Source organism: Lontra canadensis, unplaced genomic scaffold (genome assembly GCF_010015895.1).
Source record: "Lontra canadensis isolate GAN:19392208 unplaced genomic scaffold, GSC_riverotter_1.0 scaffold240, whole genome shotgun sequence".
NCBI lineage: Eukaryota > Metazoa > Chordata > Mammalia > Carnivora > Mustelidae > Lontra > Lontra canadensis.
In genome coordinates this window covers 77,170-149,258 of record NW_022631234.1, presented here as the reverse complement: position 1 = coordinate 149,258, position 72,089 = coordinate 77,170, and the positions used below count along the sequence as shown (strand labels likewise).

At 41.8% G+C, this 72,089-nt stretch overlaps 3 pseudogenes; all 3 read right to left on the bottom strand.

The window, feature by feature from the left end:
* Window positions 1-40,922: 40,922 nt before the first annotated feature.
* Window positions 40,923-47,085, bottom strand: LOC116862394 (annotated as a pseudogene).
* Window positions 47,086-48,648: 1,563 nt separating this feature from the next.
* LOC116862393 lies at window positions 48,649-49,683 on the bottom strand (annotated as a pseudogene).
* A 62-nt stretch (window positions 49,684-49,745) lies between these two features.
* LOC116862392 lies at window positions 49,746-57,754 on the bottom strand (annotated as a pseudogene).
* Between the last annotated feature and the right edge of the window lie 14,335 nt (window positions 57,755-72,089).

The window sequence follows — 72,089 nt, the reverse complement described above, 5'->3', positions numbered from 1 at the left end:
TTTAATCCTTTCCTCCAACTGGCACATTATGAAATCAAACTTCATTTTACCATAGCCCATGTTTTATGGAATGTTTTCTGGAACTGCTCAAAAGGACTTGAAGCAACTAAACATAAGATGTATTATATGGCTGTGAAACTAGAAAGTATAATATTAATCCTACTTCCATCAGGATAATTTATTTTGAGCAAGAAAAATCATTCATGGACAATGAACAGTGTTTGTGGATAAAGCAGCAGGAATTTGAGCCTGCTGAGCAGGGGGAGGGCAGTGAAGCCTGCTGTTTTTGGTGTTCTTCCTGTAGCGTCTTCAGGTGTCCCACCATCGTCCTTCAGGAAAACCTTCCCTGTGCTTTGTCATTCCTTCCTCTCCCCTCCTAACATGGGATCCAGGGGCTGCATTCAGGGGAGATAAGCTTTCTGGCCCAATCATGCTGGGCCATGTCTGAGTCCAAGGTCCCCTTCCTGCTCCTCTTTCACCCTGAGTTTTGTGGAGCTGGGGCTGGGCTGGGCTTGAGGAATGGGGTGTATGAGGGTGCGGGGAGCAGTGTCCCTGCAGCTCCAGCCCTCCCTCCTCCAGGAAGGTCCTGGATGAAAGCTTACTAGATGGCAGGACTGTTATCTTTCTTCATCTCTGCATGTGTGAGAAGGAAGTGTCATAAGTACACCTTGTGTAAACCAGTTCCTGGCACTTAGTAAGTACTCAATAAAATTTGGATTTCTTCCCTCTGACTTTTTGCAAAATTCCACTATGTTCTCGGGCCTTAAGGAATCTCCCCATTGGGCACTGGAAGGTGGACTTGGAGGATGATATTGGCCCTTGTCTGTTTTGTTTCACTTGAGATGGATTTTCCCAGTATTTCTGAATCTAAGTGGATATTGGCAGAATAGACCTTTGGAGATGATAACGTGGGATGTATTCAGGTATATATAGAAGCCCCGGACTTGCCCAGAGTTTAATATCTCAGACCAGACATCTGGGTGGAAACTAATCACTCCCAAGCACCAACGGGCCCATCAGTCCTTGCTTCATGAAAACAGATAGACTGGATCATTCAGAACAATTGAGAGTGAACACAGGCTGCGAGAGGCTTTGCTGGGTGCGTGGTTGTGGAACTCTGAGACATTGGTTTCCTCACCCATAGAATGAAGACAATAATGACAACAACCTGACAGAAGTGAGGCCAGGGAGGCTCTAGCCCAAACTGGTGTCTTAACACAAGTCGCTTAACACATGAACACCCGAGCACTGGGCGGGCTTGAGGGAGCAAACAAGGTGGTTGAGTCTGACGTTTTTCTAGCCCAGTGCCGCATATATGTTTGGGGTAGGAAGAACAAAAGAGCGGGGAAGTTGGTGCAGTTGTTGCATCCACCTAGCGGCTGACTTGTTTAGGTCAGAGTTAAGTCTTCCTGTTTCTCAGTGGACTGAAGTGTTTTCCAAATTGGACAGAGAAGCCAACGTGCTGCTGAGGTGACTTCTCCGCACATGAGCTCAGGCACAGTTTCCTGAGTGTTTGCTGTGTGCTGGACACGTGAGCAGGGCACACAGTGCCTCCCTTTGTGGATGCCATGGACATTCCACAGGAGATCACAAGTCAGGGCTGTGGACAAGAACAGGGCACCACTAAACCCCAACAAGCACGTGTATGGCGCTCAGATGAGGATGAGCAGGTTGGCGAAGGCCCCTCTGAGGGAGGTCACTTTAGGTGAGACTGGAATGGTGAGCAGTTTGGGGGACGAGGGAGAACAGGAACATCCAGGGGCTTTTGAGAAGACTCGAAGCTGGGAAAGCTCCATGAACTGGAGGAACGCTGCCAGGCCAGGCGGGAGCACTGGGAGCAGTGGAATGAGGTCAGAGAGGAAGCTGGGGCCCAGGAGCCATAGATAAGAGGTTTAGCAGGAGGATCCCTGGAAGGGGTGAAGCAGAGCTGATATAAGATGATTTGAGAGGTTATAACCTTGGATGGAAAATGAACTTGAGAGGGTGAGGCTAGAGGTGGGCAGGGGATGCCCATGGAAAACGGGGACACCATGTCTGGGTGAGGGGGGTACTGAGATGGGTGTGGAGCTAGAAGGTAGCCATGGATATGGACTAGAGAAAAGTCTTGAACTTTCTGGTGCACTGGAAACAGACTGGGTGGGAAAGTGGCATGTGTGGTGGAATGACCCTCCAGTTTCTGTCAGACATAAGTGGGTGATCCCAGGTGTCCTTTACTGAGATGGGGAACTGCAGGAAGGGAGGGGCTGGAAAGGAAGCCCTAATGCCCCATGGTTTTCTATCAGAGACCACGGAATCCGCCTTTACTGGTGCACACTATGGCCTGGCGGGGAGGGGCTGAATGGTCCACCCAGGCCTTGTGTGATAGTAAAGTATTAAGAAGGCACAGGGTGCTGTCCATTCAGCTGGGGCAGGGCCAGTGTCCTGGAGCTGGTTCTGGAAGATTCTGTGATGCTCAGGCTTAACCCATCTGTTGGGATGCTATTGGGAGCACCTGGGTCATCTCCTGGTGAAGAAAAGCAAAGCAGCTGCACTGGGGCATTTCAAAGGCTCCTGCCACATAGCATTCACCAGCTGACAGGATTCACCAACCAATAAAATATTTTTGGTAGTGAAAGAAAGTACAAGGAGCCCCAAGCATAGGGCTTTTTTAATCTTGGCTGTGCCACACACACTCCCTGCTTCTGGGCTAAAAGCTAACCAACCTGGAGAGTAGCAGTTGTTCAACAAAGGATTACAGAGTCTGTGTCTCTGTGTCCCCCAGCAGAGTGGGTCAGTGTATCTGTACCTGCCCTGTTTCTGTGGCTCTGATCATGCTGTTTCCTTCCTGATAACTAGGGTGCACTGTCCAGTGGGGAGGGCAGAGTCTGCTAGGGTTGTGTTTTGTAAGCTTTCACTTTCAAATGGTGGAAGGAGTCAGCGCAGGATTCTTCTGTCTGAGAGTGCTGAGTTGAGACCTCTGCAACCTGTGCCAGGCTGTGCTTCTCCGCTCTCCAGGAACCAGCTGCCTCTCAGACAAGAGGAACCTGTGGCACCAATGTTGGATCTGGAGCAGGCTTTGGGGTGAACCACATGTGCAGTCTCTGAGAGCAGATTTGGGGCTGGCTGATGTTTAACAGTACCGACTTAGAGATGCTCCAGAAGCCCCAGGTTTTCAAGCAGGTGAGTGGGTTCTGAAGACACTTGCTGTAAAGAAGAGGAAAATGGAGCAGTTGGCTGGGAGGAGGTCGCCAAGATCGTGGTGGGGCTGGAGGGCTGGTGTTGGATAATAATGAGGCTCTGAGAGGACCCAGGACAACTACAGTGGGGGATGCATTTCATCATTTACATAATGACATTTCTGTAGCATTCCTAAGAACAGGCGCTGTTCTAATGTGCACTGATTCTCCATACATAAATTGATAGGATAATTCTTATACCGTGGGATCAGGTCTCATTACTCTCTCCATATTGCAGATAGGACCTGGGGCAGAGCAGGACAGGAAACTTGCCTCAGACAAGGGGAGATGGAGAGGAGAAGGGAGTTGAGGGAAATTGGAGGGGGAGATGAACCATGAGAGACTATGGACTCTGAAAAACAATCTGAGGGTTTTGAAGGGGCAGGGGTGGGAGGTTGGGGGATCCAGGTGGTGGGTATTGGAGAGGGCACGGATTGCATGGAGCACTGTGTGTGGTGCAAAAATAATGAATACTGTTAGGCTGAAAAAATAAAAAATTAATTAAAAAAAGGAGGGGAGGAGTCAAGATGGCAGAGAAGTAGCAGGCTGAGACTACTTCAGGTTGCGGGAGATCAGCTAGATAGCTTATCTAAAGATTGCAAACACCTACAAATCCAACGGGAGATCGAAGAGAAGAAGAACAGCAATTCTAGAAACAGAAAATCAACCACTTTCTGAAAGGTAGGACTGGCGGAGAAGTGAATCCAAAGCGACGGGAAGATAGACCCCGGGGGGAGGGGCCGGCTCCCGGCAAGTGGCAGAGCAACCGGGCACAAAATCAGGACTTTTAAAAGTCTGTTCCGCTGAGGACATCGCTACAGAGGCTTAACCGGGGTGAAACCCACGCGGGGTCAGCGTGGCCTCAGGTCCCGCAGGGTCACAGAAGGATCGGGGTGTCTGAGGGTCGCAGAGCTTGCAGGTATTAGAACGGGGAAGCCGGCTACAGAGACAGAGCCGAGGAGTGAGCTCACAGCTCGGGCTTACCTTGAACCGGTCGCAGGCTCGGTGAGCTCGGAGCATGGCCAGAGGCCAGGCAGACGGGAGTAATTGGGCGCTGTTCTCTGAGGGCGCACTGAGGAGTGGGACCCCGAGCTCTCGGCTCCTTCGGGCTGGAGACTGGGAGGCCGCCATCTTCATTCCCGTCCTCCGGAACTCTACGGAAAGCGCTCAGGGAACAAAAGCTCCTGAAAGCAAACCCGAGCGGATTACTCAGCCCGGCCCCTGGTAAGGGCGGTGCAACTCCGCCTGGGGCAAAGACACTTGAGAATCACTACAACAGGCCCCTCCCCCAGAAGATCAACAAGAAACCCAGCCAGGACCAAGTTCACTTACGAGGAGTGCAGTTTCAATACCAAGGAGAGCCGCGGAATTCCAGAGGAGGAGAAAGCAAAGCACGGAACTCATGGCTTTCTCCCCATGATTCTTTAGCCTTGCAGTTAATTTAATTTTTTTTTTCTTTTTCAATTTTTTTTCTCTTCTTCTGCTAATTTTTTTTAACTTTTACCCTTTTCTTTTTTAACGCTTTTTAACTAGTTTATCTAATATATATATATATATATATATTTTCCTTTTTATATTTTTTTCATTATTGGTTTTCTTTTTTTATTTGTTTCTTTTTTCTTTTATCTTTTTTTTTTCTTTCTGAACTTCTTTTTATCCCCTTCCCCCGCCCCTCACGATTTGGGATCTCTTCTGATTTGGCTAAAACATATTTTCCTGGGGTTGTTGCCACCCTTTTAGTATTTTACTTACTCCTTCATATACTCTTATCTGGACAAAATGACAAGGCGGAAAAGTTCACCACAAAAAAAAGAACAAGAGGCAGTGCTGAAGGCTAGGGACCTAATCAATACAGACATTGGTAATATGTCAGATCTAGAGTTCAGAATGACGATTCTCAAGGTTCTAGCTGGGCTCGAAAAAGGCATGGAAGATATTAGAGAAACCCTCTCGGGAGATATAAAAGCCCTTTCTGGAGAAATAAAAGAACTAAAATCTAATCAAGTTGAAATAAAAAAGCTATTAATGAGGTGCAATAAAAAATGGAGGCTCTCACTGCTAGGATAAATGAGGCAGAAGAAAGAATTAGCAATATAGAAGACCAAATGACAGAGAATAAAGAAACTGAGCAAAAGAGGGACAAACAGCTACTGGACCACAAGGGGAGAATTCAAGAGATAAGTGACACCATAAGACGAAACAACATTAGAATAATTGGGATTCCAGAAGAAGAAGAAAGAGAGAGGGGAGCAGAAGGTATATTGGAGAGAATTATTGGAGAGAATTTCCCCAATATGGCAAAGGGAACAAGCATCAAAATCCAGGAGGTTCAGAGAACCCCCCCTCAAAATCAATAAGAATAGGTCCACACCCCCTCACCTAATAGTAAAATTTACAAGTCTTAGTGATAAAGAGAAAATCCTGAAAGCAGCCCGGGAGAAGAAGTCTGTAACATACAATGGTAAAAATATTAGATTGGCAGTAGATTTATCCACAGAGACCTGGCAGGCCAGAAAGAGCTGGCACGATATATTCAGAGTACTAAATGAGAAAAACATGCAGCCAAGAATACTATATCCAGCTAGGCTATCATTGAAAATAGAAGGAGAGATTAAAAGCTTCCAGGACAAACAAAAACTGAAAGAATTTGCAAACACCAAGCCAGCTCTACAGGAAATATTGAAAGGGGTCCTCTAAGCAAAGAGAGAGCCTAAAAGTAGTAGATCAGAAAGGAACAGAAACAATATACAATAACAGTCACCTTACAGGCAATACAATGGCACTAAATTCATATCTCTCAATAGTTACCCTGAATGTTAATGGGCTAAATGCCCCAATCAAAAGACACAGGGTATCCGAATGGATAAAAAAACAAAACCCATCTATATGTTGCCTACAAGAAACTCATTTTAAACCCGAAGACACCTTCAGATTTAAAGTGAGGGGGTGGAAAAGAATTTACCATGCTAATGGACATCAGAAGAAAGCATGAGTGGCAATCCTTATATCAGATCAATTAGATTTTAAACCAAAGACTATAATAAGAGATGAGGAAGGACACTATATCATACTCAAAGGATCTGTCCAACAAGAAGATCTAACAATTGTAAATATCTATGCCCCTAACGTGGGAGCAGCCAACTATATAAACCAATTAATAACAAAATCAAAGAAACACATCGACAATAATACAACAATAGTAGGGGACTTTAACACTCCCCTCACTGAAATGGACAGATCATCCAAGCAAAAGATCAACAAGGAAATAAAGGCCTTAAATGACACACTGGACCAGATGGACATCACAGATATATTCAGAACATTTCATCCCAAAGCAACAGAATACACATTCTTCTCTAGTGCACATGGAACATTCTCCAGAATAGATCACATCCTTGGTTCTAAATCAGGTCTCAACTGGTATCAAAAGATTGGGATCATTCCCTGCATATTTTCAGACCACAATGCTCTGAAGCTAGAACTCAATCACAAGAGGAAATTTGAAAGAACCCAAATACATGGCGACTAAACAGCATCCTTCTAAAGAATGAATGGGTCAACCAGGAAATTAAAGAAGAATTGAAAAAATTCATGGAAACAAATGATAATGAAAATACAACGGTTCAAAATCTGTGGGACACAGCAAAGGCAGTCCTGAGAGGAAAATATATAGCGGTACAAGCCTTTCTCAAGAAACAAGAAAGGTCTCAGGTACACAACCTAACCCTACACCTAAAGGAGCTGGAGAAAGAACAAGAAAGAAACCCTAAACCCAGCAGGAGAAGAGAAATCATAAAGATCAGAGCAGAAATCAATGAAATAGAAACCAAAAAAACAATAGAACAAATCTACGAATCTAGGAGCTGGTTCTTTGAAAGAATTAATAAGATTGATAAACCCCTGGCCAGACTTACTAAAAAGAAAAGAGAAAGGACCCAAATAAATAAAATCATGAATGAAAGTGGAGAGATCACAACTAACACCAAAGAAATACAGACAATTATAAGAACATATTATGAGCAACTCTATGCCAACAAATTTGACAATCTGGAAGAAATGGATGCATTCCTAGAGACATATAAACTACCACAACTGAACCAGGAAGAAATAGAAAGCCTGAACAGACCCATAACCAGTAAGGAGATTGAAACAGTCATCAAAAATCTCCAAACAAACAAAAGCCCAGGGCCAGATGGCTTCCCGGGGGAATTCTACCAAACATTTAAAGAAGAACTAATTCCTATTCTCCTGAGACTGTTCCAAAAAATAGAAATGGAAGGAAAACTTCCAAACTCATTTGATGAGGCCAGCATCACCTTGATCCCCAAACCAGACAAGGATCCCATCAAAAAAGAGAACTACAGACCAATATCCTTGATGAACACAGATGCAAAAATTCTCACCAAAATACTAGCCAATAGGATTCAACAGTACATTAAAAGGATTATTCACCATGACCAAGTGGGATTTATTCCAGGGCTGCAAGGTTGGTTCAACATCCGCAAATCAATCAATGTGATAAAACACATTAATAAAAGAAAGAACAAGAACCATATGATACTCTCCATAGATGCTGAAAAAGCATTTGACAAAGTACAGCATCCCTTCCTGATCAAAACTCTTCAAAGTGTAGGGATAGAGGGCACATACCTCAATATTATCAAAGCCATCTATGAAAAACCCATCACAAATATCATTCTCAATGGAGAAAAACTGAAAGCTTTTCTGCTAAGGTCAGGAACACGGCAGGGATGTCCGTTATCACCACTGCTATTCAACATAGTACTAGAAGTCCTAGCCTCAGCAATCAGACAACAAAAAGAAATTAAAGGCATCCAAATCGGCAAAGAAGAAGTCAAACTATCACTCTTCACAGATGATATGATACTATATGTGGAAAACCCAAAAGACTCCACTCCAAAACTGCTAGAACTTGTACAGGAATTCAGTAAAGTGTCAGGATATAAAATCAATGCACAGAAATCAGTCGCATTTCTCTACACCAACAACAAGACAGAAGAAAGAGAAATTAAGGAGTCCATCCCATTTGCAATTGCACCCAAAACTATAAGATACCTAGGAATAAACCTAACCAAAGAGACTAAGAATCTATACACAGAAAACTGTAAAGTACTCATGAAAGAAATTGAGGAAGACACAAAGAAATGGAAAAATGTTCCATGCTCCTGGATTGGAAGAACAAATATTGTGAAAATGTCTATGCTACCTAAAGCAATCTACACATTTAATGCAATTCCTATCAAAGTACCATCCATTTTTTTCAAAGAAATGGAACAAATAATCCTAAAATTTATATGGAACCAGAAAAGACCGCGAATAGCCAAAGGAATATTGAAAAAGAAAGCCAAAGTTGGTGGCATCACAATTCCGGACTTCAAGCTCTATTACAAAGCTGCCATCATCAAGACAGCATGGTACTGGCACAACACAGACGCATAGATCAATGGAACAGAATAGAGAGCCCAGAAATAGACCCTCAACTCTATGGTCAACTAATCTTCGACAAAGCTGGAAAGAATGTCCAATGGAAAAAAGACAGCCTCTTCAATAAATGGTGTTGGGAAAATTGGATAGCCACATGCAGAAAAATGAAATTGGATCATTTCCTTACACCACACACGAAAATAGACTCAAAATGGATGAAGGACCTCAATGTGAGAAAGGAATCCATCAAAATCCTTGAGGAGAACACAGGCAGCAACCTCTTTGACCTCAGCCGCAGCAACATGTTCCTAGGAACATCGCCAAAGGCAAGAGAAGCAAGGGCAAAAATGAACTATTGGGATTTTATCAAGATCAAAAGCTTTTGCACAGCAAAGGAAACAGTTCACAAAACCAAAAGACAACTGACAGAATGGGAGAAGATATTTGCAAACAACATATCAGATAAAGGGGTAGTGTCCAGAATCTATAAAGAACTTAGCAAACTCAACACCCAAAGAACAAATAATCCAATCAAGAAATGGGCAGAAGACATGAACAGACATTTCTGCAAAGAAGACATCCAGATGGCCAACAGACACATGAAAAAGTGCTCCATATCACTCGGCATCAGGGAAATACAAATCAAAACCACAATGAGATATCACCTCACACCAGTCAGAATGGCTAAAATTAACAAGTCCGGAAATGACAGATGCTGGCGAGGATGCGGAGAAAGGGGAACCCTCCTATACTGCTGGTGGGAATACAAGCTGGTGCAACCACTCTGGAAAACAACATGGAGGTTCCTCAAAATGTTGAAAATAGAACTACCCTATGACCCAGCAATTGCACTACTGGGTATTTACCCTAAAGATACAAACGTAGTGTTCCGAAGGGGCACGTGCACCCAAATGTTTATAGAAACAATGTCTACAATAGCCAAACTATGGAAAGAACCTAGATGTCCATCCACAGATGAATGGATAAAGAAGAAGTGGTATATATACACAATGGAGTACTATGCAGCCATCAAAAGAAATGAAATCTTGCCATTTGTGACGACGTGGATGGAACTAGAGGGTATTGTGTTTAGCGAAATAAGTCAATCAGAGAAAGACAACTATCATATGGTCTCCCTGATATGAGGAAGTAGAGATGCAACATGGGGGGTTAAGGGGCTAGGAGAAGAATAAATGAAACAAGATGGGATTGGGAGGGAGACAAAGCATAAGTGACTCTTAATCTCACAAAACAAACTGAGGGTTGCTAGTGGGAGGGGGGTTGGGAGAGTGGGGTGGGGTTATGGACATTGGGGAGGGTATGTGCTATGGTGAGTGCTGTGAAGTGTGTAAACCTGGAGATTCACAGACCTGTACCCCTGGGGATAAAAATATATTATATGTTTATGTTTAAAAAAAATTAAAATTAAAAAAATTTAAAAAATTAAATGTCTATACTGCCTAGAGCAATCTATACTTTCAATGCCATCCTAATAAAAATTCCACTAGCATTTTTCAAAGAGCTGGAACAAACAATCCTAAAATTTGTATGGATCCAGAAGAGACCCCGAATTGCTAAGGAAATGTTGAAAAAGAAAAACAAAAGTGGGGGCATCATGTTGCCTGATTTCAAGCTTTACTACAAAGTTGTGGTCACCAAAACAGCATGGTACTGGCACAGAAGCAGACACATAGACTGGTGGAACAGAGTAGAGAGCCCAGATATGGACTCACAACTCTATGATTGACTAATCTTTGAGAAAACAGGAAAAAATACCCAGTGGAAAAGGGACAGTCTCTTCAATAAATGGTGCTGGGAAAATTGGACAGCTATGTGTAGAAGAATGAAACTTGACCATTCCCTTACACATACACAAAGACAAACTCAAAATGGATAAAAGACCTCAACATGAAGCAGGAATCTGTCAAAATCCTAGAGGAGAACATAGGCAGTAATCTCTTTGACATTGGCCACAGCAACTTCTTTCAAGACATATCTCCAAAGGCATAGGAAACAAAAGCAAAAATGACCTTTTGGGATTTCATCAAGATCAAAAGCTCTGCACAACAAAGGAATGTCAACAAAATAAAGAGACAACCCAAGGAGTGGGAGAGATATTTGCAGATGACACTCCAGACAAAAGGCTGGTATCCAAGATCTATAAAGAACTCCTAAAACTCAACACACACAAAACATAATCACATCAAAAAATGGGTAGAAGATATAAACAGACATTTCTTCAAAGAAGACATACAAATGCCAACAGACACATGAAAAAAATTTTCATCATCATTAGCCATCAGGGAGATTCAAATCAAAACCACATTCGGATACTACCTTACACCAGTTAGAATGGCCAAAATTAACAAAACAGGAAACAAAAAGTGTTGGAGAATATGTGGAGAAAGGGGAACCCTCTGACACTGTTGGTAGGAATGCAAGTTGGTGCAGCCACTTTGGAAAACAGTGTGGAGATTCCTTAAGAAATTAAAAATAGAGCTTCCCTATGACCGTACAATTGCACTACTGGGTATTTACCCCAAAGATACAGATGTAGTGAAAAGAAGGGCCATCTGTACCCCAATGTTCATAACAGTAATGACCATGGTCACTAAACTGTGGAGAGAGCCAAGATGCCCTTCAACAGATGAATGGATAAAGAAGATGTGGCCCATATACACAATGGCATATTATGCCTCCATCAGAAAGGATGAATATCCAACTTTTGTATCAACATGGACAGGACTGGAAGAGATTATGCTGAGTGAAATAAGTCAAGTAGAGAGAATCAGTTATCATATGGTTTCACTTACTTGTGGGGCATAAGGAATAACATGGAGAACATTGGGAGTTAGAGAGGAGAAGTGAGTTGGGGGAAATCGGACGGGGAGATGAAACATGAGAGTCTGTGGAGTCTGAGAAACAAACTGAGGGTTTTGGAGAGGAGAATGGGGGTTTAGGTGACCCTGCTGTTATATTGTATTATGGAGGGCATGTGGAACACTGGGTGTGGTGCATAAACAATGCATCTTGGAACACTGAAAAAATTTTTTTAATTTAAAAAAATCATTATATGTTGAAAAATGTTAACATTTTGGATATATTGGGTTAAATAAAATACTAAATTTTTTAAAAATCTAATGATTTACTTACTATATGGAAACTAACATAACATAATTAAAAAGGGCAGCTAACTACATGAACACTGGGTGTTATATGCAACTGATGACTTATTGAACTCTACATCTGCAATTATGTTAGCTAATTGAATTTAAATAAAAAAATGAAACTGGAAAAATGAAGAGAAAAAGAAGAAGCCAAACAGAGCCTAGTTTAGCTAAATTCACTTAATTCCCAAGTTAAATAAATAGCTATCTACCACTGAGAGCTCTGTACTGTGTGTTACACAGCATCAGGACAATTGGGAAATAACATATAATTATCAATATTTCTACTACAGTTAAACAATTGGCAAAAGAGAAACCCTAGGATTCTCTGTAGTCCCCTCTTCCCCCTTCACCTATCGCCAAATCTACTGACTCATTTGTGTCTAGTTTCCAAACCTCTCTGAAGCCAAATATCTCCCACCCCAGAGCCCCCACATGAAGTCAGACAGCCAACCTTCCTCTGTGTAACTACATTCATGCCTTCAGTCTCCTCACCTTTCATCTATCCTCCCTCACACTGTCAAAGCAAACCACCCACCCTACACCACTCTGTTTAAAATTTCTTCACCTCTACATTCAAACTCTGTTACATAGCACAAAAAGCCTTCTATACTCTCACATCTGCCTCTCCCCCACTAAACAGCTGTCCATTTCTCCCCAGTTTCCATTCCTGCACTCCCCAGGGAACACACACTCCAGTCCCAGGACTGTATGGTTAACTCTTCATAACCACAGTCACCATGCTCTCTGTGCCCCTCATAGTCCAGACCACAAACCAGAAAGGCCCTTTGGAAGAGACTAGTGGTCCCAAGAACCTTCTCAAGTATGTGCTACTCACAAAATTTTCCCGATCAATCTTTTCTCTGTGCACCTGGTCCAGAAACACTTGTTTATGCCAGGGTTCTCACTTCTCCCCACCCCACTATTCACCTCTTTCACCAACCATGTGGCCTCCCTGTGTGCCCAACACACCTGCCTCATGCCTAACTCAGTTATATCACATAGCTGTTCTTATGCTTGGAAATCTCACCCCCCCAGATAGCCACTTCTCCAAATGCCTACTCAGCACTACCTAACACCCTCTATAACCCAACTGTTTACACTTTTATTGCTTTTGGAAAATAAACTCTACAGAGCAAGGATTGTGGTTTTGTTCAGTAATGCCTCCAGGTACCCAGAAAGGGAGCTGACACTTCATGGGGATTCTATATGCACACTGAGTCAATGAATAAGTGAAGACACCTCCTTTCCTTCAGCTGTAAAATGAGGGGCTGATTTACTTGGCCCCAAGTTTGTTCCCAGCTCCAATATTATAGCACCCTAAATATAGATTAATGACCCACCTGCCACCTTCAGTTCTAAACTGGCAGATTCATAGAAGCTTCCCTTTCTGAAAAAGCAGGTATATAGCCCGTTGTCAAAAACCTGAACCTTGTGGATGTGCAGGATGGCCTCTCCCCAGGAGCGAAATTCCTTCACCAGTGAAGTCCACCCTGTGTACTGGGCCAACTGCGCCTCCCTCTGCTCCCACTGGTTTTGACAGATGAACACTGCTTCTGGGAAATTTGAGCAGAACCACCGCAGCTCCATGTTCTCCACATTCATGGCTGGGAACACAGAACATGGCAGCATGATGTCCCCACCCAGAGCTGCCGCAATAGGTTCTGAGGAGCCAATCACCACGAACTCCTCTGTGGACACAGACATAAGGGTGAGAAAGCAGGAGAGATGCAGGACAGGGAAGGGAACACACTGTCAGGTGGGAGGCCCAGACAAGTGGGGTAAGTGTCAGATAGGAGGTCTTGACCCGAAGGACTCAGATTTAACCACTCTGTACCTGGGCAAGATCCTCTTACCACATACTTGAGACCCAGCAATGATGTCAAAGAGACTCCCTCAGCAGCCTGTGCTCCTGACTCCAGGCCCTTCCATGAAGGACTCTCTAACTCAGTGTTTATAACTTTCCACAGGCATCAGAATCACCAGGAAGTCCTGTGAAACACAGAAGGCTGGGCTCCACCCCCAGAACTCCTGGTTCAGTAGTTTTGGGGTGGGTCTAAGATTGTGTATTTCTAAGGGGATGGTGGGGACTCTGTAACTAATGCTCCAGGGACCACACTCAGATCCACAGATCTAACCTGCCTCCTCTTGGGACAGGACTAAAAACTGACCACAAAACACCTGTGGCCTAGGTGGGAACTCTCTGCTCATTCAGCCAACTCAGGAACTTACTCACACCTACTCCTAAGTTAGATATTTGTCCCCATATCTGAGTACTCTGGTGAATTACATTTGCACTAAACCTAGAGTCCACAGCTATTTCTGTTAAAGCCTGCCCCCACTCCATCACCTATAGGACGAAAATTATGACTTCTTACAACAAAAGGTTCACTTCACTGCCTCTCCCCTTCACAGTCTTTGGTCTTCTTAGAACTGATGGACATGTCATAACAGGACACTTCTCCAAGAAACACCCATGCTGGACCTCAGGAGAGTGACTTCTCACCCCTTGTGCCACTCAACTTTGGCTGACTGACTATATGTCTCACCTGCGGGATGAGAGTGACTACACTCCCTGTGACTATTCTCTCCCAAACTTCTGTGCATGACTCGTTCAATCCACAAGTAAAACCATGTCCCTCCTCTGCTCAAAGCCCTGCAATGGCTCCACAGTTCCCCACATGGCCCATAGGCCCTATAAGGATGACCTGCCAATGCTCTCTGACCTCCCAACTCTTGCTTCTCTCCCTCTCCCTCACTCTGCTACAGCCAACACTTACTTCCTTGGCTCCCTGAACACACAAGGACATTTCCAGGTTTGCTTTGGCGCTCCACATGATAGAATCCCTCAATCCTGGGTGATCCTCACAGGATGACACACTGCCTCCACCATGCTTCATTCCCATCTCACTACCTACATTGGCCACCTTATGGAGCATTACAGCCTGCCCACAGCCCTCCTGCATCTCTCCCTTCCACACTCTCCTCTATTTCCCCGTCCCATGCTCTACTCCTCCAACAGTCACACATAGTACAGGATTGTGGTATTTACTACTCCCTGTCACCTGCCAGAATGAGCTCTGTGAAGACAGATACTCTGTCGTTTGGTACATAGAGTAACACCTAACACACACTGGACACCCTGTCAGTGTTCGTGGATGTAATGAATTAATTACAAAATAAGTGGTTAGATACCAATAGAGACAGAGAACAAGAAATGAGGGGAAATTCATTTTCTACTTTTTTTTTCAGCATAACAGTATTCCTTGTTTTTGCACCACACCAAGTGCTCCATGCAATCCGTGCCCTCTCAAATACCCACAACAAGTTTCCCCCAACTTCCCACCTCCCACGGCTTCAAACCCCTCAGATTATTTTTCCGAGTCCATAGTCTCTCATGGTTCACCTCCCCTTACAATTTCCCCCAACTCCCTTCTCCTCTCTAACTTCCCTTGTCCTCCATGTTATTTGTTATGCTCCACAAATAAGTGAAACCATATGATAATTGACTCTCTCTGCTTGACTTATTTCACTCAGCATAATCTCTTCCAGTCCCATCCATGTTGCTACAAAAGTTGGGGATTCATCCTTTCTGATGGAGGCATAATACTCCATACTGTACATGGACCACATCTTCCTTATCCATTCGTCCGTTGAAGGGCATCTTGGTTCTTTCCACAGTTTGGAGACCGTGGCCATTGCTGCTATAAACATTGGGGTACAGATGGCCCTTCTTTTCACTACATCTGTATCTTTGGGGTAAATACCCAATAGTGCAATTGCAGGGTCATAGGGAAGCTCTATTTTTAATTTCTTGAGGAATCTCCACACTGTTTTCCAAAGTGGCTACACCAACTTGCATTCCCACCAACAGAGTAAGAGGGTTCCCCTTTCTCCACATCCCTTCCAACACATGTTGTTTCCTGTCTTCCTAATTTTGGCCATTCTAACTGGGGTAAGGTGGTATCTCAATGTGCTTTTAATTTGAATCTCCCTGATGGCTAGTAATGATGAACATTTTTTCATGTGTCTGATAGCCATTTGTATGTCTTCACTGGAGAAGTGTCTGTTCATATCTTCTGCCCATTTTTTGATATGCTTATCTGTTTTGTGTGTGTTGAGTTTGAGGACTTCTTTATAGATCCTTGATATCAACCTTTTGTCTGTACTGTCATTTGCAAATATCTTCTCCCATTCCGTGGGTTGCCTCTTTGTTTTCTTGGCTGTTTCCTTTGATGTGCAGAAGCTTTTGATATTGATGAAGTCCCAAAAGTTCATTTTTGCTTTTTCAAAGAGCTGAAGCAAATAATCCTAAAATTTGTATGGAATCAGAAGAGACCCCGAATCACTAAAGAAATGTTGAAAAACAAAAATAAAAATCGGGGCATCACGTTACCTGATTTCAAGCCTTACTACAAAGCTGTGATCACCAAAACAGCATGGTACTGGCAAAAAACAGACACATAGACCAGTAGAACAGAGTAGAGAGCCCAGATATGGACCCTCAACTCTATGGTCAATAATCTTTGACAAAACAGGAAAAAATATCCAGTGGAAAAAAGACAGTCTCTTCAATAAATGGTGCTGGGAAAACTGGACAGCTATATGTAGAAGAATGAAACTCGACCATTCTCTTACACCTTACACAAAGATAAACTCAAAATGGATAAAAGAACTCAACGTGAGACAGGAATCCATCAGAATCCTAGAGGAGAACATAGGCAGTAAGCTCTTTGATATCAGCCACAGCCACTTCTTTCAAGATATGTCTCCAAAGGCAAAGGAAACAAAAGCGAAAATGAGCTTTTGGGACTTAATCTTGTCATATACTTTTATCAGTCTTTTTGTCTGTCTGTTTTTGTTTGTATACTTCATAAATCTTACCTTGGGGCCCATTTGGGCTGAACCTTCTATTTTATCTTCCCTTTCTTTCCTGTCTCTCTCTCTCGCTCTTTTTTTTTTTTTCTTTTCTTTTTTCTCTCATTTGGGTGGGGAATCCTGATTGCTCAGAAGCGTTCCAAGGTGCACCTTGACTGCACCACGGTCGATACATCCAGCTACATCCGTTCAGTCATCTCTCACCAAAATGACTAGGAGGAGGAATACCCAACAGAAGAAAAATACAGAGGATGGACCTTCTGCAACAGAGCTAATGGCTATCAACATAGACAATATGTTGGAAAAAAAATTCAGGCTAACAACTATCCAGGCAATAGCTAGGTTGGAGAAAGCCATGGATGACTGAATGGAATTGATTAGGGCTGAACAGAAAGCGACCAGAGATGATGTTCACAATGTTAGTACAGAGCTAAAAGCTACCAGAGAAGAGGTTCACAATGCTCTCAATGAGTTCCAATCTAATCTAAATTCTCTCAAAGCTAGGGTAACTGAGACAGAAGATAGAATTAATGATCTGGAGGACAAACAGATAGAGAGAAAGGATCAGGAGGAAGCCTGGAACAAACAGCTTAGAAACCACGAAAACAGAATCAGGGAAATAAATGATGCCATAAAACATTCCAACGTCAGAATTATTGGAATCCCTGAAGGGGAGGAGAAAGAAAGAAGTCTAGAAGATATAGTGGAACAAGTTCTTCATGAAAATTTTCCCAATCTCACGAATGGAACCAGCGTTCATGTACTAGAGGCCGAACAGTCTCCACCCAAGATTATAGATTCCAAAAAAAATCAAGGGATCTGATAGCCAAATTGAGGAATCATAACTGTAGATATAATCTCTTGAAAGCCGCTAGGACAAAGAGGCTCCTTACTTATAGAAGAAAGCCCATCAGAATAACGTCAGACCTGTCCACAGAGACCTGGCAAGCCAGAAAGGGCTGGCAAGATATATTCAGGGAACTAAATGAGAAGAACATGCAGCCAAGAATACTTTATCCAGCAAGACTGACATTCAAAATGGATGGAGAGATAAAGAGTTTCCAAGACCAGCAAGGCTTAAAAGACTATGCAACCACCAAGCCGACACTGCAGGAAATATTAAGGGGGGTTCTATAAAAGAGGAAAAATCCTAAGAATAGCATTGAACAGAAATTAGAGACAATCTACAGAAAGAAAGACTTCAAAGGTAACATGATGTCAATAAAAACGTATCTATCAATAATCACTCTCAAAGTGAATGGCCTAAATGCTCCCATAAAATGACACAGGGTTGCAGATTGGATAAAATAACAGGACCCATCCATATGTTGTCTACAAGAGACCCATTTTGGACCTAAAGATACACCCAGACTGAAAGTGAAGGGATGGAGAAGCATCTTTCATGCCAATGGGCCCCAATAGAAGGCCGGGGTAGTGATTCTCATATCAGACAAATTAGATTTTAAACTAAAGACTGTAGTCAGAGCTACAGAAGGACACTACATCATTCTTAAAGGGACTATCCACCAAGATGATCTAACAATTGTAAATATCTACGCCCCCAATATGGGAGCAGCCAATTACATAAGAAAACTATTAATCAAGATAAAGAGTCATATTGATATGAATACATTAATAGTAGGAGATCTTAACACACCTCTCTCAGAAATAGACAGATCATCAAAGCAGAAAATCAATAAAGAAACAAGAGCATTGAATGACACATTGGATCAGATGGACCTCATAGATATATACAGAACATTCCACCCTAAAACAACAGAATACTCATTCTTCTCAAGTGCACATGGAACCATCTCAAGAATAGACCACATACTGGGTCACAAATCAGGACTCAACTGATACCAAAAGACTGAGATTATTCCCTGCATATTCTCAGATCACAATGCTTTGAAACTGGAGCTCAATCACAAGGAAAAGTTCAGAAGGAACTCAAACACCTGGAAGCTAAAGACCACCTTGCTTAAGAATGCTTGGAACAACCAGGAGATCAAAGAAGAACTGAAACAATTCATGGAAAACCTATGAGAATGAAGACACTTTGGTCCAAAACCTAAGGGATACAGCAAAGGCAGTTCTAAGGAGGAAATACATAGCCATCCAAGCCTCCCTCAAAAAAATTGAAAAATCTGGAACACAGCAGCTGTCTCTACACCTTAAAGAACTGGTGAATCAACAACAAATCAAACCAACTCCACACATAAGAAGGGAAATCATCAAGATTAGAGCTGAGATCAATGAGGTAGAAACCAGAGATACAGTAGAACGTATCAATAAAACTAGAAGCTGGTTTTTTGAAAGAATAAATAAGATCGATAAACAATTGGCCACACTAATCCAAAAGAAAAGAGAGAAAGCCCAAATTAATAAAATTATGAATGAAAAGGGAGAGATCACAACTAACACCAAGGAAGTAGAAACAATCATCAGAAGTTATTATCAACAGTTATATGCCAATAAGCTAAGCAACCTAGATGAAATGGATGCATTCCTGGAAAACATTAAACTCCCAAAATCGAACCAGAAAGAAATTGACAACCTGAATAGACTGATATCTAGTAAAGAGATGGAAGCAGTGATCAAAAACCTCCCCCAAAAAAAGAGCCCGGGACCTGATGGATTCCCTGGGGAATTCTACCAAACTTTCAAAGAAGAAATAACACCTATTCTCCTGAAGCTGTTTCAAAAAATTGAAGCAGAAGGAAAACTTCTAGACTCTTTCTATGAAACCAGCATTACCCTGATCCCCAAACCAGGCAAAGACCCTACCAAAAAGGAGAATTTCAGACCAATATCACTGATGAATATGGATGGTAAGATTCTCAACAAGATCCTAGCAAACAGGTCCAACAGCACATTAAAAAGATTATCCACCATGACCAGGTGGGATTCATTCCTGGGCTACAAGGATGGTTCAACATTTGCAAATCAGTGTGATAGAACAAATTAATAAGAGAAGAGAGAAGAACCACATGGTCCTCTCAACTGATGCAGAAAAAGCATTTGACAAAATCCAGCATCCGTTCCTGATTAAAACCCTTCAAAGTATAGGGATAGAGGGAACATTCCTGAACTTCATAAAATCTATCTGTGAAAGACCCACAGCAAATATCATCCTCAATGGGAAAAAGCTTGCAGCCTTCCCATTGAGATCAGGAACACGACAAGGATGCTCACTCTCACCACTCTTGTTCAACATAGTATTAGAAGTCCTAGCAACAACAATCAGACAACAAAGAGAAATAAAAGGTATCCAAATTGGCAAGGAAGAAGTCAAACTCTCTCTCTTCACAGATGACATGATTCTTTATATGAAAACCCAAAAGATTCTACCCCAAAACTACTAGAACTCATACAGCTATTCAGTAATGTGGCAGGATACAAAGTCAATGCACAGAAATCAGTGGCTTTCTTATACACTAACAATGAAAATACAAAAAGGTAAATTAGAGAATCAATTCCATTTACTAAAGCACCAAGAACCATAAGATACCTGGGAATAAACCTAATCAAAGAGGTAAAGGATCTGTACTCAAGGAACTACAGAACACTCATGAAAGAAATTGAAGAAGACACAAAAAGTTGGAAGACCATTCCATGCTCTTGGATTGGAAGAATAAACATTGTTAAAATGTCTATATTGCCTGGAGCAATCTATACTCTTAATGCCATTCCGATTAAAATTCCACAGGTATTTTTCAAAGAGCTGGAGCAAATAATCCTAAAATTTGTATGGAACCAGAAGAGACCCCAAATCGCTAAGGAAATGTTGAAAAACAAAAATAAAAGTGGGGGCATCACGTTACCTGATTTCAAGCCTTACTACAAAGCTGTGATCACCAAGACAGCATGGTACTGGCATAAAAACAGACACATAGACCAGTGGAACAGAGTAGAGAGCCCAGATATGGACCCTAAACTCTATGGTCAAATAATTTTCGACAAAACAGGAAAAAATATCCAGTGGAAAAAAGACAGTCTCTTCAATAAATGGTGCTGGGAAAACTGGACAGCTATATGCAGAAGAATGAAACTCGACCATTCTCTTACACCGTACACAAAGATAAACTCAAAATGGATAAAAGACCTCAATGTGAGACAGGAATCCATCAGAATCCTAGAGGAGAACATAGGCAGTAATTTCTTCGATATCAGACACAGCAACTTCTTTCAAGATATGTCTCCAAAGGCAAATGAAACAAAAGTGAAAATGAACTTTTGGGACTTCCTCAAAATCAAAAGCTTCTGCACAGCAAAGGAAACAGTCAAGAAAACAAAGAGGCAACCCACGGAATGGGAGAAGATATTTGCAAATGACAGTACAGACAAAAGGTTGATATCAAGGATCTATAAAGAAGTCCTCAAACTCAACACACACAAAACAGATAAGCATATCAAAAAGTGGGCAGAAGATCTGAAGAGACACTTCTCCAGTGAAGACATACAAATGGCTATCAGACACATGAAAAAATGTTCATCATCACTAGCCATCAGGGAGATTCAAATTAAAAGCACATTGAGATACCAACTTACACCAGTTAGAATGGCCAAAATTAGGAAGACAGGAAACAACATGTGTTGGAAGGGATGTGGAGAAAGGGGAACCCTCTGACACTGTTGGTGGGAATGTAAGTTGGTGTAGCCACTTTGGAGAACAGCGTGGAGATTCCTCAAGAAATCAAAACTAGAGCTTCCCTAGGACCCCGCAATTGCACTACTAGGTATTTACCCCAAAGATACAGATGTAGTGAAAAGAAGGGCCATCTGTACCCCAATGTTTATAGCAGCAATGGCCACGGTCACCAAACTGTGGAAAGAGCCAAGATGCCCTTCAACGGATGAATGGATAAGGAAGATGTGGTCCATGTACAGTATGGAGTATTATGCTTCCATCAGAAACGATGAACACCCAACTTTTGTAGCAACATGGACGGGACTGGAAGAGATTATGCTGAGTGAAATAAGTCAAGCAGAGAGAGTCAATTATCATATGGTTTCACTTTTGTGGAGCATAACAAATAGCATGGAGGACAAGGGGAGTTAGAGAGGAGAAGGGAGCTGGGGGAAATTGTAAGGGGAGGTGAACCATGAGAGACTATGGACTCTGAAAAATAATCTGAGGGGTTTGAAGCGGCGGGAGGTGGGAGTTTGGGGGAACCAGGTGGTGGGTATTAGAGAGGGCATGGATTGCATGGAGCACTGGGTGTGGTGCAAAAACAATGAATACTGTTATGCTGAAAATAAATAAATTTACAAAAAAAAGAAAATAAGGGAAAAGGGTCCCTTTTTTTCATCATTTTTTTATAAAACATGTGATTCTGGGTGCTTTCTCTCTTCTTTGAAACGTATGTAAGTCCATTGAAAAACACAGATAGGCCTTTTGCCAACTTTGTGATCCAGGAATGTCTTTCTCAAAATCTGGGAAACTTCTTTTTGAATGGCTCACTCCAGGAAGATAACACCCCTCTCTCCTCCTTCCTGTGCCAGCTTATGGGCCTAACCTCAGTGGGCACCAGGATCCTCCTGGAAAACCGCCTCCTGTTATAAAAATGCGAGAATTTGTTTTCTTCTGGATGAGACCAGCTAGCTAACATTGATGGTCACCCTATTACTATGTAAATCTAGGGTGAACTGTTTGTGACAGATGGTGCTGTCATGTCCACTTACTTGAGAGTTAGTAACCATCTATCCTGAGAACATATGTGTAATGACCTGTGTCTGCATGGCTATGGAAAAGAGTGGTTTTCTTTGTCTCTGCATCTCTTCAAAGATTGCCTATGATACACAACATATTTTGGTAAATCTAATTCTATAATAAAAAAAGAGTTTTCTGTCCCACTATCTGTGCGATGGAGAGTTCTCAGAGATCTCCCTTTAATTGTATTTCCCCAACGTGACCAAAAATGTATGAGCAAACCCAGTTAAGAGTAGTCAAATACTGCTCCAAATGGCTAACAGACACATGAAAAAATGTTCAACATCAATAGCCATCAGGGAAATAAATACCAAAACGACATTGAGGGGCGCCTGGGTGGCTAACTGGGTTAAGCCTCTACCTTCAACTCAGGTTATGATCTCAGGGTGCTGGGATCGATCCCTGCATCGGGCTTTCTGCTCAGCAGGGAACCTGCTTCCCCCTCTCCCTCTGCCTGCTGCTCTGCCTACTTGTAATCTCTCTCTCTCTCTCTCTCTCTCTCAGTCCAATAAATAAATAAAATCTTAAAAAAAACACATTGCAATACTACCTTACATCAGTTAGAAGGCAAAGATTAACAAGGCAGGAAACAACAAATCTTGGAGAGGATGTGGAGAAAGGGGAACCCTCTGACACTGTTGGTGGGAATGCAAGTTGGAGCAGCCACTTGGGAAAATAGTGTGACAATTCCTCAAAAAATTAAAAATAGAGCTACCCTATGACCCCGCAATTGCACTACTAGGTATGTACCCCAAAGATACAAATGTAATGTTCCCAGGGCACCGGGATCGAGCCCAGCATTGGGCTCCCCACTGAGCCTCTCTACCTACTTGTGCTCTCTCTCTCTCTCTCTGTCAATTCAATAAATAAACTTTTTTTTAAATTCTCCTATTTAAAAAAAAAAAAGACACAGGGAAGAAAGTCATATTTTATTGAGTACCTCCTAAGTGCCAGGAACTAAGCTCTACAAGTTGTATTCACAAAACATGATTCTCACACATGCAAACAGAGATGAAGGTGTCAGTCCTGTCATCTAGTAACCTTTCATGCAGGAACTTTCCAGAGAGGGAGGTCTGGAGCTGCAGTAACACTGCCCCACACACCTCTACACACCCCAGTCCTCAAGCCCATCCCAGCCCCCAACTCTGTACAATGCAGGGTGAAAGAGGAAGGAAGGGGACCTTGGACCCAGCAATGATGCAGATGATAGAGCCTGAAAGCTTATCCCCCTGCATACCTGCCCTTGGACCCCATGTTGAGAAGGGAGAGGAAGGAATGACAAAGCACAGGGAAGATTTTCCTGAAGGATAGTGGAAGGATATCTGAAGACACCTTGGAAACGAAACAAAACAGCAAACTCCCTGCCTCCTCTGGCTCATCAGGCTTACGTTCTGGCTGTTTTATCTACAGTGTTCACTGACGACGAATGAGTTTTCTTGCTCTAAATATAGATTATTCTGATGCTAATTGAGTTAATATTATACTATCTACTTTAACAGCCTTATAACAATACTTCTTTTTAATTTTATTTACTTTTTAATTTCTTTTCAGTGTTCCAGAATTCATTGTTTATGCACCACACCCAGTGCTCCATGTAATATGTGCCCTCCACAATACCCACCACCAGGCTCACCCAAACCCCCATCCCCATCCCCTCCAAAACCCTAAGTTTGTTTCTCAGAGTCCACTGTCTCTCATGGTTTGTCTCCCCCTCCAATATTTGTTTTAATTCAATTATTGACATATAGTATATTATTAATTTCAAACGTAGAATTTAGTAATTCATCAATCGCATATAACACCCAGTGCTCATTACATCAAGTGTTACCCTTAATTCCCAACACTCAGTTACCTCTTCCCCCCCCTCCCCTCCCCTCCAGCAACCTTCAATTTCTTTCCTTTAGTTAGGAGTCTCTTATGGTTTGTCCCCCTCTCTGATGTTTAGTTGCTTCAAGTGCCTTTGAAGCAGTTTCAGAGAAATACCTAAGCCAGAAGACTAGGGCTAAGATAAAATGAATTACGATCTGAAGGGTTTGAAGAGGTGGGGGGGGGGTGGGAGGTTGGGGGAACCAGGTGGTGGGTATTAGAGAGGGTACTAATTGCATGGAGCACTGGGTGTGGTACAAAAACAATGAATACTGTTATGCTGAAAATAAATAAATAAATAAATGAATTACGATTTTATAATGTGTCAGTTGGTGGAAAGGATTAAACCCACTTATTAAAAACATGAAATAAAGTTTAATTTATTCTAAATTTTTATTAATTTTTTAATTTGAGTATACTTGACAATGGCACATTCATTTCAGGTGTACAACATTGTGATTTACAATTTAAACATTATGCTATGCTCACCATGAGTGTATCTCCCATCTAACCAGGAGCCTATCTCCCACTCTTCGCCATTTTGGCCCATCTGCCCACCTCCCTCCCTCCTGCAACCGCGGGTTTGTTCTCTGTGTTTATAGACCTGATTCTGCTTTTGTTTGTTGTTTATTCATTTGTTTGGTGTTTTAGATTTCACATATGAGTAAAATCATATGATATTTGTCTTCCCCAGTCTGACTTCTTTCACTTAGCTTAATACCTTCTAGGTCTATCCATGTTGTCACAAAAAACAAGATTTCATCATTTTCGTGGCTGCATACATAATATTCCATTGGTTATAGACCTCCCCCTCCTCCTTATCCATTCATCTGTCAGTGGACTCCTAAGTTGCTTCCGTATCTTGGCTATGATAAATAATGCTGCAGTACACATAGGGATGCATACATCTTTTCTGAATTAGTGTTTTCATTTCCTTTGGGTAAATACCTGATGAGAGAAAACAGAACAAAGGCTCGACTTTCTGCAGCCTGTAGTCTCCAGGCTTATAGATGGTAACACTCCTGCAGCTCCCTTAAGGACTTCCTTTCATGCTTTACCACTATAGCTTTGTTCTTCTTAGTGTTGCTTCCCTGTGACAGTAGTATATAATCCTATCTTAATAGTAGCAAGCCCCTCAAGGTCCTGGAAGTCTTGCTTCCAAATTCCTTAGAGACTTAACACTATTGCTAACCACCACTAAATTAAAAAATATATAACCAGTTGCATCTCACAATACCCATGCAGCTCTTTCTGCCCATGGGTCCTGTCCCTGTGCTAAGCATCTTTTTGCACCAAAAACATTTCAAGAATTATTTCTTGACTGTTTGCTCACTGGCCCCACATCAATATCCATAGTAATACTATTGGATCACATGGTCTTCCTATTGTTAATTTTTTGAGAAAACTCCATACTATTTTTCACACTGTCTGTACCATCTTACAATCCCACCATCAGTGTACAATGGTTCCTTTTTCTCCTCATCCTCACCAATACTTCTTATTTCTTGTATTGGTTTTTGCCATTCTGGCAGGTGTGAGGTGATCATCTCCTTGTGGTTTTGATTTGTATTTCCTTGATGATGAGTGATGTTGAGCATCTTTTCATGTGACTACTAGTGATCTGTATGTCTTCTTTGGTAAATACCCGTTTCGGTCCTCTGTCCATTGGTTAATCGGATTGACTGGGGGTTTTGGAGGTTTGACTTGTATGCGTTCTTTATATATTATGGATATTAACACCTTATGGGATAGATCATTTCCAAATATCTTCTTCCAAAGAAGGTTATCTTTTATTTTGTTGATGGTTTCCTTCACTATGCAAAAGCATTTTATTTTCATGTGTTCCCAAAACTTTGTATTTATTACCCTATCCTTTGTCTGAGGAGACATATCTAGAAAAATATTTCTATGGCTGATGTCAGAGAAATTCTTCTCTATGTTTTCTTTTTCATTTATTTAATTGAGAGAAGGAGAAAGCAGAGACAGAGCACAAGTGGAGAAGGAGGCACTGAGGGAGAGGGAGAAGCAGACTAGTCCCTGAGCAAAGAGCCCAAAGCAGGGCTTGATCCCAGGACCATGAGATCATGACCTGAGCCAAAGGCAGACTCTCAACTGAGTGAACCATGCAGGTACCCTTCCGTATTTCCTCCTAGGAGTTTTATTGTTTCAGGTCTCACCAAAATCAGTCTTTAATCTACTTTGACATTATTCTTGTATACTGCGCCATAAAGTGATCCAGTGTCATTCACTGATATGCAGCTGCCCACATTTCCAGGCATCTTTTTGGGAAAAGACTGTCTTTTCCCCATTGTATGTTCTTGCTTTCTTTGTCATAGGTTCATGTACAATAGATTTGTGAGTTTATTTCTGTGCTTTCTATTCTCTTCCATTAACCTATGTGTCTATGTTTTTCAAAGTATTGTACAGTTTTCATTACTTCAACCTTGTAGTATGTCTTGAGATCTGAAATTGTGATACCTCCAGCTTTGTTCTTCTTTTTCAAGAATGCTTTGGCTTGCAGGGTCTTTCGTGGTTCCATAAAAATTTTAGTATTGTTTCTTCCAGTTTTGAGAAAAATGCTATGGATATTTTTATAAGGATTGCCTGAATCTGTAGATTGCTTTGGGCAGTAGGTATGGACATTTTAATATTAATGCTTCCAAATCACAAGCATGTATCCCTTTCCATTGGTTTCTGTCATCTTATTTTTCTTTGATCAATATATTGTAGTTTTCAGAGTACAGGTCTTTCATTTCTTTGGTTACATCTTTTAGGTACAATTATAAATGGATTTATTTTCTTAATTTCTCTTTCTGCTACTTGTTATTGGTGTAAAAGAAACACTACCGAACTGTGGGTATTAATTTTGGATCCTGTAATTTGACTGAATTCATTTATTATTTCTAGGAGTTTTTTGGTGGAGCTGTTAGAATTTTCTATGTACACAATCATTTCATCTGCAAATAATGACAGTTTAGGTTCTTCATTACCAATATGTATGCCTCTAATTTCTTTTCCTTGTCTGATTGCTGTAACCAGGACTTTCAGTGTTCTGTTGAATAAAAGTGGAGAGAGTGATCATCCTTGTCTTACTCCTGATCTGAGAGGAAAACCTCTCAATTTTTCTCCATTAAGATGTTATTTCTGGTTTACTAATAGACAGCCTTTTTTATGTTGAGGTACAACCCTCTAAACCCTCTTTGTTGAGGGTTTTTATCAAAATGGATTTTGAGGGGCAGGTGGGTGGCTCAGTTGGTTAAACATCTGCCTTCGGCTCAAGTCATGATCCTAGACTCCTGGGATCAAGCCCCCGCATTGGACACCCTGATCAGTGGGGAGTCTGCTTCCCCCTCTCCCACTCTCCCTGCTTGTATTCTCTGTCTCTCTCTCTCTTTCAAATAAATAAGTTTTTTTTTTTTAAAGAATAAAAGGGGATGCCTGGGTGGCTCAGTCAGTTAAACAGCTGTCTTCGGCTCAGGTCATGTTCCAGGGTCCTGGGATTGAGTCCTGCATCTGGCTCCTTGCTCATTGGGGAGTCTGCTTCTCTCTCTGCCTCTGCCTGACACTCTGCCTGCTTGTGCGCACTCTCTTTCTCTTACAAATACATACATAAATAAAAATATTTTTGTAAAGACTTTATTTATTTGACAGACAGAGCCCACAAGTAGGCAGAAGGGCAGGCAGAGAGAGAGGAAGGGAAGCAGGCTCGCCGCCAAGCAGAGAGCCCAATGTGGGGCTCGATCCCAGGACCCCGGGACCATGACCTGAGCTGAAGACAGAGGCTTTAACCCACTGAGCCACCCAGGCGCCCCAAATAAAAATATTTTTAAAGAGAATAAAAGGATGTTGAATTTTGCCAAATGAGTTTTTTTTACATCTATTGACATGATCATACAATGTTTTTCTTTACTTTGTAGATGAAATTTATCACATTGATTGACTGCAAATATTGAACTATCCGTGCACCCCCAAACTAAATTTCACTTCATAATGGTGAACGGTCCTTTTAATGTATTGATAAATGTGGTTTACTAATATTTTCTTGAGGATTTTGCCTCTGTGTTCATTAGGGATATTGGCCTGGGTGTTCTTTTTATTTTTTTATGTTTTTCCCTGACTTCAATATCAGACTAATTTTGCCCTCATGGAATTTATTTGGAGTTTCCTTCCTCTTCTGTTGTTTGGAATAATTTGCGGAGAATTGTTGATAACTCTTCTGTAAATGTTTGGTAGAATTCACCCATGAAGCCACCTGTCCTGGACTCTAGTTTTTTGGTGGTTTTTTTATTACTATTTCAATTTCAATTGTAATAGGACTGTTCAAATTTTTATTTCTTCCTGATTCTATTTTGGAGGATTATATGCTTCTAGGAATTTATCCATTTCTTCTAGGTTGTCCAACTGTTGGCAGATAGCTTATCATAGTGTTCTTTTATAATCCCTTGCATTCTGTGCTGTCAGTTCTTCCTTCTCCTCTTTCATTTCTGACTTATTTATTTGGGTCCTTTCTCTTCTTGAAGAGTCTGGCTAACAGGTTTTTCAATTTTTGTGTAACTTTTCAGATAACCAGCTCTTGGTTTCATTGATTTTTAGACTATGCCATTTATATCTGCTTTGATCTTTATTAATTCCTTCCATCTACTCACCTTGAGCTTCATGTGTACTTCTTATTCTAGTTCCTTTATGTGAACAGTTGGATTGTTTATTAGAGCTTTTTCTTGTTTCTTGAAGTAGGCTGTACCCATCAATATTTTCTACCTAGAATAGCTTTCCCTGTTTCAAAAACTTTTAGTATTGTGTTTTAATTTTCATTGGTTTCCATGTATTTTTTTTCTCCTCTTTGATTTCTTTCTTGACCCACTAGTTGTTTTGTATCATGTTGTTTTGCCTCCACATGTTTCTTTGGTTTCCAGTTTTTTTTATCTTGTGATTAAATTCTAGTTTCGTACCTTTAGAGTCAAAAAGAAAACACTGTTCGGTATATTTTCAGTCATTTTATTTTATTTTATTTTTTAGAGACAGAGTGCATGAGCAGGGAGGGTTGAGGGGCAGAGCAGATAGAGAGGGAGACAGAGAATCCCATGCTAACTCCATGCCCAGTGCAGAGCTTAAAGGGGGCTCAGTCTAATGACCCTGAGATCATGTCTTGTGCCGAAATCAAGACTTGGAAACTTAACAGACTGAAGCACTCAATCTTCTTAAATTAATTAAGGCTTATTTTGTGCCCTAACAAGTGATATGTTCTAGACAATGTTGCATATGTACTTGAAAAGAATATGTATCCTTTTTTTGTGGGCTGGACAGTTCTCTATACATCTGTTATGTCCACCTGGTCTACTTTGTCATTCAAAGACACCATTTCTTTATTGATTTTCTGCCTTGATGATCTATCAGTTGCTGTGGGGGTGGAGGGATAAAGTCCCCTCCTATTTTTATGTTACAGTGCTTTGTCGCCTTATGTTCATTAATATTTGCTTTATGTATTTAGGTGCTTCAGTGTTGGGGGGCCAGATGTTTAGAATTGTTATATACTCTTGTAGGATTGATCCCTTTGTATTAAATAATGTCTCTCTTTGTCTCTTGTTACTGTCTTTGTTTTAAACTCTATTTTGTCTGATTTAAGTATTCTTACTCCAGGTTGCTTTGTATATTTTTGTTTTTGTTTTTGTTTGTTTGTTTGTGTATTGTTTTTTGGGTTTTTTGCTTCCAATTGCATGGTATATGTTTTCCATCCCTTAACTTTTAGTCTGTATGTGTCTCTACATCTGAGATGAGTCTCTTATAGATCCCATATAAATTGATCTTGTTTATTCAATCATTCTCTACACTTTGTCTTTTGATTGCAACATTTAGGCCATTTACATTTAAAGTAATTAATGATAAGTAGGTACTTACTACCATTTTGTTATTTGTTTTGTAGTTGTTTTTGTAATTCTTCTCTGTTCTTCATGTCTTCCTCTCTTTCTTCATGATAGATGGGTTTATATAGTGTTACGCTTGCTTTCGTTTTCTTTCATCTTTTCATTACAGGTTTTAGGTATGTAGTTACCGTGAGGTGTTTATATAATATCCTAGGTTATAGCAGTCTATATTAATTGGGTGGTCACTTCAGTCAAGCACAGTCTTTGGTTTTGTTTTTTGGTTTTTTTTTCCCTTTATTGCTATGTAAGTTCCTTATTCTTTTTTCATGTTATGTTAGTCACCATACAGTACTTCATTAGTTTTTGATGTAGTGTTCCATGATTCATTGTTTACATATAACACCCAGTGATCATTGCAATATGTGCCCTCCTTAATACCCATCACCAGGCTAACCCATCCCCCCACTCCCTCCCCTCTGAAACCCTCAGTATGTTTACCAGAGTCCATAGTCTCTCATAGTTCATCTCTCCCCCTGACTTCCCCCCTTCATTTTTCTCTTCCTTCTCCTAATGTCCTCCGTGCTATCTTTAAAAAAAAAAAAAAAACCTTTTTTAATCCCTCCTTCATGTTCTATGTATATGCTATTGTATTTCACATCTTTTCTTTGTATTTTACATCTTTTATTCATTATACTGAGTTCAATTTATGAACTTTTTTTTCCTAGTTAAAAAAAAGTCCCTTTAGCATTTATTATAAGGCTGGTTTGTTGGTAATAGACTCATTTTTCCTTTTTTTTTTTTTTTTTTCGCTAGGAAACTATTTATCTCTCTCTCAAATCTGAGTGATAATCTTCCTGGGTAGATTATTCTTGGTTGTAGGGTTTTTGTTTTTCCCTTTCAACATTGTGTATATATTATGTCATGTGCTTCTGACTTGCAAAGAACTTCATTTCTTTTGACACTGTGAAGATGAAGGATTCAGTGGATTATCTTCCACTGCAGGCAAATGTTTAAAGAACTGTTTTCTGCTTGTTTGCTATCTGGAAACAGGTGGAATATGACAGGATACACACACACATACACACACACGCACGCACACACAGTGATAGTATCTGTTTGGACATTCGGATTTTTCCTCCTCGTTTAACCAGCATGACCCTCATTGGCGAGCTGAATTCTACCCTTGCAGCCTGCTAAGGAGAAGCTCAAGGGCACAACAGGAAGAATCAGGATCCTCTGAGCCCACAAATCTGCCCCTCAGGTGTGCACAGACACTCCCAATGGAGACTGTCATCCCATAACTGAAATAACCCACCAAAGGTACCTTTAAGAACTCCTTAAGATCCTTATCACTCCCAAGGGTTGGGGCCTGCCCAGACCCACCTAGAGATAGGCTACAGGTGCACAAGGCCAGGGGCTCCTGCCCCAGCACTCTCTAAGTGGGCAATCCACTCTGCTTCCAAAGTCTCAGTTTCCAGAGGAAGTGAGGAGACAACATTCCCACTCAAGCCCTGAGTTTATAAAGGCAAAGGACTTAGACCAAGGACAAAGTCATTGTGATAGAAACTTCAATAAATTTATTATACTCATTAGTCAGCAATAGGTAAATAAGAAATTACAAGAAAAGGAAGCAGAGAGAAAGATGATGTAAGAATGGAAATAGGAGGAGGAAGAATGAAGGGAGGGATTAAGGGAGAATGGAGGGAGGGAGGGAGGGGAGAAGAGGGAAAAAAGAAGTAGCAGATTCCTCCTGGCATTCATCCCTGATATATCTGGAGACAAGACACCTGGATCAGACTCAGGTCTGCTCAAGTGTCTCAAGCACATTCCCCAGGTGCTGTGATGTCAGTAAATGATTTGCTGAGAATGAGTGCACCTATTGCCCATGTGGGTGACCAAGTCGGTGACCTGGGATGAATTTACTCACCCTCCCTTTGTTAAGACTGAAGCAAGCAAGTCCTGGTGGGAAGGATGTGAGTGCCAAGTTATGGGAAAGGGCTTGGAGGCCTGGAGCTTTGGTCTCTCACCTTGAAAGAATGAGAGGAGGGAGGCCTTGGGCAGAAGGCAGGAGAGTCCCTGATCAACCCTGAAAGGTTGATACCAACAGTCCCCAGGATGTCCCACACCTTGTTCCTCCATGTCAGGGAGAATTGTCTCCATAGGCTGAGCTGTAGGTAAAGCCCTGAGAGCAGGCTCCCACTTGCTACTGACCTTCACCAAATATTCATGCCCACTATATGCCAGTGCTATTTTACTCTGAACATTAGCTAATTTATTTCAGCAAATTACTTCCTTGAATCCTGAGAGGAAAGTCTCTCCTCTTTTTAAAGTTGTGAGACAGAAGCTCAACAATAGGAGGGGACTTGCCAGAGTCACATGGTTAGGTGGCAAACACCTGCAGGAGAAAGGTCATGCCACAGCTCAGCTGAGCTCTAATCAAATGGCACCAGATGGGGGGTACAAGCACTAGCACTGCTCCAGAAATCTGGGGGGCAGGAGGATAGAAAGAAATCATGTTATAACTTCTTTTTTTTTAATGTTATGTTAGAACTTGTATTATATAAGCTTTTAATCTTATCTCTTTTAAACATGTTGGTTGTGTTTCTCTTTATAATCTGTACTTATAACAAATGTATTTGTTAATCCCTCCCTGATGTTTTATGTATATGTTCTTGCATTTTATATCTTTTCCAAAGGTGTGCATGATGCAATGAGTTCATTGTTCTACTTGTGTTTTTCTAGTTTTCTGAGTACCATTTCTTGAAGAGACTATTGTTTTTCCATTGGGTGTTCTTGGCTTCTTTATCCAATATTGGTTGACCATATATGTTGGGATTTAATTCTGGACTCTCTATTCTGTTTTATTGGTTGATATGTCTCTTTTTGTGCCACTGCTAGACTGTATTTTGTTACTATGACTTGGAGTGCAGCTTGAAATCAAGAAGTATGATACCTCCAGCTTCAATCTCTTTTTGCAGGATTTCTTTGGTTACTTGGAATCTCCTGCAGTTCCACACAAATTTCAGAATCATTTCTTCTATTTCCATCTAGAATGCTTTTGTTTTTTCGATTGAAATCACGTTAACTCTGTAAATGGCTTTGGGTAATATCATCATTTTAACAGTATAACTTCTTTCAACCCAAAACATGAACTGTCTTCCCATTTGCTTATGGCTTCAACTTCTTTCTGCAAAGTCTTGTGGTTTTAATTGTACAGATCTTTGAGCTCCTTGGTTACATATATTTCTAAGGACGGTATTTTGATGCTGCTATGAGTAGAATAGTTTTCTCTACTTCCTTTTCTCATGCTCCATCATTAGTGTAAAGGAATGCCATGGATTTGTGTAAGTTTATTTTGTAACATTTCACTTAATCGAATCACTGATTACAATAGAATTTGATTGACTTCTTAAGTTTTTCTATACTCAAAATGGCATCATATGCAAAAAGTGACAATTTTACTTCTTCCTTCTTGATGTGAATGTTTTTTATTTCTCTCTCTTGCCTAATTGTTCTAGCTAGGACTTCCACTAGTAGTATTGAATAGGGGTGGTGTGAGTAGCCTTCTCTGTTATGTTCCTGTTCTTTGAGGAAAGGTTTTCACTTTTTCTTCATTGTGTACAATGTTTTCTATAGACTTCTCAAAGATGGTCTTTATTATGATGAGGTACAGTCTTTCTTTATTTTATTTAAATTCAATTAATATATAGTGTATTATTTATTGGTTTCTGAGGTAAAGGTCAGTGATTCATCAGTCTTACATAATACCCAGTGCTCATTACATCACCTGCCCTCACTCTCTATACCCAATCCGTTAAGAGATTTTATCATGAAAGAACGGTATATTTTATCAAATTTCTTTAGGCAACTATTGAGAGGATCATGTGATTTTTATCTCTCATCTTATTGATGTATTGAATTATATTTACTGAACTATCTTTGCATCCCATTGATAAATCCCACCTGGTCACAGTGTACAGTCCTTTTAATGTGTTTGAATTTGGTTTGCTAATATTTTGAGAATATTTGCATCTATAGTCATCAAAAATATTGATTTAGGTGGGTATTGGAGAGGGCACGGATTGCATGGAGCACTGGGTGTGGTGCAAAAACAATGAATACTGTTACACTGAAAATAATTTTTAAAAAATTTTAAAAAATGCATACATATGCCCATATATACATGTATATAGCATAATAATAATTTGAAATATTAAAAATAACTTTTGAGAGCCAAAAAAATATATTGATTTAAAGTTTTTTTGTAATATCATTATCTGGTTTGCTATCAAGGTAATAATGATTTTGTGGAATGGTTTAGAAGCATTGCCTCTTCCTCAATATTTTGGAAGAGATTAAGTAGTTTTTTTGCTGCTGAAGGAGGCTACCACAAAGTATTTCAAGCAGCAGAACACAAAATCAGAACACTTAGAAGTCTGCTACAGTGACTGGGATTGTCCTGGGCTTAAAGATGCTCAGGTCAAGGAAACTTGTGAAATCCCAGATGGGACAGTTTGGCCACAGGATCCCTGGGGTTACAACAAGAACAGGAGTGCCTGAGTGCAACAGAGTTCCCAAGTATCCGAGTAGAGAAAACCACTGAAAACATCAAGTCGAGGCACTGGCTTTCGGCTCAGTGTTGTCATAAATTGCAAACTGCTACATGGTCCCACTACTGCTCTCTGGGCAGGGGCCCAACAGAGGCAGAAGTGTGCCAAGATGCACCTCCTTCCCCTGAGAGGAACAGCACAGGTCTGCACCACGGGAGCCTGTAAAGGTTGAGACTTAAAACGGGATTTCATGCCTGAGATAAAAATGCTCGGTCACAGGCTGGGTAAACACAAAGTTCGGAAGGAAACCAAGGAGACAAAAGTGATTGACTATTCATACGTGAGGGCTCACTGAAGAGTTGTGGGGGGGGGTGCAAACTTTAAACTCCAGGTATAGATTGGGGCACCATCATATTCATCTCCCCTCCCCACCCCCATTGGTGCTGAAAGCCTTCAGGGAGCACATACTGCAATCTGGAGCCACCAGCACTGAGCCCAGCCCACTGGCAAGGGAGGGGAAATTCCTCCCCCAGAAGGAGAATCAGCACAAGAAGCTTCTCCCCCAGAAGACCAGCAGGAATATCCAGCTAACACCAAGGTTATGGATCATAGAGAACTCCAAAACTTCAGCTCCGGGTGAAAACAGTTTATAGTGTCTGTGGGTATTTGATGATGATGATGATGATGATGATGATGGTGATGATGTAGTCTCGGGGATTTTTTTAGCCATTCTCTTATTTTATCAATTCTTTTTAAATTTTTATTTTATATATAATATATATCTATATAACTTTTCATTTCCTTTCACTATATTCTACTTTACATATATATGTTTTTTAATTTGATTTTATTTTTTCAGTGTTCCAAGATTCATTGTTCATGCACCAACATCCAGTGCTCCATGCAATACATGCCCTCCTTAATACCCACCACCAGACTCACCCAATCTCCCACCACCGTCCCCTCCAAAACCCTCAGTTTGTTTCTCAGAGTCCACAGTCTCATGGTTTGTCTGCCCCTCCAATACACACACACACACACACACACACACACACACATACACACACACATAAAAGTGAAATAGTGAGAGGAAATAAAAAATTTTTTTCTTTCTTTCCTATTTTGGGACCTTGTGTCTTTTAGCAAACATACCAAACACCCAGAATCTAGTGTATTGTTTTGTTTTGTTTTGTTTTACTTCTATGTTTCTTTTTCATTTTGTTTTGTTTCTGTTTTCCTGTTTTGTTTTGTCTATATTTTTCCCGTGTTGTTGTTGCTTTTTTAAATTTTTATTTTTTTTATTTCTTTTCAGTGTTCCCGAATTAATTGTTTATGCACCACACCCAGTGCTCCATGCAATATGTGCCCTCCACAATACCCACCACCAGGCTAACCCAACCTTCAAACCCTCTACCCTCCAAAATCCTCAGTTAGTTCCTCAGAGTCCACAGCCTCTCATGGCTCATCTCCCCCTCCAATTCCCCTCAACTCCCTTCTCCTCTCCATCTCCCCCATGTCCTCCATGTAATTCCTTATGCTCCACAAATAAGCGAAACCATATGCTAATTGACTCTCTCTGCTTGACTTATTGCTATTTTTGTCTTTTCCCTGTCTTTCTTCTATTCTTTTCTGGACATAATGACAAGACAGAGAAATTCACCCCAAAAGAGATCAGGAGACGGTAATCACTGCCAGGGATTTAATCAATATGAATATAAGTAAGATGTCAGAACTAGAATCAAAACAACAGTTATAAAGATACTAGCATAGAAGACAGCAGAGAATCTCTTACTGGGGAAACAAAACAACAAAAATATCATCAGGCTGAAATTTAAAAAGCTATTACTGAGATGCAGTCTCAAGAGAGATGTATAAACTACCAAAACTGAAACAGGAAGAAAAAGAAAACATAAACAGACCCATAACCAGCAAGGAAATTGAAGCAGTAATCAAAAAGCTCCCAATAAACAAGAGTCCAACCCAGATGCACCCAGAATTCTATCAAAAATTTAAAGTTATGTTCTCTTTAAAAAAAAATTTTTAAAGAAGAATTAGTACTTATTCTTCTGAAACTGTTTTAAAAAAATAGAAATGGAAGGAAATTTTCCAAAATCATTCTAGGAGGCCAGCAATACCTTGATCCCAAAACCAGACAAAGACCCCACCAAGAAGGACAATTACAGACAAATATCCCTGATGAACATGATGCAAAAATTCTCACCAAGGTACTAGCCAACAGGATCCAACAGTACATTAAAAGGACTATTCACCACGACCAAGTGGGATTTATTCCTGGGTTACAAGAGTAGTCAAACATCTGCAAATTAATCAATGTAATACAGTACATTAATAAAAGAAAGGGCCAAAAAAAACATGATTTTTTCAATAGATGCAGAAAAAGCATTTGACAAAATACAGCATCTTTTCTTGATTAAAATTCTCCACATTGGTAGGATAGAGGGAGCATACCTCAATATCATAAAAGCCATCTATGACAAATCCACAGCAAATATCATTCTCAATAGGTAAAAACTGAGAGCTTTTCCTTTGAGGTCCGGAATATGGCAGGGATGTCTACTCTCACGACTGCCATTCAACATAGTACTGGAAATCCTAGCTTTGGCAATCTGACAACAAAAACACAAAACAATAAAAATAAATAAATAAATAAACCCATTAAAAATTTAAGTTTTAAAGTTAAAAAATAAGAAATAAATAGAAGCCATCCAAATTGGCAAAGAAGTCAAACTCTCATTCTTCACAAATGACATGATCCTCTATGTGGAAAACCCAAAGAACTCCACCCCCAAATCATGACAACTCATACAGCAAATCAGCAAAATATCAGGATATAAAATCATGGCACAGAAGTCAGTTCCTTTTCTACACATTAACAATGAGAAATAAGAAAGAGAAATCAAGGAATCAATCCATTTACAATTGCACCAAAACCTCAAAATCATAAGTTACCTAAGTAGCCTAACCAAAGTGGTAAATAATCTGTGCTCTAAAAATGAGAGAACACTCATGAAAGAAATTGAGACTGACACCAAGAAATAGAAAAACATTCCATGTTCATGGATTGGAAGAACAAATCTTGTTGTTGTTGTTTTAAAGATTTTATTTATGTACTTATTAGACAGAGAGAGAGAGAGAGATCCCAAGTAGGCAGAGAGGCAGGCAGAGAGAGAGGGGAAAGCAGGCTCCCTGCCAAGCAGAGAGCCCAATGCGGGGCTCAATCCCAGGACCCTGAGACCATGACCTGAGCCGAAAGCAGAGGCTTAACCCACTGAGCCACCAAGGTGCCCCCGAATATTGGTTTTTACTTTGTCTACTTTTAAATCTGTTTCAAAATTTTATTTATTTAATTATCAGAGAGAGAGAGAGAGAGAGCACACAAGTGGGGGGTGGCAGGCAGAGGAAGAAGCAGGCTCCCTGCTGAGCCAGGAACCTGATGAAGTACTCAGTCCCAGGACCCTGGTATCATGACCTGAGCCAAAGGCAGATGCTTAACTGACTGAGCCACCCAGGCATCACAGAACAAATATTGTTGATATGTCTATCCTACCCAAAGAAATCTACATATTCCATGTAATCCTTATCAAAAATACCATCAACATTTTTCACAGCACTGGAGCAAATAATCCTAAAATGTGTATGGAACCAGGAAAGAACCCGAATAGCCAAAGGAATGCTAAAAAAGAAAACCAAAGCTGGTGGCATCCATCACAACTCCATACTTCAAGCTGTATTGTAAAGTTGTCATCATCCAGACAGCATGGTATTGGCACAAAAACAGGCACATAGACCAATGGGACAGAATAGAGAACCCAGTAATGGACTCTCAACTCTATGGCCAACTAATCTTTGACAAAGCAGGAAGGAATATCCAGTGGAAAAAAGATAGTCTCTTCAATAAATGATGCAGGGAAAATTGAACAGCCACATCTGGAAGAATGAAACTGGACCATTTTCTCATACCATACAAAAAAATAAACTCAAAATGGATGAAAGTGCTAAATGTAAGACAGTATTCCATAAAAATCCTAGAGGAGAACACAGGCAGGATCCTCTCTAACCTCAGCCATAGCAACAACTTGCTAGACACATCTTCAAAGGCAAGGGAAACAAAAGCAAAAATAAACTATTGAGCCTTCATCAGGGCAAAAAGTTTTTGCACAGCAAAGGAAAAGGTTGAGAAAACTAAAAGACAGCATACAGAATGGGAGAAGATATTTGCAAATGTCTTATCAGATATAAGGCTAGTATCCAAAATCCATAAAGAACTATCAAATTCAACACCCCCAAAACAAAAAATCCAGTCAAGAACTGGGCAAAAGATATGGACAGACATTTCTGCAAAGAAGACATACAAATGGCCAACAGACATGTGAAAAATTGCTCCACATCCTTTGGCATCGGGGAAATACAAATCAAAACCACAATGAGATACCACCTCACACCAGCAAGAATGGCTACCATTAACAACTCAGAAAACAACAGATGTTGGTGAGGATGCAGAGAAAGGGGAAACCTCTTACACTGTTGGTGTAATGCAAATTAGTACAGCCACTCTGGAAAACAGCATGGAGGTTCCACAAAAAGTTAAAAATACAGCTACCCCATGACCCAGAAGTTGTACTACTAGGTATTTCTCCAAAGGATACAAGTGCAGTGATTTGAATGGGACCATGTACCCCAATGTTTATAGCAGCAATGTCCACAAAAACCAAATCATGGAAAGAGCCCAGATGTCCATCAACAGATGAATGGATAAAGAAGAGGTGGTTATAGATAAAAGAATAGAATATTACTCAGCCATTAAAAGAATGAAATCTTGGTATTTGCAATGATGTGGATGGAACTAGAGGGTTTATACTAAGTGAAATAAGTCAGAGAAAAACAATAACATACAATTTCAATCATATGTGTAATTTAAGAATCAAAACAGATGAACATAGGGGAAGGAAGGAAAAACAAAATAAGACAAAATCAGAGAGGGAGACAAACCATAAGGAAACAAACAGTGTTGCCAGAGGCAAGGTGGGTGGGGATATGGGGTAAGTGGGTGCTGGACATTAAGGAGGGCATTTGATGTAATGAGCACTGGGTGTCACATGCAACTGAGTCACTAAACTCTACCTCTGAAACTAATAATACGCTACATGTGTATTAACTGATTTTATATAAAAAATAAAACCATTGTTCTTATTAAAAATAAATAGATATAAATGTTTGTTAGAATTCACCAGTGAAGCCATTTGACTATGAGGTTTTATGTTTGTTTGTTTGTTTGTTTGTTTGTTACTGACTCAAATCATGAATTACAAGTTACAAGTGCATTAGGCCCTCCCTTGAGCTCCACAGACCCACCCCTTGTGTGGAATTTAGGAGCCACCTGGACAAACCCCTTGATTTTTCTCATTCTTGGGATCCCTCATTCATGTTAGAAAGAGAATCTAGAGGCAGAGTGGAGTCTCTACTGTCCAGGGGAAAGGGAGAAAAGGGACAGTGATGGGACAGGTCCAAGGAGAATGATGCTGAGAAACCCCTCACTGCAGCTACTCACTGCAGAATGAATCCTACACAACAGGATCACAGAGCAGGGCACAAAGTTAGCTCAGCATGTAGAGCCCATCCAGGCCCAGTTGATCCATGCCCAGTGCCTCCTCAAGCCCCAATCCGGCCACAGCCAGGCTGTTGACACCTCATGTCAGGCACTCTAGCGAAGTCTGCCACAATCTCCTTAGAGAAACCTAGGGAGGACTCTCCTGGGAGGCTCATGTTGGGTCCTGAGCCATGGCAGGAACAGTGGGAAAAGTTCTGGTGGTTGAGAGCATGGGAGTCCTGGAGGCCATTCACTAGTCCCTCACCCCATAAAAATCCAGGCCTTTCGGAAAACATGGAAGATCCTGCACAAGGTTAGTTGCTGGGCTCTCCCTGCCGAACTGCTCCAGCTGCTGGGACCAAGTAGTGCATGCCAGGAAGAGTTTGAGTCAGAGCAGCAGTCATCAAAGAGCATTCTATATGGAAACAGTCCCCAGGCTGAAGTCACTCATTGGCCAGTGGTAAGATTGTTCCTTACACCCATGGAGCTGTGTGGGTAGTGCACCATAGTGCCATGGCCTGCTCAGGGGCTGCTCACTAGGGAGCTGCATTAAGCAGGCTTGAGAAGACAGCCCTAGCTGAGTAGAAGCTTCAGGGTGGGTGGCTGGGTGGACAGAACATTACTCAGGGGCCGAATGGGTATAGAGGCAGCCATTGGTCAGTGAGTACTTTGCAGGTACCCAGAGAGCATCCTGAATGAAAGAGGACAAGGTAGGTGTCATTGTTGGGAACACCTGTTTGGGCAGCTGCTGTTGGGACTTTCTGGTGTCAGGTAGGCCCATGAGCAAACTGAGGGGGCTGAGGGGCACATATGGTGGGGGGAGGTCCCATTTGTAGAACCCAGGTAAGGGGAAGAACCCAGCATAGGAGATGAAGAAGGAAGGAATTGACGGAGGAGACAGCCAATACACTGAATGAGAGAGAGGAGTCAGACAGCGATCAGTAGTTGTAGGAGCCTGGACCTGTGGCTGGGGACTGGCCAAGGAAGCCTAGTGGTCAGGACTGCTCACAAAGTGTTCCAGGATGAGTCGCTTCTCGGGGAATAAAGTCATGGATCATCATAGCCTAAGCTCAGGCCCAGACACTGGCCCCACTGATGCCAAGGGGGATCACGTTGTGGTTCAAATTGGAGGTACTGTTGCCCCACTCAGGCTGAGGTAGGCCATCTCCTCAGGGTCCAGTCAGGTGGAAAGTGCCAGGGGAAAGTACAGGTAGGTGAGATCCAGTAGGGAGCCTCCTGTGGTCATGGCAGGTGGGAGGACAGGCACAATGGCAAGCTGGTCAGGAGATGGAAAGATGCTAATTCCACGAAGTTCCAGAGGGGGCAAGATGGTGGAGAAGTAGGAGACCCTGTTTCAACAGGTCCCCTGAATTGAGCTAAATATCTACCAGAACACTCTGAACACCCATGAAATCAGCCTGAGATGTAAGATTATACACTTCTGGATCTCTACGGGGGCAGAAGAGCATCAGTGGAGAGGTCAGTGGATTGGGAACGCTGGGAGTGATATCGGAGGATAAACAGAAGGCGAAGGGAGCCACCAGAAGCAACCCATTAGAAAGTAATACCCCAGTATGAAAGTGCCCTGTGCTTGGAGACCAGCATTTACTTGGGAGTCTGGTTAAAAGCGCTCAAAAAGAACAAAGGGTCTTAAGGGGCAATTGGTGGAATTGGGCAGCCACAGGCACAGACATAAGATCACAGCCAGTGCCCAGTCATGTCTGAGAGAGACCGGCAGGGTCCCAGTCAGTGGTCCCTGGGCCCTTGGCTTTCCGCTGCTTGCACCCCCACTCGGGCTTGGCACACCCTCCTCCGCGACTGAGAGAGCCTGGCTCAGGCTCCTGCCAGAGGTCCCTGGACCCACAACCTTCTGCAACCTGCACTGCTGCTAGGTATAAGTGCGTCCACTGTGGGCATGGACCCCAGACAGCAGTCTCAGCCACAGCAGCCACCAGGATTGGGCTTGCCCAGACCAATATCACTTGTGGTTCTAGTGGCACAGGGGTGCAGAGAAAAGTGGGGGCCTCAGGCGACCACGGAGACGATGGCTGGGGGTGAGCACCACCTGTGGGAGGTTGCACTGTTCAGTGGAGTCTGCAGAAGGGGAGCCTGTGTGTGTTGGACCACCCAGAGGGGAGCAGACGGAGGCTTCTCTCTGAAGCCAAGGACGAGGTGCAAACTGCTTATTTGCACTAACCCTCTGAAAAGCCACAAAAAACTGCCAAAGAACAAAAACCTCCAGAGAACCAAAGCCTGAAAAACTGGTTTCCACAGAGCCCAGCCCAAGCAAGACTGACTGAAAAACAAGGAGGCAAGTCCCTTCCCCAGAAGACAAGCCCAAAGAACAAGAGGACAATAACCACAGGGTCCCCATAAAACTATAAAACCCTGACATCAGGGGAAAGCAATATATTAAGCCCCTGATATTGTCCCCAAACCTGTACATTTCATAGATGCAACATTTTTTTAATTCGTTCTCACGATTCTTCTTCTTTTATTTTTTTAACCTACTTACCATTACAACTAGATGTTTAACACAACATATTACATAATAACTTGAATGTGACATTTTTTCATACATACACCCATGTTTCTTTTTCTTTATAGATAGATACATAGATAGATAGATATAGCTATAAGCTTCAAGGTAATCCTTTTTCCCTATTCAATACTACCCCTATATATAAACCAATTTTAATTTCTCTGTATTCTGGAATGTTGAGTCTTTTAACAAACATAACAAGATACACTCAGGGAATACTGAAATAACCTTCCTCACCCACATCAAAATTTATAACCACCTTCCCATCTTATTCTTCTGTCAGTGTTTCTGTGTATTTGTTTTTGGTTTTGTACTATATAAATCTTATTCTTCGGTTTCATTTTGGCTGTATTTTCCTTTTTTTTTTTCTTTCTTCTCTTTTAGTTTTATCAGTCTTTTTGCCTGTTTGCTTTTGTTTATGTATCTTATAAATCCAGGAAATTTACAGGACTGAGGTTGGGAGGAGCATGAAGATAGATTCCTAGCATCCTATGGCTTCAGCAAATGTTTGTCTCTAGCAAGTTCTCCTCCATAGCAGGGACTTTTGAGTCCACTTCACCATTCAGAAAATCTCCACAGTGGCTGGGCATGTGCAGGGAGGCTTTGGGCCTGGATAAGTGTCCTGAGGGCTGGTTTTGTCACACTGGTGTGAAGGGCAGAGTGACAGGATTCCTGTTCAGTGCAGATGGTAGTCAAAACAATCAATCCTTCTGTGTATGGAAATTGCCCCAGGGCACCATCCTCTACCAGCTGCACTCCAGGGGAAGCAGCAAATAGGCAGGACCACAGAGACAGCTGTCATTGTGTTGGGCATAGCGGGAAGTGGGGACACCATTCTTTGGGGATCTTGCTGCACCTGTTTCACAGGCCTGGTGTCCAGTGCTCCAGGATGAAGACAGAGGCAAGTGGAGGGGGCTCTGGCACTCAGCCAGGTCACAGCCAATCTCGTTATCACTGGACAGAAAACCTCGATAACCAGAGATCCTTGTGTATGCCTGTCACAATTTGGGAACCTGTAAGCACCCACATGTCACAACCCGAGGCTCTCTGGCATCTCCACCTACCTTAGCAAGCCTGTCTTCCTGCCCCTCAGCTTCCACCTGCACCTTACAGATGTTGGGACTGGTCTGTTCTGATTTTGTACATCTTTCTAATTCTGTCTTGGTTGGTGCATGTTTCTAGAAATGCACCCATTTCCTCTAGGTATGAGGTTATTGGTATTTAATTGTTCATAGTCTCCTATGATTCTGTATATTTCTGACATCAATTATAATAGCTCCCTTTTATTTCTAATTTTGTTTATTTAAATCTTTTTATTTTCTTAGACTAAGTAAAGTTTTGCCTTTTTCTTCACCTTTTAGAAGAACCAGCTTTGGATTTCATTAATCCTTCCTGTTATTTTTCTGGTCTCTATTTCTTTTACTTCCACTCTGATGATGATGATGATGATGATGATGATGATATTTCCTTCCTTTTGTTGACTTGGGTTTAATTTTCTCCTCTTTTTCTAGTTACTTGAATTGTAAAGTTAAATATTTTGAGATCTTTCTAATTTTTATTGCTATAAACATCCTCTCAGAAGTGCTTTTGCTGAAACCCACAAAATTTGGTATGTTGTATTTTCATTTTCACTTCCTTGAGATAATTATTTCACTTTTATTTATTTATTTTTTATTACATTATGTTAGTCACAATACCATACATCATTAGGTTTTGATGTAGTGTTCAATGATTCATTAATTCCATATAACACCAAGTGCTTGTTCCAACCTGTGCCTCCTTAATTTAATATCTATCACCCAATTATCACTTTGACATATTGGTTGTGTCACCAATATCACATTATTCAAGCACCCAATGTCCAGTAAATCAATGCCTGAAATGCTGATTTTGAAGCCAAGAAAGCTTCTTTATCACAAGACAGCCCAATGAGAAGGCTTGGGATCCTTCCCAAAGTTGCCTTGCCCCTGTGGAGCCAAGGAACAGCTTCTATATATTTGGAGAAGGAAGTGAATACATGAGAGGTATGTGAGGTGTTTCTAGAAACCTTGGGAACATGGGTCTTGAAACATCTGGAGCTCTCTGTTCTTCCAGAAAATGAGGCACCTTCTGGACTTGGTATGATTAGGGATGTTGCATAGTTTCTGGACAAATGTTTCCATCTGGTTCCCATTTAGTTTCTATAACCAATAAATGAATGGGAGCAGAGGTAAAAAAAAAAAAAAAAGAGAGAGAGAGAGAAGAAAAGTTAATGATTGATCATGCATAAGGTTGAGAGGTACACAAAACATAATTAAGGACAGAATAAAACGCAATGTGAAGCTAAAGTGATAATGCAACTAATACAACTATAGTTCTACATATGCTTACAAAACAGGTCCAGGAACCATGGGTCCACGCTCAGTTGTTTAGAATTATTTTCCACATATTTTTAGGTCTACTCACTTTCCTCTTGTTCATTTTTAATTTTCTTAATATCTTAATTTAATTTTATTTTTTTCAGTGTTCCAAGATTCATTGTTTATGCACCACACCCTGGGCTCCATGTGATACATGCTCTCCTTAATACCATCACCAGACTCACCCAACCTCCCACCCCCTCCCCTCTGAAATCCTCAGTTTGTTTCTCAGAGTCCACAGTCTCTCATGGTTCACCTCCCCCTCCAATCTCCCTCAATTCACTTTTCCATTGCTTCTCCTAATGTCCTCCATGTCATTCCTTATGCTCCACAGGTAAGTGAAACCATATGATAATTGACTTTCTCTGTATGACTTATGTCACTCTGCATAATTCCAGTCCCATACATGTTGATACAAAAGATGGGTATTCATCCTTTCTGATGGAGGCATAATATTTCATTGTATATATGGACCATATCTTCTTTATCCATTCTTCTGTTGAAGGACATTTTGGCTCCTTCCACAGTTTGGTAATTTTGGCCATTGCTGCTGTGAACATTGGGGTACAGGTGCCCCTTCTTTTCACTACATCTATATCTTTGGGGTAAATGCCCAGTAGTGCAATTGCAGGGTTACAGGGTACCTCTATTTTTAATTTTTTGAGGAATCTCCACACTGTTTTCCAACATGGCTACACCAACTTGCATTCTCACCAACAGTGTAAGAGGGTTCCCCTTTCTCCACATCCTCTCCAACACCTTTTGTTTCCTGCCTTGTTAATTTTGGCCATTCTAACTGGTGTAAGGTGGGGTATCTCAATGTGGTTTTGATTTCAATTTCCCTGATGGCTAATGACGGAACAGAGTGGAGAGTCCAGGTATGAACCCTCAATTCTATGGTCAAGTAATCTTCAACAAAGCAGGAAAAAATATCCAGTGGAAAAAAGACAGTCTCTTCAATAAATAGTGCTGGGAAAATTGGACAGCTATGTATAGAAGAATGAAACTCGACCATTCTCCCACACCATACACAAAGATAAACTTGAAATGGACAAAGACCTCAACGTGAGGCAGGAATCTGCCAAAATCCTAGAGGAGAATATAGGCAGTAACCTCTTTGACATCGGCCACAGGAACTTCTTCCAAGACATGTCTCCAAAGGCAAAGGAAACAAAAGTGAAAATGAACTTTTGGGACTTCATCAAGATAAAAAGCTTCTGCAGAGCAAAGGAAATAGTCAATAAAACAAAGAGACAACCCACAGAAAGGGAGAAGATATTCTCAAATGACGCTCCAGACAAAGGGCTGATATCCTCTTGTTCATTTCTACCTTCATACCATCGTGGTCAAAGAAGTTGGTTGATATGATTTCAATCTTCTTAAATTTGCTACAATTTCTGTGCTCCATCATATGATCTAACATGGAGAGTATTTCATGTGCATGTGAGAGGAACATACATCTGTTGTTGGACAGAATGTTCTGTAAATATGTCTTTTGTTCTAAAGTGTGGTTTCATTCCAATGTTTCCTTGTTGGGTTTTTTTGTTTGTTTGTTTGTTTTGTTGTTGTTGTTGTTGTTTGTTTGGACAGTCCATCCATTGTTGACAGTGGGGTGTTGAGGTCCCACACTATTTTCTCTGCTATGTCTTGCTGCTTCCCCTCTGGTGCACTATACTGACCAAGGCTAACAGTATTCCACATGACAAAAATGAAATTGTTATGGGATCCAGCACCAGTATCAACAAGTAGGGCAAATACAGGGTAGATTTGAATCCAAAAGGCAATAAGTTGATAATGGGCACAGTCCGTACCTTTAGCTCCTGAGTTTCCACATGCACCATTTTACCCACATTGGAAGTTTCATATAACAACACAACAAATCCACATTTTCACCATCTACAAAGCTACACTTACAAATGAAGAAGTTCTCTCTTTCTCCAAAAGGAAACGCACATTGAATCCAACACTGTTATATTATTTATTCCTCAAGTTCAGTCAAAATCCCTATGACTATTCTGTTATGCAGAGACAATATTTTAAATATCACCAACAGCAACCTGAATAAAATCACATTCCTAAGAAGAAGAAACAGGAAGAAAGTAGATAATAAAGACAAATAACATATCTATATGATAAGAAGGAGAAAATATGCAAAGCTTCTACAGTTCTTTTTCTGTTATTGGTCACATGCAGGAACTGGTACTATGACTTCCATCTTCCACTTCTAATTCTGTGTCCTCTTATTTCTCCCAGAAAAACAGCAGGTCAGCATTCTTACCTTGGAAGTGAACACACCTTCATTCCTGAAGGTCTGAGTCCTCAATAGTCTGGTTTCCTTTTGTTTGCTGTAGTTTTCTACCCACCTTTATCATTGGAGTTAGACATACTGAGAGACAGTACAGTGTTCAAGGTCAAAGCTTTCTGCAGTTCACCGGGGGTTTAAAATTCTCTTCTTCATTCACATCTTAATTCTTGTAGCAGTTCTGTTCTTTCCAACTGGTGTTGGCAAACCAGGGAATTCAGACCCACATCCTTCATTCCCGGAAGTAACTAGCACAAGTTTCACAAGTAACAGACAGGTAAGTGTGTTTCATCCATCCCAGCATAGGAAGTATATAAAGTAGAATATTGGACTGCTGTCCTCTTAAAGATCCATCAACCATCATTTCCCCAGAAATTTTTGGATGACTAATGCCTCTGGTCAGAGTGCACATTTCCCAAAATAGAGCAGGTGACCCACCCATAGCCTCTGGGTTCTCTGCACACCTCAAGCTGTGTTTAATTTGCGGACTCATTCAGCCCCCCTCTCCTTCATAGCCAAACAGTATAAAGGATCCATGAAAAAATAAACAGACACACACTAAAAAAAAAAAAAAAGAGGCAAACACAAAAGACTCAACTATAGGGAACAAACTGGTGGTTGGTGGGTGACGGATGGGTGAAATATTTGAGGGGTATTATGGAGTACATTTACCATGATGAGAACTGAGACATGTATTGAATTGTTGAATCACTGTGTGGTACCCTTGAAACTAATCTAACCCTGTACATTAACTCTACTGGAATTTAGAAAACAATTTTTAAAAAATTTATAAATAAATAAGAAATAAGAAACTCTAGAACACTTTATAAATTCAATTTTCACTGAATTTACATAGGACACTGATAATATAAATGAAATATAAATGATTATTAAAAATTGTTTTTAAATAAATAATTTTCATTACCAAAAGAAACACAACCTTCTGTAGTAAAATTCATCCTACCCCAAATCATCTCAAACAAGAGTCAACTTTTATCCTCTGCTACCTGAGCATAAGGTATGAAGTAACTATTCTCATAACCACACCAAGAGTCTATATCCAGAGCAGGAGGGCAGGGCACCAGCTCACCCAAGACCAGCCTCAATCCTTTTGCTTCAGGGAGTCTGCAGCTCCAATAAGAACCACCATGAGGGGTCTGAGACTATGTTGGGGCCCTACGGGGGATATAACTTTGGCTACAAGAGAGTAATGGACATTTGGCTCTTTGGGAAACACCATCAACACCAGAGCCTGGGCTGAACCCCTGCCCTGAAAAGTTCACAGTCTCTTCCAAAGGAGGAGAAAGCACAGGGTCCTCCCCAGGCCCACTCACCACAGAGAAGATAGTCAGGGACACATCTCCTGACCTAGACAGCCAGTGGAGGAAGCTAAAGGGAAGGAGAAAATGTGGAAGCTATCAGTCATGTTATAAAAGAAGACATCACCTTTGTTGAGGTCCAGGAAAACCCCTACCCTGTGGAGAACTTGCACAAGGATTAGTTGAGTCACAGTGATGGTACAGGCATAATATATATTGGCAAAGTGCCCACAGTCCAGAACCCCTTTTCTGGGAACTCTTGTGCCAGTCCTACTTCTTCACATCTTCCCTACAGACCCCCAGAGCCCACTCATTTCTGTTTCCACTCTTGATCTTCACCTCCCAGTAACATCACTGTGATGTTTTGAGCTCACAGTCCAGGATGCTGTGTCTCTCCTGTATCCTCAAATGTGTCCATCCAGATCATACTGGTCTTTTTATCAGAGACAGCAAGGTCAGGATGTGCAGCATCTGGATCCAGACACTGCAGAGAGAGTTGCCAATCATGCAAGGCCTTCCCCTGCCCTATAAAAAGGCACACAACCACCACCACCACCCAAGACACCTAGCTGCAGGGAGGGCTAAGTCTTCTGAGATTAGAGCCTTGTGACTCAAGCCCATAGCTCTCCAAACAAGAGAAGTAACCATGAGAATGATTAGGGGGTTAGGTATGTCACAGGACACTTGAGGAACAGACGATACTCCATGGACTGAGGGATATCTCTTTAGCATCCAATATCACTCACACCCACCAATCCCAGCAACATGACTGCCCCATCCGAGCCCACCACCATTGATGGTGCCAGCATCTGTATCATCACAGCAAGCTGAAGGAGATGTCAGCAGCCATCGGGCAAGAGTAGAAGCACCCAGAAAGAAATCAAAGTAACTCACAGGCCTGGAACTTCTCCTTCTGCCAATCTATGTGGGAAGCACATTTACCAGAAGTGAACAAAAACTAGAGATTTGTGGAGACTGTACACATCGATGTCAATATCTAGTCATCTGAAATACAGTGATGCAAGAGTTATAGGGAAATATACTTTGGAAACATTCATCCGATGCATTTCTTTTACACACACACACACACACACACACACACACACACTTGGAGCCATCCTGCTACACCCTTCCCAGGAATGCCAGGGCGTAAACCTTAACACCACTGGGAGGTTGAGTAACAATATGAAAATAAGATTCTATTCCCAGATTTCACTATCAAATTATGCTTTCTTAATCCCTAGTTACACATCCACTCTGAAAGGTAAGTTTTCTTGAGAAAGAATTGGAGAGACCCAAATTTCTGAGATCTCTGAGGTGTTTGGGTGGTTCAGTCAGTTAAGCACCTGACTCTTGATTTCCGCTCAGGTCATGATCTCAAAGAGTCATGGGATCGAGCTCTGTGTTGGGCTCTGCACTTGGTGGGGAGTCTGCTTGACCATTCTCTCTCTGTGTCTCCTTCTGCCCCTCCTCCCACTCATTTTGTCTGTCTCTCTAAAATAAATAAATAAATAAATCTCTTTAAAAATTCTTGAGGCCTTCATTTATTTAGCTGATTGAACTGATCTTGTAGGTTGACAATGTAGAGACAGATCAAGTTACCCTCTGTAGGCTGAGGTCCTGAGTTGAGCAAGAAGAGAGCACAGGGACCTCCTCTCCTAATGGCCCAAGAACACATAAACTCTTTCAACCTTCATACTCCCTTTTGGGGAGATAAAGGAAGCTAACTGATCAAAGCAAAACTTACATATGTCAGAAGATTGAAATGTCTGCAGTGTGAGAGCTGTTACCTCCAATAGGGCAGAGACTCCAGAACAAAATTAGAACACTCATAAAAATAAGGAAATGACATTTTCTTGACCATTTGGGAGTAGTTCTGTGCCCACCATTCCCACTTACACAGATTTATTCATATAAGTGGGCTTTTCTGTCTGTGTTAATTTGCTTGGTGGAAACAGATCACTTAATATGGGCTGACCCCCGTGGCCCTTTGAGAAAAAGAAACTTTGTTTACTTGTTCTTCACTGACAGATTAGTTGACTCCCAATGAACACATTTATATATAAATACTGACACGCATTAGCAAAGAAGAGGAATCAGGAGGAGAAGGAGAAGGAAGAGGAAAAAGGGAGTTGGCATTCCATTCCGAGACTCAACAATGCATCCAGAGCTATGCTATGCATTTCAGAGGCTGAAGTGCATTCTTCACTTCATTTCCACAGAAAGTCTTTCATTATGATTTATTTTTCCAATTTCATGAATAAGATGAGATCAGACATTAGTCCACCTCACACTATGAACCCATCAATGTGAAAATGTTGATTCTACTGTAAGGGTGTCTGTCCTGACAAAATAAACAGGTATACAGAGTTCACATTATTTTCCCCCATAGGCTTCTTTTTCTTTCCAAGTTTTTATTTAAATTCCAGTTAGTTACCAAACAGTGTAGTATTGGTTTCAAGTGTAGATTTAGTGACTCATCACATACATACAACACCAAGCGCTCATCACAAGTGCCCTCCTTAATCCCTGTCCCTCATCTAGCCCACCCCTACCCATGCCCTCCAGTAATCCTCAATTTCTTCTCTAGTGTTAAGAGTCTGTTACAAGGTATACTTTGACACACATTCACTTCAGTTCAATAGAGAAAGGAGAGATGCTAAAAGAAGAATAGTTGATCCCCATTTTTAACAAATAAATCCCAAGAATCAGTGAGGCTCTCTGAAGGGATTTTGTCATACATCTAGTCCCCAGGCCTCCTTCAGCCATGGCTCCCCCTTCTCTGCTGTCACAGTCATTATCCCTGATCATGAACACAAACAGCCAAACACAAAAGACCACATATTACACGGGTTAAAAGGGCCCAGGACTTAACCAATCCCACTGTTAAAGGATGCTCTGGATAAACTTTCATTGCATTAGGATCACCCTGAACACACTCTGGTCCCAATTCCACTAGAAGGTTGAGATGGTCTCATTATCAGAAGCAAACTCAATTAGATGATTAAAATAAATATAAGTCTTTTTAGAAATGACTCAGACAGATGTCAGGAGTTTATTACTTTTCATGCACCCAAATACCTTGCACACCCTCAGTGTACCTACCACTTTAACCACTGTGACTGTGATTTCTGGTCTCTCTTCCACTGCTCTGAGCTGCCCAAAATCTCTCCAAGAGGAATCACGGGTTCTCTACTTTCTTTCGTATCTCTTCCTCTCTTCCTTACCAGCTTGCCTTTCCCTAATTTACTCCCCACCTTTCTGTGGTAAACAATTCTCATTCCTCTAGATGTGTCCTTTTACAAACTTCACACGTTGCCCCCAATAAACCCAAACAAGGTGGAGCCCATCAGGCAAGTGCAATATTCTCCTAAAAGGAATGACAATGGTTGGGAACAATCACTAGTGGCTGTTTTTTGAAATCTATACATATCATCTATCATAATGTTATATATTAAACATACACTATAGATTACAGTGCAATATATTTTAATATATGTTATTCTTCTGCTACACAAACATATATACAAGATTTTGTACATAATGAGGGTGGTTCACAGACCCCACCCCCAGGAATCCATAACAATCCTGAAGGTTCTGGATCTCAGATTCAGATCACCTGCTCAAAAGCATTTAATTACTTAGCAACTAAGATGTTCAAAGGAAGAAACCCAGCTTGGACAAGGACACAGAACATGAGGAAGTGAAATGAAGAACATACCAGGGGACCAGCAAGAAGGAGGCAAGTCAAATTTAGATCTATGAAAAGTAGGAATTTCAGGGTAAAATGGATTCAGGCCCAAGAATCCACTTAGGAATATCTAAGTACTAAGCAGGCAAACATGATTTCTGAAATCTTATAGACATGGGAATTTCTAATCTATACAATCACTACCCTTTTCCAGACTCTCCTTAGAAATGACCCCTTTATTGACATTGAACAAACCAAAACAATCAGGTGTTCAGAGGGTGTTGCTAACCCCAACAGCCACCTATGGTAGAGAATGGGTTAGAATGGAGGCAGATATGTGTTCCCAAAGACAGTCCCTGCAGTCTTCCAGAGGGAGAAGACAGAAGTAACAAGGACAGCATGTACACCAACCCTGTCCTGATGTGGGGTACATGACACAGAATGGGGCAAAGTTGAGGCTAGGGAGGTAAGGCCACCAGGAACCCCAGAGTCACTTACCTGCATACAGCTGTGCCTTCCTCCTGGCTGAAAGGGAGCACACCCTGGTGAGAACTCAGTCAGAACAAGCCTGTTCAGCGTTCATCTACTGACCCTTGGCTGCCCTCTGGAACACAGATGACACTAGCTGCAGAGCAGGGAAAATCTGGAGAGGAGATGACCTCCTGCCACGTGCTGACAGCAGGGTACTGTGGGAAAGTCCCTGGACCATAGGTCAGGAAATCTGCATCTAAGGCTGAGTTTCACTCTTGCCCACAGATATTTTGAGTCCTTTGACAAGTCATTTAGCTGTCATTTGCCTCAAAACCTTAAAAAAACCTTATTCTACCTGCATTGGATTTTGTACCTATTAATTGAAAATTATACAATATGGGAAAATATTTTAGGGAATAAAATATACGTTATTCCACAATTGTAAAAAAAAATGTTACTAAATTCCGTGATTTTGATAACAGAGATATTTAAGAAAGAAGTCAAAAGGGAGGATGACTTCAGGACAGGGATGTGAGCTGAGCTCTGGGGTAAAGGTGGCCAATCTTTCTCAGATAACACATCGCTATTTGGGGGCATTGACAGTTCATCCCACCGTATTCTCACACATAGTCTTTCCAGTCCTCTACCCACCACTTTGTGACCACAACTTCCAGGAACTGGAGAAAACACACACTCTCCCCGGTTGGTATTATGTGGTCAGAACCACGTCTTTGTTTAATGAACTCCATTTATTTTTATACCTTCTTTAATGAAATTTCAGAGCAGCTGGCTTTTGGATTCCAAGTGCTAACAGAACTAGTTATATTAAAGGCTAAAAAGCAAGCAATGTGGTGGGTAGGTCAGCATTAGAATAAAGCCAAGATGCACAACAGACTCCAGGGACCACTATCACCCCCAGATTCCCAAGCACTGGGTAGGAAACAGTGGCATAGATCAGGGAAAGTTCACGGAGCAGGGTTCGCCTCCCACCAGCTTCCACTTCTGCCCCAGGGAAGGGTCCACATGTCTCTGCATGACACAAGGAGAAGGGATACCTCTTGGCTTAATTAAGACAGAAGACACAAGGATATCTGGAAAGTCACTCACCAGCCAGGTAAACGGATTCCTTCCAATCTGAAAGGCAACACAGGAAACAGTGAGCTGAGAACCAGAACGTCTCCTACAAAGGGGTTGCAGAAAGTTCTGGAGAAAGAACAGAACTTACCAAGATCTGCTTGCAGAGCATCTGAAAGAAAGTGAAAGATAGGCATGAAATCCCATCACTAAAAACAGCAATGACGACAGCTGGAAAACCCACCAAAAGATCTCTCTGTATCCTATAAGAAGATCTAACCCCAGACCCCTTGAGCCTCCATAGCTCCAACTGTCCTCTCTGAAACTACTTGGCCACCTTCCCAGGACAAGGGCCTTCCTGTCCACTTTTCCTCCACACCAGCTTCCACATTCACAGGCCTTGGCCTCTGCCCTTCCTTACCTCTGGCATTCAGCACATTTTCCTTTGTGTTCTAGTCCTTTTGCTTGTCCTTGTGCAGTTTCTCCTGTTCCTGCATCTCCTGCCACTTTGCGGTATTTTCTCTCTTGCTGTGGTAGGCAGGCCCAAGGGTTAAGAGCATCAGTGAGTTCAGGCTCACTCTGAAAGCTGGCTTCCAAGGAGAGGCCCTAGGAAAGAAGGCCTCTGTGCCCAGCCAGAGACCCTGTCAGGGACACGGACCAGAACAGACCAGCCAAGCACACCCAGGAACACCTGCCCCTCCCTCCCAGAAAGAGCACTGACTTTAAATGAAAAGAGCTATTGCCTTCCCCTGGCCCAGGATGAGGTAGAAGACATGGTAGATCACACTGCCTGAAGAGCAGATCCTCACCCACCAGAGCAGCCTCCACACTAAACAGCCTCCCACTGTCTTGGGCATGTATCTCAGAGAATACCAGGAACTTCTCCCCTCTGAGAGCTCTCCATTATACCTGAGGTTTCAGGAACCACCCCAAGGCCATGCATAGAACTTGGACCCCATCTTCCTCTGGGTCTTGGATGTGCACTTGAGGAGTAGAGCCCATACCTGCAAGAGAGAAGCTGGAGAATCCAGGAATCCCGGCAGAGTCTTCCTGTGTACAACTCCAGGGACAGCATTGCATTCTGAGGCCTCTTTGAGGAGTGGACTCTACAGGGAGCAAAACAGTAGCCCTGCCTCAGGGAACAGAAGGAAAGAGCACAGGGACTGCTGCAGGCACAGAGTGTGGGCTCTTCTCCCCAACCATGAGGGTAGAGGTCCATCGCCCAGAGTGACAGTCCCAGGATCCATCCTTCTCTGCTTTTCTCACCTCAAACACTCTCTAGGGCATCTGCTTGCACACCCACTGCCACTTGGTCATCATTTCCACCATTGACAACACTACATATCTCCTGAGCTCCTTCCCGAATATCCACATCCTTGGGGGTTAGCTCTGCCATTCCTCACAGATACTTCAGACTCAAATCCTGAACTAATTCATATTTGGACCCATCTGTGATAGGACAATGATTAAAATATCCCCAATCCTTCAGCCATCTTTACATCCAGCGAGCCCTCTGCCACATATTGTTAATGCCTTCACACTCCGCTTCTGGGCTCCAACCTGTGACTTGACTCAGCCACTTAGAGTTCAGGGAATGTGACTCTAGCAGAGGTTGGAAACTGCTTATGTCATTGCCTTGCCCTCTGCCACAGGAGGCCCATACTCAAGCTAACACAGCCTTTCAGATGTAGCTGTTCTAGACCAGCCACCAGCCAACTGGACAACACCCATGTGAGCAACCCCAGCCAAGATCCACTGTCAGGACAAATAAAAATTAAAGGTATGAACTCACTGTCCCTATTGAAAATAAGGACAGAGAGTCCCTTCCCATCCTTTTCTTGCAGCATTTACTCGAGGAAACTTGTGTTGTGAATGCTTTCTATTCTTTTTGAAATGTTAAAACTACACAGGACTTCTGCCAGCTTTGTGATCCTGGAATGTCTTTCTCAAGAACCTGGGAACCCTCTCTTTGAACTGTTAACAACAAAGAAGACAGCACCCTTCTCTCCCCCTTTCTGTGCCAGGGTAGGAACCTAAACTTAGTGGGTACCAGGATCCACATGGAAAATCACCTCCTGTCATAAACATGGGAGAATTTCGTTTCCTTCCAGATAAAGCCAATTAGCTAACACAATGATCACCCTGACTGCCAAGTAAACATAGCATGAACTGCTTGTGACCAATGGTGCTGACTTCAGAGCTAGTAACTGTCTATCCTGATAGCATGTATGTAATGAGTTGTGACTGCATGGTCATGGAAAAGGGTGACATTTATTTGTCTCTGCATCTCTTGAAAGAATCTCTGTGATGCACATTACATTGTAGTTAATGCTAATAAATAAAAAATAGAAATAATAAAAATTATTTCTTTTCCTACTATCCTTGTGGAGAAGATTTCTGGTTTGGGAGATGTGTGTTTAGTGACATTTTCCCGAAATGAACAAAGATGTGTAAGGAAGCCCAGTTAAGAGTAGAGAAATACAGCCTAGATGAGCTAAACTCCCTAAATACCCAAGTTAAATAAATGGCTATATGCCACTAAGATTTCTGTGGCTGTGTGTTACACAGCAACATGACAACAATTGGCAAATAACACATATTTATCAATATTTCTACTACTATTAAACAATTAGCCAAAGAGAAACCCTGGGACTCTCTGTAGTCTTCTATTGCACCTCTAAATTCTGTCCCCAAACCTACACACTCAGTTGAGTCTACTTTCCAAATCTCTCTGAAGCCAGATGCCTCCTCTTTTATCCAGCTGCTCCTATATGGAGTCAGACAGCCAAACTTCCTCTGTGTATCTACATCCGGCCTCCAGTCTCCATCCTTCATGCTGTTAAAGCAAACCCCTGCACAGTTCTGTTTAAAATTTCCTTAGGTCTGCATCCAAACTCCATTACACAGTACACAAACACTTCTCTACACTGACATCTGCCTCCACCCCACCCCCAAAATCCCTGTCCACTTTCACCCCAAATTCCATACCTGTGCCCCGCAGAGCACACACATTCCAGTCTCTGGACTATTTGGTTAACTGTCATAACCACAGTAACCATGCTCTCTGTGCCCCTGATAGTCCAGTCCATCAACCTGCAGGACTATTTGGAACACTATGTGCTTCACTCAGGTACCTGCTCAAGTGTGTCCTCCTCATGAGCTTTTCATGATCAATCTCTTCTCTGTGCCCATGGACCAGGAGCACTTCTTTATTCCAGGATTGTCACTTCTCCCCACCCTCCCATTCACCTCTCTCACCACCTATGTGGACTCCCTGTGTGACCAGACTCACCAGCCACCCTCCTTCCTCAAGTGTTTCATACGAGTGTTCCTCTTTTTGGAACTCTCGCCCACAGATATCCTCTCTTCAAAATGCCTACTTCACTAACATCTAACATCCTCTAGCCCCCATCCATCTATCTATTTTTTGCCTCTAGAATATAAATGCTGCAGTGCAGGGATCTTTCTTTGGTTCACTGATGTCCAGGTATCTAAAAGGGAACCTGGTTCTTAGTACGGGTTCTATATATTTATACTGAATAACTGAAGAAGTAGGAATACAGCCTGTTGCCGAAAGCCTGAACATTACGGATGTGCAGGATGGCCTCCTCCCAGGTGAGGAAGGTCTTCGCCAGTGAGGCCATGAACTCCATTGTGGACACAGACATAGGAGTGAGAAAGGCCAGGGCAGAGAACACACTATCAGTTGGGAGTCCCAGGCAGGAGGAGGTAAGTGTCAGGCAGGAGGCCCTGACCTGAGGACTCAGCTCTGACCATTCTGAATCAGGGCAAGACCATCTTACCACAATTTTTGAGACCCAGAAATCGTGTCAAAGAGACTCCCTCAGCAGCCTGTGCTCCCTGCTCCAGATCTTTCCATGATGAACTCTCTAACTCAGTGGTTCTAACCTTCCACAGGCATCACAATCACCAGGAAGGCCTGTGAAACACAGACTGCTGGGCTCCATCCCCAGAGCTCCTGGTCCAGTAGGTCTGGAGTGAGTCCAAGAAGGTGCATTTCTAAGGAGGTGATGGGGATGCGGATACTGATGTTCCAGGGGCCACACTCTGAGAACCACAGCTCTAACCTGCCTCCTCTTAGGACAGGACTGAAAATGCACCAAAGAGCACTACTGTGGCCTAGGTGGGAACTCTCTGCTCATGGGTCCACACCCAGCAATTTCCCACACCTGCTTCTAAGTTTATTATTTCTGTACATGTGTTTTTCCTCTGCTGAATTCCATGTGCACCAAAAACTGGAGCCCACAGCTGCTTCCATTAAAATCTTCCCCTATTCTGTAGGTCACAGGAATCAAAACAGTACTAGCTACAGAAGAAGGTTCACTCCACCACCACTCCCGACAGCCCTCGGCCTTCTGAGGACGTGGACAAGCCATGAAACAATCTTCTGCAAGACCAGCCCTGCTGGACTTCTGAAGAGCGATTTATCACCTCCTGTGCTATTCAAATGTGGCTGAGTTATCGGTCTCACCTGGGGGATGACAGTGACTAGTCTCCCTGGGACTATCCTCTCCCCAACCCCATGTGTGTGACCCTTTTAACATGTAAGTAAAACCACGTCCTTACTTGGCTCAAAGCCCTGCAATGGCTCCCCAGTTCCCCACATGGTCTGAAATCGTAAGAGGAAGACCTCACAGAGCTCTCCGACTCTCAACTCCTGCTTCTCTCCTTCTCATTCAGTCTGCCCCAGCCAATACTCGCCTCCTCTGCTCCTTGATCATCCAAGCATTCGGCTAGGTTTGCTCTGGCTTTTCATCCCTGCGGAGACACTCTTTCCATTGGGATCCTCACAGGCTGGTACCCCCACCTCCTCCACATCTTCGTTTCCATCTCACTGCCTACACTGGTCACCTTATGGAGCACCAATGCCTGCCCACAGCAATCCCTGCCCCTACAACTGCCCCACCTGCTCTACTTCCTTGTCCCACACTCTCCACTCCTCTAACAGATGTAAATTATATGGCATTGTGGTTTGCTGTCTCTTGACAGAATGTAAACTCTTTGAAGATAGGGATTCTGTCAGCTTTGTACATAGACTACTACCAAACACATACTCCATACCCTCTAAATAGCTGTGGGTACACTGAATTAATTAGAGAATAACTACTTAGATACCAACAAAGCCAGGAAACAAGAAATTGAGGCAAATTTATATTCACACTTTTCATGGTGAAATTCACATTTTTCATTTTTAAGACATAAACTCCTCATTAGACAAGCGTCATGGTCCCTGGTCCTTGTTTACATTTTGTGACTCTTTTTAAAATTTAGATACTACTGGGGTGCCTGGGTGGCTCAGTTGGTTAAGCAACTGCCTTCGGCTCAGGTCACAATCCCGCATTCCGGGATTGAGTCCTGCATCGAGCTCCCAGCTCCATGGGGAGTCTGCTTCTCCCTCTGACCTCGCCTCTCATGCTCTCTCTCACTGTTTCTCTCTCAAATAAATAAATAAAATCCTTAAGAAAAAAAAATTAGATACTACTAGCAGTTGGAAGTTCATGAGAATCTTTCTAGAGCCAGGGCCTCCACCAATAGCCATCTGTCCTGATGGAAACACCAGCAGAGCTCCCTGGTGCTCTCACCAACTCCATGGAGACACAGCGGGGGTGGGGGGGACACACTCACCTGCAGAGCCCCCAGCAGGCAGCTGGAAGAGGGAGAGCAGGGAGGGGAGATGGGAGAGCAAAGAGCCCCTGCAGCAATCCTCCATTTCCTCAGAGCTGGGGAGACACAGGGCAGGAGGCAGGTGAACACCTCCAGAGAGGAAGCAGGGCCAGCCCACAGGTCTGGGCCTCAGAGCAGACAGCATGGCTCAGGGCTGGCAACAGTCCCCAGCAGGAGCACAGCCTTTCCTACTGCTCAGTATGCTGATGGGGTTGGGGGCCCCACAACCCTGATGCCAGAAAAGTCCTCCCAGCCCTTTGGAAACTTTCCCAGCCTGCTCTGCCCACAGGTCCAGACCCTTTCCACCTCAGCACAGGGGCCTCCTCCAGGTCTGCATGAGTCACAGGCCACCACAGAGGATCAGGGACACAGGGCCCAGACTCAGGCCCCTCCCCTGAATGACATTACAGCTTCTGTATGCTTTTCTTCTCCTGATCCCTCAATATGACCAGGGAATCACTGAGAAACATGAGTCAGATTACATTCTCCTGTAACACACCCTGTCCTGTTGTTCCCCTGCGTTTTCCTGCTTGGCGCAACGACATGGCCTTGTTCCCAGCAAAGCATCTCTCAGCCTGTGTTCATTCTTGATTATTCTGAATGATCTGCTACATTTGTTTTAATGAAACAAAAACTGACCCATCAAGGCATGGGAATTTCTGCCCAGATGTCTGGTTGGACATATAAAAACTCTGGGCAAACCCAGGACTTCTGGATATACCTGAACACATCCCATGCTGTTATCCCCAAATGTGCATTTCTGCCAATATCCACTTAGAGTCAGGAGTATTGGGAAAACCCATCTTAATTGAAAAATAATGAATGAACAAGGACCAATATTAATCTCCAGGTCCATCCCCTACTCCCACCAACATTCCCTGCCCAACAGGGAGACTCCTCAAGGCCTGGGAGACATTAGGGGAATTTCACTGAAGAACAGAGGGGGGGGGGAGCAAATTTATTGAGTACCTAGTAAGTACCAGGACCTGGGCTACACAAGTTGTTCCTATGACACTTCATTCTCACACATGCAAAGAGATGAAGGAAAACATGAGCCCTGTCATCTAATAAGTCTTCATCCAGGAACTTTCTAGAAGAAGGAATGCTGGAGCTGCACCAACACTGCCCCCACACACACCCCAGTCCTCAAGCCCAGCCCAGCCCCCAGCTCCACACAATTCAGAATGAGAGAGGAGAAGGAAGGGGATGTTGGATTCAACAATGACCCAGCATTTTTGGACCAGAAAGCTTATCTCCCTTGAATGCTGACCCTTGGATCCCATGTTGGAAGAGGAGGGGAAAGAATGACAAAGCACAGGGAGGATTTTCCTGAAGGACCCTGGAAAAACACCTGGAGACATTGCAGGAAAGACACCAAACAACAAACTTCACTCCCACCACCCACACACTGCCAGTTCATCAGACTCACAGTCCAGCTATTTGTTAATAAACACTATTCACTGGCCATGAACGATTTTTCTTGCTCAAAATAAATTATCTAGTGGGGTGTTAAGATTGCATTTTCTACTTGAACAGCCATATAATACCTGTTAGCACCATAATATAATAGCATATAATAGCTTCAAGTGCTTTTGAAACACTTCCAGATAACTACCTAGGCTTTAAAACAATGGCTAAGGTAAAAATAATTATGAATTTGTAATGTGCCACTTGGTAGAAAGTATTAAACCCACCCTTTAAAAACCTCTAATAAGGTAAAGCTTAATTTATTTTAATTTTTTATGGCTCATTTTTATCTGAGTGTAATTGACAGACAATGTTTTTTTTTTTTTTTTCAGATGGCAACACTTTAATTCAACAAGTTTAACATTATTCCATGCTCTCCACAGGTGTACCTATCATCTAACTGGGAGCCTATCTCTCATTCTCTTCACCCATTTTGGCCCACACCGCACTCCATCTCCCCTCTGGCAAGCAGGGGTTTGTACTCTGTGTTCACAGGTCTGATTCTGCCTTTCATTTGTTTGCTAATTCATTTGGTCTTTTTGTATTCCACATATGAGTAAAATCATGCAGTATTTGTCTTTCCCAGTCTGACTTCTTTCACTTAGTATAAAACCTTCTAGATCAATCCATGTTACCACAAATAGCACAATCTCATCCTTTCTTCTGGCTGCATACAATTCTGTTGTGTTTATACATACTACCTCCCCTTGTCCATCTGTCAATGGACTGGTAGATGGCTTCCATATCTTCGCTATTATAAATAATGTTACAATAAATATGGGGGTGTTTATGCCTATCAAATTTGTATTTTCATTATCTTTGGGTAAATACTTGATGAGAGAAAACAGAACAAAACCTAGAATTTTCTGTGGCTCATAGATTACAGGCTTACAGATTACAACACTTCAGCAGCTCCCTCAAGGACTTCCTTTCATGTTTGACCACTATAGCTTTGTTCTTTTTAGTTTTACTTCCCTGTGATAACCATAAACAGCCCCACCCAAAATATGATTGCATTACCTTACAAACATTGGTCCGCCAATATACATCCAAAGGGTCTCAGGATTAATGTTTTACTAGAAAGTAGTAAATAACTTTATCTTAAGAGCAGCTGCCTCCTCAAAGTCCTAGAAGCCTTGCTTCCAAATTCCTTTGAGACTTGCACTATCCCTTATCCCCACTAACTAAAAAGTATAAGAACAGTCATAGCTCACAATCTCTGTGCAGCTTTCTGCCCATGGGTCCTGTCCCTGTGCTTTATCTAATATGACTACCTTTGCATGGAAAACTCTTAAAAATTGTATCTTGACCATTTGCTCACCAGTCTCACATCATTTTGGTGCCCAACATGGGGCCTTTCTTCTTTTTTTTTTTTAATTTTTTGTTTCTTTTCAGTGTAACAGTATTCATTGTTTTTGCACCACACCCAGTGCTCCATGCAATTCGTGCCCTCCCTAACCCACCACCTGGTTTCCCCAACCTCCCACCCCCCACCCCTTCAAAACCCTCAGATTGTTTTTCAGAGTCCATAGTCTCTCATGGTTCACCTCCCCTTCCAATTTCCCTCAACTCCCTTCTCCTCTCCATCTCCCCTTGTCCACCATGCTATTTGTTATGCTCCACAAATAAGTGAAACCATATGATAATTGACTCTCTCTGCTTGACTTATTTCACTCAGCATAATTTCTTCCAGTCCCAACCATGTTGCTACAAAAGTTGGGTATTCATCCTTTCTGATGGAGGCATAATACTCCATAGTGTATATGGACCACATCTTCCTTATCCATTCATCCGTTGAAGGGCATCTTGGTTCTTTCCACAGTTTGGCGACCGTGGCCATTGCTGCTATAAACATTGGGGTACAGATGGCCCTTCTTTTCACTACATCTGTATCTTTGGGATAAATACCCAGTAGTGCAATTGCAGGGTCCTAGGGAAGCTCTATTTTTAATTTCTTGAGGAATCTCCACACTGTTCTCCAAAGAGGCTGCACCAACTTGCATTCCCACCAACAGTGGAAGAGGGTTCCCCTTTCTCCACATCCTCTCCAACACACGTTGTTTCCTGTCTTCCTAATTTTGGCCATTCTAACTGGTGTAAGGTGGTATCTCAATGTGCTTTTAATTTGAATCTCCCTGATGGCTAGTGATGATGAACATTTTTTCATGTGTCTGATAGCCATTTGGATGTCTTCATTGGAGAAGTGTCTGTTCAGATCTTCTCCCCATTTTTTGATATGATTATCTGTTTTGTGTGTGTTGAGTTTGAGGAGTTCTTTATAGATCGTGGATATCAACCTTTTGTCTGTACTGTCATTTGCAAATATCTTCTCCCATTCCGTGGGTTGCCTCTTTGTTTTCTTGACTGTTTCCTTTGCTGTGCAGAAGCTTTTGATCTTGATGAAGTCCCAAAAGTTCATTTTTGCTTTTGTTTCCTTTGCCTTTGGAGACATATCTTGAAAGAAGTTGCTGTGGCTGATATCGAAGAGGTTACTGCCTATGTTCTCCTCTAGGATTCTGATGGATTCCTGTCTCACATTGAGGTCTTTTATCCATTTTGAGTTTATCTTTGTGTACCGTGTAAGAAAATGGTCGAGTTTCATTCTTCTACATATAGCTGTCCAGTTTTCCCAGCACCATTTATTGAAGAGGCTGTCTTTTTTTCCACTGGATATTTTTTCCTTCTTTGTCGGAGATTATTTGACCATAGAGTTGAGGGTCCATATCTGGGCTCTCTACTCTGTTCCACTGGTCTATGTGTCTGTTTTTATGCCAGTATCATGCTGTCTTGGTGATCACAACTTTGTAGTAAAGCTTGAAATCAGGTAACCTGATGCCCCCACTTTTATTTTTGTTTTTCAACATTTCCTTAGTGATTTGGGGTCTCTTCTGATTCCATACAAATTTTAGGATTATTTGCTCCAGCTCTTTGAAAAATACTGGTGGAATTTTGAGCGGAATGGCATTAAAAGTATAGATTGCTCTAGGCAGTATAGACATTTTAACAATGTTTATTCTTCCAATTCAAGAGCATGGAATGGTCTTCCATCTTTTTGTGTCTTCTTCAATTTCTTTCATGAGTGTTCTGTAGTTCCTTGAGTACAGATGCTTTACCTCTTTGGTTAGGTTTATTCCCAGGTATCTTATGGTTCTTGGTGCTATAGTAAATGGAATCGATTCTCTAATTTCCCTTTCTGTATTTTCATTCTTAGTGTATAAGAAAGCCACTGATTTCTGTACATTGACTTTGTATCCTGTCACATTACTGAATTGCTGTATGAGTTCTAGTATTTTGGGGGTGGAGTCTTTTGGGTTTTCCATATAAAGAATCATGTCATCTGCGAAGAGAGAGTTTGACTTCTTCCTTGCCAATTTGGATACCTTTTATTTCCCTTTGTTGTCTAATTGCTGTTGCTAGGGGGCCTTTCTTCTTATCTGGACTTCAACCTCAGTGCAAAGTTTGCTTCTTGTGCTTCCATTTCAGGGGCTATTCCGGGAGTAAGGTGTTATCAGAACACCTTCATGTCAATTGCTCAAGCTGCAACCCTCTAGCCCATGGCTTCTCTAAGGGGAGGGAAAAAGGCTGCATGTTGACTGGAAGCTGGTACCCTAGCTGAAATGGTAATAAGACCCAGAAACTTGATGCCTTCTCTTTATTCCTATCTTTTTTTTGAAGATTTTTATTTATTTATTTAACAGGCAGAGATCACAAGCAGGCAGAGAGGCGGGCAGAAGGAGAGAAAGAAGTGGAAGCAGGCTCCCTGCTGAGCAGAGAGCCTGATGTGGGGCTCGATCCCAGAATCCTGGGATCATGACCCGAGCCGAAAGCAGAGGCTTTAACCCACTGAGCGACCCAGGTGCCCCCTCTTTATTCCTATCTTAATACAAAGCTGTCTTTCTTGGGCACAGGACAGCCATCTAAGTTACTGGGATGCCTGCCAACCTTAAATCTCTCCTGTTAAGTTTCCTCCTCATTGGTCCAATGTGGTCTCTTCCACATCACTTATCTAGCCACTTCTGGCCAAAAGACCTCCACTGAGAGCCAGCCAAAACTAGATTAAAACCCAGCAAAGGGCTGTTTCCTAGGGAAGCTGGCTCTAAAGACTACATGCGTTGGGATGTTACTTAGACCATGATGGATTTCTATCTTTACAACTTTTCATCAGTGTCCTCTAATCACAGCTTGAATCACACTGTTGGGTAATTTCTCCTCGTAAAACTTTTCTAGTGTTTTCCACAGGTTAAAAATGGCAGGTTCTTCATGGCATGTCATGGGATTTCAGCTAATTCACCAGCACCAATTTGTAGTCTAGAATGCTATGGGGAGGTGGGGGGCAACAGTATCTGTCCTACATCCCTCCTACAAGGCTGGAAGTGTTCACAGCAGTTTTGTTCTAGGCACACCACCAGTCACTTTGATACTGGGAACCTCTGACATATCCTGCATAGGACGTCACAGGGGAGTATGGGGGATTTTTTTGCTAATGGCCTTCTCTGCTTCTGTAGGAACATGGGATCTTCTCCTTTAGTCCCAAGGGCTCTCCCTTGGGGTGTCTTTTAACCCACTAGCATCAATTCAGATCACAAGATTTAAGAAAGACAAGACTGATTTTCTCTGTAACTGTTTATGGCCTCAGTACTCCTTATTAGATGAGGAAAAATGGCCAATTAATGAGACGCTGAGTTTCAATACGATCTACCATTTAGATCTCTTATGCAGAAAATAGAGCAAATGGACTGAGGTACCCTATGTCCAGACCTTCATGACCCTAAATCAGGATCTGACCTTGACAGAATATGTTTGGCCACTCACTGGGCTAATAGTCCCCCTTCTGACATGTTGGATGATGATATCTAAATAAGCCTATTCCTCCTAATAAACACAGCTTGCCGGAGGAAGCTAATGAAGGGGACACTGACTCTTTCACTGTTCTTCCTCTTAATAGATCCAGGTTATTCTTCTTGTATGTGGGGCCTTCTTCCTCATTCATTTACTGGTTAATGGTTATGATAATTGGAGCCAATTATTGGTTAGTCTACCTCAGAACAGGGCCCGGAAGGAATATTCCCACGCAGGTGTCAAAACTCCTTTTGTTTCAAGGACATTCCCTGTCTTCTCTGGTCTGAAATTGACTCCCTAATTTCACTTTGTGTTGGTAGGGGGGAAATACATCTGCTCCTCTGTCTGAGCTGATGAGCTTTAAGAATGGGAGTCCTCTTTCTTTTGTCTTTTTTTTTTTTTACCATGTGTTAGCCACTCTACTATAAAGAGTGATCAAAACTCAATTATGAGCTCAAAAAGACATTAAAAAACCATACATTTCAATTTTATTACAAGCTTTAAAATCTGGGAGTAGTTTGCACAAAATGCATCTGCTAATTTCAGCCCATGGTGAATACTTTACAAACAAACAAACAATCACTACAGGCAAACATCAATGCAACAAGCAAGTACAATTTACAAACCCAGGTCACATACTTACTAACTAACTCACTAATCATGGTAAGGGACAGTGCCAAAGTTCAGCTGATGCCCCAGTTAAATCAGAAAGAAACCTTTCTTAATATTCATTTGTTAATCCATTCATTAGTCAATGAGTATTTTTTTAAACTTTTCTTAACTTTTTATTGAAATATAACACACATATATAAATGTATATAAGTCACAAGTTTTACAGCTCACTGAATTATCACAAAATAAACTTGGTGACCACCATCTAGACCAAGTACCTTTGAAGTACACTATTTCTCCCCAAAGTCATCACTGTCCTGATTAGTATTTCTTGATTTTTAAGTTTCATACAAATGGAATTACACAATATGTAATATTTTGTGTCATGCTTGCTTTATGGTAGTCCATTGTTTGAATATACCACATTTCTTTGTCCTACTGTTTTTGGAATTTGGAGTGTGTCCAGTTTGAGACAATTATGAATAATGTTATTGCAGGCATTCTTGTATGTGTCTTCTGGTGCACACACAAATGCACTTTCTGGGGGCACGCCTAGTTCTGGAATCGCTGGGTATGCCAGTGTTTAGCTGTACAGCCAATGCGGACAGTGCTCAGAAATGGTCTTCCATTCTCACCCCATCAAGGCTTCAGACCACATCCTGGTCAGCTTTGTAGTTTTGACCACTCTGGCGGTGCTCAGGACCATCTCCTCATGCTTCCAGTATGTTTCCCTAAAAAGGAGGTGGAGCATCTGTCCATCTGTCGGTAGGCCTTTCTGATGCCCTCATTAGTACTTTCTAGCTTCTTGGCAATTTTTTAAAGTTTGGGTTGCCAATCTTTATTTCTCACTGATTTGGATCTTTCTTTATATATCTGGATGTGAGTCCTTTGCCAGTTATATATATTATAACCATCATCTCCCACTCTGGGCCTGGCCTTCTCATTGTCTTAATGTGTTTTTTTATGAAAGAAGTTTTTAATTTCAATGTTGTCCACCTCCTCAGTCTTTTTTTATGGTTGATGCTTTTTGTGTCCTGTTTAAGAAATCTCCTCCTATCCTAAAATTTTAATCCCCTTCTCCTATTTTGCCCATTCCTACCCCCTTCTCCCTCTTGACAACCATCAAATTCTTCTCTGTGCTTATGAAGTCTGTTTATCTTTCAATGAACAGATATTCTTGAGTGGTGATTATAAGCCAGACACTGATCTAGTGCTGGGAATATAATGATGAATGAGAAATACATAAACACTGCCCACATATACTGTGGAGGACATGAAATAAATAACTGAATGCCTATTTTGATATTAAAAAAAAGAAAAAGAAAAAGAAAAGAAACTTTGCCTTACCTGAAGGCAGAAAAACATGCAAAAAAATTCTGCTTTAAGAAGTTTGCATAGAAGTAGAAAATGCTAGAGCCTTAACCACAAATCAAATTGAAAACATTCAACATATTAAATTGAATCCAAGGAGCGCCAAATATTAAATTGAAGCAAAGAGAGGGCTCAAACATTTAATTTCCAGGTATGCAACTAACAGAATCCAAGAATTTCAGGTGTGGAAATTAGCCGTAGGCCAACTCTTTAAAAACATTTGTGTATACTCTTTAATTTTAATACAAGGCAAGTATTTCTGCAATGGTTAGATTTTACAAGGACACCATAAGGTCTCAGGGTCTCTTTTCAAAGTCATTCTCAAATACTCTTGATTTTTGGTTGGCAGCAATGACATCTTTACAAGTTAATACCTTTTCAGATACACAGGTGACAAAATCCCACTTTCTGTCTGGTCCAATTTAATGTCTGTTTGTAGAATGACTTGACATAAAATCAATCCATGGCCTAACTGGCACAGAAGTTACTATTTCTCGGGCATGTCCACATTTTGTTCCCATCTCCTCAGCATGAACTGTCTCTCAATCATTTCTCCTTCACTTTCCATCCCCCGTCAAAGTCTCCAGTGGATCCCCGAAAGTTGCACACATGTCCACGCTGGAAGCTCTACTATTGCTTATCTCCAGCTTCCCCTGCTGGGAGCCAAAGCAACAGTTTGTTGTGAAGAATTGTACAAACAGTAATTATTTATAAATTCATTTTTGTGCACTTTTACGTATTTTAAAACCTGGTGTAGAGGACACTTTCAGGCACATCAGGAAACCCATCTCAAAACAGCCAGAAGCCCTAGCTTCTTACCAATGGGCTACTTACGGCTGGACAGAGGTACCAAAAAAGAAAAATTCCATACATTTCCATACCTCCTCACTCCCCCACTTCCCTATAGCCCCACCACCACTGCCCCCTGGCCAACAGTATCTCCTTTGCTGTCCTGCCCCCTGCTCCCTTGCACCATATTCAATAAACTTGTATTTCCTGTGTCCTGCCTCAGCCAAATTCATTCACTGAAGGGTCTGTGGACAAAAGGACAAGACTGATACAAATCAAAAGTCAAGCAAAGCTTTATTTTGTGCCAAGCATCAAGAATCAAATCAACCGGCCGGGGCTGCCTCTCACAGAGAAGGCGACCCCTCCCAGCCTCAGAGACTAACTTTTATAGAGTAAAGGCCATGTGGTTGAGCCTGGCCACACACAGGTGGCCAATTGAATTACAATTCACCCTATAGTAGCTATTTGAACTAGTCTATCACTCTGGTCAGAATTGGCACCTAAAAGACACCCAAAAGGCAGGGCCCACATTCTTTGGTGGTTAGGGAGGTGCTTTCCTGATTGGATGTCTCCACCTGGCTTGACTCATCCTTGCATTCTGGGCTCTGTTATCTCCCCCTGACCTGACACGTCCTGGTATATGGGCTCTGTTATCAGGGGCTGGTCCGCCATATTTTACTGGTTTCCCACACCTGTTTCTAAGTAAGTTCCTCGGGGGAAGTGGGGGCAGGGTCAATCTAAGTTTACTGCATAAACAACAAAAAGGCTCACTCTGGCTAAGTAGGCCCTTACATTCACCACCAGAGCAGCCAGTCCCATACCTGGGACTTCTACAACTGCTCTCCAGAGTCTTTTCTGGAGGGTAGTAGAGTATACAGCAGCACAAAACAACACTTTATTTCCACAGGAAGAAAAATGTTGAGCATACATAATAATTGTGTGTGAATAAATTGTAATAAAAAATTGAAATGTCCCAGAGGCCTGAATTTTTTCAACCCTGCATTTTCCTGCAAGAAGAGAACCTCAGAAAAGTCACTGGTTTTGCTTTCAGTCCATTAGCAATTGACATGGTTGTATAACTGATTCTCTGAGAAAAGCACCTGATGAAACTCAAATGTTTTAAAGTAAAATAGTGACTAACTACAGAGCACACAGCTCCACACCCTTATGCATCTGCTCAAAGTCAAATCGCCAGCAATTCTCTAGAAGGACTCTACTAATATTTTGGTATTATTACCACAATAGCTAAAATTTTCAAGCAGGGAAAAAAATATGTAATCACAAATAAGAGAACGGCAGCCTGAATAAAGTTCTCTTTTCTTTCCTTCTTTCTTTTTTTTTTTTGTTTGTTTGTTTGTTTTTTCCCTGAGTAAAGTTCTATTACCACAAGGTCCAATATTCTGGTAAACCCACACTGCAGAGACAGAAGGAAAACCACCATTTTGGTTCCCAAATTATAGTGACCTAGAAGACAAACTGCTAGGAAAGAAGGATCAGGAGGCCTGGAACAAACACCTTAGAAGCCATGAAAACAGAATTAGGGAAATAAATAATGCCATGAAATGTTCCAATGTCAGAATTGTTGGGATTCCTGAGCAGGTGGACAGAGAGAGGACTAGAAGATATGGTTGAGCAAATCCTAGCTGAGAATTTCTCTATTTGGGGAATGGAACAAGTGTTCATGTCCTACAGGCAGAGAGGATACCCCCCAGATCAATGAGAGTAGAAAGACCTCCAGGCATGTGATAGTAAAATTTGCAAATTGTAAATTTGGAGAAAATGTCTTTTTTTTTTTTTCAGTCTCCCAGGAAGATTCATTGTTTATTCACCACACCCAGTGCTTCATGCAATACGTGCCCTCCTTAATACCCACCACCAGACTCACCCATCTCCCCACCCCCTCCCTTCCAAAACCCTACTTAATTCTCAGAGTCCACCATCTCTTATGCTTCATCTCCCCCTCTGATTTAACCCAATTCACTTTTCCTTTCCTTCTCCTAATGTCTTCCATATTATTCCTTATACTCCACAAGTGAGTGAAACCATATGATAATTGACTTTCTCTGCTTGACTTATTTCACTTAGCATAATCTCCTCCAGTCCCGTCCATGTTGATACAAAAGATGGGTATTCATCCTTTCTGATGGAGGCATAATATTCCATTGTATATATGGACCATATCTTCTTAAACCATTCATCTATTGAAGGGCATCTTTTCTCTTTCCACAGTTTGGCGACTGCAGCCATGTCCGCTATGAACATTGGGGTACATATGGTCCTTCTTTTCACTACATCAGTATTTTGGTGGCAAATACCCAGTAGTGTAATTGCAGGGTCATAGGGAAGCTCTATTTTTGATTTCTTAAAGAATCTCCACACTGTTCTCCAAAGAGGCTGCACCAACTTGCATTCCCACCAACAGTGTGAGAGGGTTCCCCTTTCTCCACATCCCCTCCAACACACTTTTTGATTCCTGTCTTGTTAATTTTGGCCATTCTAACTGGTGTAAGGTGGTATCTCAATGTGGTTTTGATTTGAATCTCCCTGATGGTTAATGACAATGAAAATTTTTTTCAACTGTTTGTTAGCCTTTTTATGTCTTCTTTGGAGAAGTGTCTGTTCATGTGTTCTGCCCATTTTTTTTACATGATTACCTGTTTTTTGAGCGTTGAGTTTGAGGAGTTCTTTATAGATCTTGGATATTAGCCCTTTGTCTGAAGTGTCATTTGCGCATATCTTCTCCCATTCTGTGAGTTGACTTTTTGTCTTGTTGACTGTTTCCTTTGCTGTGCAGAAGCTTTTAATTTTGATGAAGTCCCAAAAGTTCATTTTCACTTTTGTTTCCTTTGCCTTTGGAGACATGACTTGAAAGAAGTTGCTGTCAAACTTGTTGTCAAAAAGGCTTATCGAAGAGGTCCTGCTGGATAATCTTTTTAATGTACTCTTGGATCTTATTAGCTAGGACCTTGTTGAGCATCTTGGCATCTATATTCATCAGAGATATGGGTCTGAAATTCTCCTTTTTGATACAGTCTTTGCCTGATTTGGGGGTCCAGGTAATGCTGGCCTCACACAATGAGTCTGGAAATTTTCCTTCTGTTTCTATTTTTTGAAACAGCTTCAGGAGAATAGGTATTATTTCTTCTTTGAAATCCTCCAGGGAATCCATCAGGTCCTGGACTTTTTTGGGGGGGAGGTTTTTGATCACTGCTTCAGTCTCATTGG